At 33.8% G+C, this 72,089-nt stretch overlaps 1 protein-coding gene, 1 long non-coding RNA gene and 3 pseudogenes across 2 annotated transcripts; 4 read left to right on the forward strand and 1 right to left on the reverse strand.

The window, feature by feature from the left end:
• Window positions 1-15,255: 15,255 nt before the first annotated feature.
• Window positions 15,256-20,460, forward strand: LOC120166251. Its single transcript, XR_005519904.1, has 3 exons — window positions 15,256-15,677; window positions 15,765-16,236; window positions 20,398-20,460. It is a non-coding gene; the product is annotated as an uncharacterized LOC120166251 (long non-coding RNA).
• Window positions 20,461-25,196: 4,736 nt separating this feature from the next.
• Window positions 25,197-31,441, forward strand: LOC120166231 (annotated as a pseudogene).
• Window positions 31,442-34,584: 3,143 nt separating this feature from the next.
• LOC120166232 lies at window positions 34,585-41,226 on the reverse strand (annotated as a pseudogene).
• Window positions 41,227-53,846: 12,620 nt separating this feature from the next.
• On the forward strand, window positions 53,847-54,270 carry LOC120166209 (auxin-responsive protein SAUR76-like). The gene has a single exon (XM_039175534.1). The coding sequence runs from the start codon at window positions 53,889-53,891 to the stop codon at window positions 54,267-54,269; it is 381 nt and encodes a 126-aa protein (XP_039031465.1). The 5' UTR covers window positions 53,847-53,888; the 3' UTR covers window position 54,270.
• Window positions 54,271-64,466: 10,196 nt separating this feature from the next.
• LOC120166233 lies at window positions 64,467-70,469 on the forward strand (annotated as a pseudogene).
• Window positions 70,470-72,089: the final 1,620 nt, after the last annotated feature.

Consider the following 72,089-nt stretch of genomic DNA (forward strand, 5'->3'; position numbering starts at 1 on the left):
TAAGTCAACGATTAGAGCTTCTGAGAGGATTTCTTTAACATGCAGAAACAAGCGGATTATCGGTCACCTTTAAGATTATTTCCCTCGAAATAGAAGATTTTGTGTCACTTTAGATGGTTTCCCTCGAAACTAAAGATTTTGTCTCTCTTGAGACAATTTCTCTTGAAACAAATTTTGTCTCTCTTGAGACGGTTTCTCTTGAAACAAATTTTGTCTCTCTTGAGACAGTTTCCCTTGAAACACCAACCAATATGTTTCTCTTGAAACAAAATTTTGCATTCATGGAGACAGTTTCTCTTTAAACACAAAAAATCTTTGAAATCGTTTCTCTTGAAACACAAAAAACCTTTGAAATCGTTCCTCTTGAAACACAAAAAAACCTTTGAAAATGTTTCTCTTGAAACACAAAGACCTTTGAGTTCGACTACGCTCAACTCCAAGGCACATCATTTGCAACATAGCTCAAGGCAAGAAGGGCTATTTGCTAACCAAAGACCTTCGAGTTCGACTACTCTCAGCTCCGAGGCACATCATTTGCAGCATAGCTTAAGTCGAGAAGGGCTATCTGCCAACCAAAGACCTAACGAGTTCGATTTCATTCAGCTCGATGACAGTGGTGAACTACTTTCTAGAAGAATTTTCAAGCCGAAATCTTTAAACCGAGAAGAAAACAGAGGCCCAATTCCAGGAAGCTCAATCACATTTGAGAAGACTGGACAAAAACTTGTTGTCTTTTTCGTCTTTGCCCTATTCTTGTTAACATAAGAATGTGCAAAGAGGGGCAGCTGTAGACACCCATTTTTGACCGGGTTTAAAAAAAAAAATATATATATATATATATATATATAATATTATAATAATTAATTCTTATTATTAATTACTATTATTATTTTATATATATATTGGGTTAGTTATCTACTTGGAATCCCATGAAATCCGGTGACTTTGAGAGAAATGGCTTTGTGGGTCCTTAAAAAGTGGATTTTAGGTTGTCACTTACTGGATAAGGATCACGACACCATAAAAAAAGAGGGCAGTTGAGGTTGTTATCATCTTTCTCCATGATTCTCGACATGCTAGGCTTGTTATATAAACTAGTTGTAAAAATGAAAATAGGGGGTTCAAGGCAATCCAATTATGGATGGGGCCTACTTCATGGGAATATCTGATATTCTTGCTCGATCAACTCCACCCTCTTCATTTTCTCTCTTCACCATTGTTACACTTTTGTAACCACACTACAAAACCAGAAAGCTTCCACCTTTTTTCATCGTCTACCTCAAAGCTTCCATGGTTTTCACTTTCCAGTATCAAATGACAATTCCATTCCCACATTTAATTGGTGTTGGTCTCACGCTCTCTGGTGGTTCAAATGCTGATAACTAGAAGCTCGGGTTCACTCTGAAAGCTTTGTGTTATCGGTATAGCTAATGACTAGAGCTTTACATTCATTGCGGATAATGCCAAATCTCTTCAGACTTTACGGCCACTGAGAAGTGAAATAAGCAATTCAATAGTGGGGCAGGTCGCTGGGCGGCTTTCTTCAGTAACTTTATTGGAGCATAACTTTCAGAATACCGCTGCTTGTTTTACACTAGATGGCCAGGGTGCGCTAGTTGGCTTATACAGAAGAAAATGTCGTTTATACAATGCTTCTGAGAACAAGTTGCTACAGCAAAGTCAAATCAATTTGCAGAACAAAAAGAATAAATCTCATCAAAGGAAAATTACAGGTTTCCAATTTGCACCTGGAAGTTCATCATAAGTACTCGTCACATCTGCAGATTCGCGAATTCGGGTTATTGATGGATATTTGGAACCTAAGAGGTATTCTGAACACTTCATGGCACTGAGTTCAAGTTCACATGGGCCACTCGAATATGTAAATCAAACGGACGAATAGGTAAATAACTGGGCACCTGCTTTAATAATATTGTTTCAACAGATTCTTACGTGATTTTGAAATGTTCAATCTTGCATGATTTCACATTGTGGGTCCTTGAGATATGATATTATGGCAATCACGTGCATCTCTTTTATCTTTTAGAGAGATGACATTATTCCTTTTAAATGAGGATTTTGTTTGTATCCTTATTTATTTATCTATCTTATTTATTTTATTAGTATTATATTAGTATTTTTTATTATTTATCTATCTTATTTATTTTATTAGTATTATATTAGTATTTTTTAATTATTTTTTTTCATATATATTTTTATTTTTTAATCTACTGATATTCTTGACTTTTGAGGGAAATTTTTAATCAATCGAAGGTAAGTAATTCGAATTGAATTTTTAAATTTTAATTTTCACAATTAAAGACAATCGACAAATTAGTTGGTACCGAAAGGGCAGTGCAAGGGTGCTAATCCTTCTTTGACTGTAACCGACTCCCGAACCCGACTATTTCTGGTAAAACGCAGATCAGGTAAAATGGTGTCCGATCAGCCTAAATAATTTTTAAAATGATCGGTGGCGACTCTAACCATTTAATCCAAGTCGAAGCCCGATTCCGGGTCCAACCGAAAGACGATTGCGATAATATATATATAAAACTAATTAAGGGATTAAAATGAAAGGAATGTAAATTAAGTGGGTAAATGTCAAAGAATATTGAAGATTAAAACCGGCAAAAATAAAAAAGTTTTCATTTTTTGATAGATTTTCGTACTCTCATTCCAAAAATATAATATGTTTTTGCGAAATAGCCTCTAGGGAGCGTAGATCTGAAATCAAAGTTTCGAAAAAACTCCCTCCGGGTCATCGACTAAAACATTTGTCTTTGGGGTTCTCCAAAGAAAACACGATTAACAACGCATGCAAGTGAAGAGTAAAGAGAAACAAAAAAAAGATAAAAAAAGCTTTTACCTTTATTAAGTCGAATCGTTTACAATAGTCTCGAAATCACTTTTTCTTTGCTCTTATTTTTCTGGCATTCCTTTTGTGTAACTCCTGTCTGTAAATCGTGTCTTACAATAGTGAGTTACAATGGCTATTTATAGTGCTTGTAGATCCTATCTTTAGGAGTTTAAATCATAGTAGAACTCTATCCTATTTTTAGGAGTTTAAATCCTAGCAAAATTCTATCCTATTTTTAGGAGTTTGAATCCTAGTAGGACGAAAAGGTGTGTTGACACATTTAATGAAAAATAAACATATTTTGGAAAATGTTAAAGCTCCCCCTTTTTCATTGAGAAATTAATTTTTTTAAACATATATTTTCCCCCTTTTGTTATAAAAAAATAATTCAATTTTAAAGTTCAAAAATAAATCTCCCCTAATAAATGCATTCCAAACAAAAAAAATTACTTTAAAAGCATGACACTTAAAAAACATTGAATTTCAAAAAGATAAACAAACAAGTTAGTAGCACAAGAAATTCAATATATCTAATTCTAAAATACTTTATGCACTATCAATTTTTGTATTTAAGTGGATATGCATAAAGTTATCCAAAAATGTTATGCATTTGAAAAATTGATATCAATTATTAGAGAGATATCATTTGCAATAATTCACATGCATAAACATTTAAATTAAGGTCAAAGATTAAAATTTGTTAAAAAAAATAAAGCATTTAAAACCAATTTTGATCAAAATTCATTATGATGAACTAAAAAATTATGAAAATTCATTAAAACTTTAAAATGTCCATCATAATACACTTTTTAACATACATGAGATGAAAAACGATGCATAATCATTTAAGATCAAAACTCATGCATGATTAAAACTAAATGAGCAATCAATTAATCAAAACAAAAACATTAAGCTTAGAGGTTACCATTCATTTTCAAGTGTGGCTAGAGCATTTGAATAGCTTCACTTTCATCACCATTGCTCCCACACACCTACAAGAGACATTCATTTGGATTTTGGTATCCAAATTGCTTTGGATCCTTGAACATTAGTTTCAATGCCCCTTGTTCATTTTGGAACTCATACTTGTTTAATTTTAAAACATTTTTTCTTCTTTAAAGGACAAGTATGTTCCAAATGACCATGAAAATGACAATGTGAGCATTTTATCATTTTTAAACATAATAAGTTGTTTTTAGAAATTAATTTTTTTCTTTTGTTAAGCTTTCAAGCTTAACTTTCAAATAGAAATTTTCTTTTTCTAAATTATTGATTTTGATTTTTGGAAGCTCTAAATCATTTTTCAAAGTTTCATTTTGTTTTTCAAAATCAAATTTTGCTTTCAAAATCAAATCATTTTCAATTTTAAAATTTGAAATTAATTTCTTATATTTGGAATTCATGATCTCAAATTCCAAATACAACTCATCATAGACAACTTGTAACTCATTAAAAGAATAAGAATTTGGTTCATTTGAGTTAGAAGATACCTCAGGCTCTTCAATAGCCATTTAGGACATTGAAGTGGATTTGAGAAAAATTTAGGGATTAAAGATATTAAAGAGATGAGAAAATTGATACACAAAGATTTATAGTGGTTCAAATTTCTCAACCAAAGTCTACATCCACTACCTTAGCTCCTCACCAAAGATTTTCTAACAAATTCACTAATTTGTTGGTTCTTCTTTCTTTTTTACAAGATAAAGAGATAACATTTACAAATCCCTATCTTTTCAATGGCTAAGATACAAATTGGTAGAGCTTCTTTAATGATCATCTCAAGGTTGTTAAACCTTCTAATAAGTCAAGCTCTTATACCAATTGTTGGGGATATTCGATGAAGCTCAAAGATTAACCGAAATAATTTGCCATGAGGGGTTGAAGTGGATTTGAGAAAAATTTAGGGATTAAAGATATTTAAGAGATGAGAAAATTGATACACAAAGATTTATAGTGGTTCAACTTTCTCAACCAAAGTCTACATCCACTACCTTAGCTCCTCACCAAAGATTTTCTAACAAATTCACTAATTTGTTGGTTCTTCTTTCTTGTTTCCATGAAGTTCTTTGAGCTTATTCCAAAGCTCATTGGCATGTGAACAAGAAGAAATGCCTTCATTGACATCGGGACCAAATGCACAAAACAACTTGTGCATGAGCTTGGCATTTTATTGGACTTTCTTCCGTTCTTGGGCACTCCACTCCTTCGTCTTCTTCTTTGTAGAAGAGTAGACATTCTCGATCATCTCCCATGCGTCAAAATCATTGGATTGGATAAACTGCTTCATTAATTTCTTCCAGTGATGTTAGTTTGCTCCATTGAAGTATGGAGGCTTGTTGGTCAGTTGGGAGTCTTCTATGTGGAACGAACCGGGGGTGGAAGTTATCTTCTCGGTTGTGTCAAAAATTGGTAGAGCTTCTTTAATGATCATCTCAAGGTTGTTAAACCTTCTAATAAGTCAAGCTCTTATACCAATTGTTGGGATATTCGATGAAGCTCAAAGATTAACCGAAATAATTTGCCATGAGGGGTTGAAGTGGATTTGAGAAAAATTTAGGGATTAAAGATATTTAAGAGATGAGAAAATTGATACACAAAGATTTATAGTGGTTCAACTTTCTCAACCAAAGTCTACATCCACTACCTTAGCTCCTCACCAAAAATTTTCTAACAAATTCACTAATTTGTTCTTTCTTTTTTACAAGATAAAGAGATAACATTTACAAATCCCTATCTTTTCAATGGCTAAGATAGAACCACTCCCCTTTTACAAAGGTATAATATGTGTAAATAAGAAAATCCTTACAAGGTAGATTTTTAGAAAATTAAGCTCACTAAAACACAATTATTTACAAGAGAAAAGAAAATAATAATTAAAAGCTTTATCTTGTGTTTGATTGCTTGAATAGGTGTTCTACACTTCTTCAAGTGTCATCAGCTTGATTTTATATGTTGGAATGTGTTTGTGGCCGTTTGTAACCGTTGGGGATGATTTGGAGCCATTGAGGATAATTTTTATGCAAAATAAAACTACCTAGGACAGGGAGTATCGGTACTCCTTTAATGAGTATCGGTACTCCTTTAATGAGTATCAGTACTTCCTTTGTAATATTTAAATAAACTACCCGTTACTAGTCGTTGGGCTTGACCAATATTGATACTATGATCATGGTATCGATATTACAGTGTAAAGTAGTATCGGTACCCCCATGATTACCGATACCTATTTTGAATTCTGGAATTTGAGCCATTTGAAAAACATCTGGTAGTATCGATACTTCTCTTACCTTTGGTATAAATACTGTTCATACAGTATCGATACTGTAAGAACAATATCACTGTAAAAACAGTATCGCTATAAGAACAGTATCGGTACTACGTACCCAGAAAAGTATTTTTGTACTCAAATTTTATTTTAATGAACTTTGAACAAATTTAATTCAAGTCCAAAAACATTTTACCTTAATTTACTATATCAAAATATTATAAAACATAGTTCAACAGAAATGGTTGGGGAAACACAAAATTTACAGGATAAAATTATATATTAATTTGGTGATTTGTGATAAGAATGAAAGAAAGAGAAACTCTCGTTGGTTGACATTTGACAGGAGGAGAACGAATTAGAAAAATTGTAGGACCTAGTTAATATTTTAACAATTGTTTAAGGATGAAATTATATATTAATTTTTTTTAAGTTTCAGTAATGAAAAAATAAATTAATTCAATCATTAGAGACTATTGAGATGATTACAAGATAATATTTATTTATAACTTTTATAAGTATATACATTTATACCTAAACCTAAAATTTCTATGAAAAATAATATTTTCTTGCCACAAAATCACTTGGCGAGTTTCTATTTATTGAATTTAATGATAAGAATATATATATATATATATATATATATATATATATATATATGTGACATAATTAAATTTGGTAACCTTGATAGCGATAAAATTTGGTAATAACTTTTTATAAGAAAATTTATTAATAATTGAAACAGGTAACTTTGGCATTTATTAATAATTTAAAACTTATTTTTGTTTACGTGAATTTGGTAACAATCGGATATAATAAAAATATGATGGGCACGAAGTTAATGCAATATGACGCGATAAATATAAACATAATTCAAAAATATACTTGATGAATTATGTTTATATTTTAAAACTAAATAAATGTATATATACAATAATTTATATTTATGAAATTTAAAAAATAATTAAGTACTAATTCTATATTATTCTACATCATAAGTAGTGACGGTCCAAAAATTTAGAAATGGAGTCCAAAAGTTTTAATACTCTTTTTTTTCTTCAATATAATAGGTATGCAAAAAATTTTATTTTTTTTGCTTTCATTAGTATATTGAACTATATTTAATAACTAATTTAAAATAATGAATATGCATTTGGATTGCTATGAGGCCCTGATCATAAGTAAATAGTAAACTTGAGGGTTTTTAAAGCATTGAAGTTAAAAAAAGTCAATTAAATTCATAATTTTTTTATATCAGATTCAATTTAAAAATATTATAAAAATAAAATTAATTTTATATTTATTTATTTATTAAAATTACATCTAAACAATATTGTAGAAATTTTTTTGGGGAATTTTTTCTTACGTAGCAGCATCTAAGGCTATAATTTTTTTTCCAAAACGAAATAGCACACGTGGTATTGTAAAAACATGTATTCACACAAGCACGAGTCAATTGAACAGCAGCGACAACATGTATATATAAATTTTCTCTACAATCACTCAATAAATATATATTTATAAGATTATATTTAAACACCTCAAAAAATGCATACATATGAATATGTGATATGAAAATATCATAACAGAAATTCATTAATTTTACATTGTAAAGGTATAACAAAAAACTTGTTCTGTGTTGGTTTTCTGTTGAAAATTGGCACATCAAATTGCATCAATTGTCAACATTTTGTGTGGCAATTTGGTGGCATTAATGGGGTGATAAAATTGGTCAAAATTTGGCCATCAAATTGTTGAAAATTTTGGATGGTAAAACTATACAATTAGTCATTGTAATTTAGGGTATTTACAAATTAGTCCTTAAAGCTTCAACTATAAATACCCTAGCTCATTTAGCTTCAAACCCATCCCAAATCTTTCTAGCTTTCTTCCAATACTAGAGAGATTTTAGAGAGTTTCTTGAGAGTTGTTTTCTCCTTTTTATCTAGAGAGAATTATCATTGTTTTCTCCTTGGTAGATCGAGAGAGGTTGTAATTCCTATTTTCTCATAGTGAATTTCTTCTACCGTTGCCCGTGGTTTTTACCCTATATTTTTTAGGGGTTTTCCACGTAAATTTTATGTCTCTTTTATCTTCATTTTTATTTTCTCAAATTATTAGTTGCGATTTTGCTATATCCGATAGCCGTCTTCCGCAATAATTGGTATCCGAGCTAGATTAGAGTGTGTAATATCTGCTTATTGTCTTTGTGGTTGCCACCAAAAGGTGGATCCTCCAACATAAGAAAGTAAGAAGGTATTACCCATTCTTTGAAGGTTCCAGAGAACTATTCACGATAGTGAAAAAGTGGGAGCTATCCGTAAAAGAAGCTATGGCAACGAAATTTGATATTGAAAAATTCAATGGGAGAAATTTCTCATTGTGGAAATTGAAGATGAAGGCCATCCTGAGGAAAGACGGGTGTCTAGCATCTATCAGTGAAAGGCCGGTAGATTTCACAGATGACAACAAATGGATCGAAATGGACGGGAATGCTATGGAAAACTTTCATATATAATTAGCAGATGAAGTATTGTCAAGCATCGAGGAGAAAAAGACAGCTAAGGAGATATGGGATCATCTCACCAAACTGTACGAGGCCACATCGCTACACAATAAAATTTTCCTTAAGAGAAAATTGTACACTCTCCGTATATCAGAATCTACCTCAATGACGGAGCACTTAAATACACTGAATACTTTATTTTCTCAGCTTACATCCTTAAGTTGTAAAATAGGAGAACAAGAACGTGCTGAACTTCTACTTCAAAGTCTACCGGATTCGTATGATCAACTCATCATCAACTTGACAAACAGTAATGTCACTAGTCTAGTCTTTGATGATGTTGCAGCTGCTGTTCTACAAGAAGAAAATCAGCGCAAGAACAAAGAAGATAGACAAGTAAATCTGCAACAAGCAGAAGCGTTAACAACGATGACAACGATGAGAGGGAGATCAACAGAACGTGGCCAAAGCAGCAGTCACAAACATGATAGATCAAAGTCGATGAGCAAGAAGAATTTAAAGTGTTACAACTGTGGAAAGAAGGGTCATTTGAAGAAGGATTGTTGGAGTCTAAATAAAAACTCCAATCCACAAGGCAATACCGCAAACACTTCAGATGATGGAGATGCTCTATGTTGTGAAGCGTCAACCACCGTGGAAGGAAGAAAACGATTTGCAGATATATGGCTCATTGATTCGGGAGCAATATATCACATGACCTCAAGAAGAGAATGGTTCCATCATTATGAACCTGTCTCAGGAGGATCTGTTTATAGTTGCAATGATCATGCCTTAGAGATCGTTGGCGTAGGAACCATCAAATTGAAGATGTATGACGGAACAATTAAAGTTGTTCGAGATGTGCGGCACGTGAAAGGCCTGAAGAAAAATTTATTATCCTACGGATTGTTGGATAATAATACAAGCAAGATTGAAACACGGAAATGAATCATGAAAGTTTTCCGTGGAGCGCTTGTGGTACTGAAAGGCGAAAAAATAGTTGCAAACTTGTACATGTTGAAGGGAGAGACTTTGGTAGAAGCAGAAGCCTCTGTTGCCTCATGTAGTTCAGATTCGGCAATGCTATGGCATCAGAAACTTGGACACATGTCAGAACAAGGAATGAAAGTCCTTGTGGAGCAAAAGCTACTTCCAGGCTTAACAAAGGTATCACTTCCTTTGTGTGAGCATTGCATAACAAGTAAGCAGCACCGGTTGAAATTCAACACATCAAATTCTAGAGGCAAAAGTGTTCTAGAATTGGTTCACTCTGACGTATGGCAAGCACCAGTAACGTCCCTAGGTGGAGCAAAATACTTTGTCTCATTTATTGATGACTACTCCAGGAGATGTTGGGTGCACCCTATTAAGAAGAAGTCAGACGTGTTTTCAACTTTCAAAAACTTCAAAGCGCGGGTAGAACTTGATTCTGGAAATAAGATCAAGTGTTTCAGAACAGATAATGGAGGAGAATACACAAGCGAAGAATTTGATGACTTTTGCAAGAAAGAAGGCATCAAAAGATAGTTCACAGTGGCGAACACTCCTCAACAAAATTGAGTGGTAGAGCGGATGAACAAAACCTTGTTAGAAAGAACAAGAGCAATGTTGAGGGACGCAGGCCTAGAAAAATCATTCTGGGCAGAAGCAGTCAATACCGCCTGTTATTTGGTGAATTGAGCTCCATCAACTGCAATAGATCTGAAGACACCAATGGAGATGTGGACTGGTAAACCAGTTGATTATTCAAACCTCAATGTATTTGGAAGTATTGTGTACGTGATGTACAACGCCCAAGAAATTTCAAAGATGGATCCAAAATCCAGGAAATGCAAATTCTTGGGGTATGTTGATGGAGTAAAGGGGTATCGCTTATGGGATCCCACTGCCCGCAAAGTGATCATTAGCAGGGATGTTATCTTTGTAGAAGATAAACTATAAAAAAAAGAAGACGATGATAGCGCTGAAAAGTCAGAGACTACTCAGATACATGTGGAAAAAGAGTTTGAAGAAGGAGATTCTTCTGAAGCAGAACCAGCACATGATGAACAAGAACCAGAGAGAGTTCTGAAGCTCCAATAACTCGTCAATCAGATCATGTGAGAAGACGTCCCAATTGGCACTCAGATTATGTTATAGAAGGTAATATTGCATACTGCCTTTTAACAGAGGATGGTGAGCCATCAACATACCAGGAGGCAATAAACAGCTCAGATGCTTCACTGTGGATGATGGCGATGCAAGAAGAAATCGAAGCCCTTCATAAAAATAATACATGGGACCTTGTGCCACTACCACAAGTAAGGAAGCCAATTGGTAACAAATGGGTTTTCAAAATCAAGCGAAATGGTGACGATCAAGTGGAGAGGTATCGTGCAAGACTGGTGGTCAAAGGATATGCTCAGAAAGAAGGTATTGATTTTAATGAAAATTTTCTCCTGTGGTTCGACTAACAACAGTTCGAGTAGTCTTGGCAATGTGTGCTACATTGAATTTACATTTGGAATAGTTAGATGTTAAAACAGCTTTTCTTCATGGAAATCTTTGAAGAAGAGATTTATATGCTCCAGCCTGAAGGTTTTGAAGAAGACGAAAATAAGAACTTGGTTTGCAGGTTGAACAAATCTCTGTACGGTCTAAAACAGGCGCCGAGGTATTGGTATAAGAGATTTGATTCCTTCATTATGTGCATTGGATACAACAGACTTAATGCAGACCCTTATGCTTATTTCAAGAGGTCTGGTGATAACGATTTTGTTATATTTGTTGTATGTGGATGACATGTTGGTTGCAGGACCCAACAAAGATCATATTGAAGAATTGAAGGCACAATAGCTAGGGAATTTGAAATGAAGGACTTGGGATCAGCAAACAAGATTCTAGGGATGCAAATTCACCGAGACAGAAGTAATAGGAAGATTTGACTTTCACAAAAGAATTACTTGAAGAAAATCTTGTCACGATTTAACATGCAAGATTGTAAGAATTTCTACCCCTCTTCCTATTAACTTCAAATTATCCTCCAATATGAGTCCTAGCAGTGAAGAAGAGAGGATGGAGATGTCTCGAGTACCGTATGCATCAGCAGTGGGAAGTTTAATGTTCGCTATGATATGCACAAGACCAGACATTGCACAAGCAGTGGGAGGTTAATCGGTACATGGCGAATCCAGGCAAAGAGCATTGGAATATTGTAAAGAGGATCCTAAGATACATCAAAGGGACCTCAAATGTTGCATTATATAGAGGATCAAACTTACTAATCAATGGGTATGTAGATTCTGACTATGCAGGGGATTTGGATAAAAGCAAATCTACTACAGGATATGTGTTCAAATTTGCTGGTGGAGCTGTAAGCTGGGTTTCAAAATTGCAGTCAATTGTGGCTACGTCCACAACAGAGGCAGAATATGTACCAGCTACACAAGCCAGTAAAGAAGCAATTTGGTTGAAGATGCTATTGGAGGAGCTTGGGCACAATCAAGAGTATGTCTCTCTGTTTTGTGACAGTCAAAGCGCCTTGCATCTAGCAAGGAATCAAGCATTTCATTCAAGGACTAAGCACATATGAGTTCAGTACCATTTCATTCGTGAAAAAGTGGAAGAAGGAACAGTAGATATGCAGAAGATCCATACCAAAGACAACATAGCAGATTTCATGACGAAGGCAATCAATGCTGATAAATTTACCTGGGGTCGATCCTCCTGTGGCCTGTCAGAAACGTAAGCAACATGAAAGGTACAAGGTAGAAAGAATGGTGTGAATATGATGTTCCAATCAAATCTTCAAGTGGGAGATTGTTGAAAATTGGCACACCAAATTGCATCAATTGTCAATATTATGGGTGTCAATTTGGTGGCATTAATTGGGTGGCAAATTGGTCAAAATTTGGCCACCAAATTGTTGAAAATTTTGGATGGTAAAACTATGCAATTAGTCATTGTAATTTAGGGTATTTACAAATTAGTCCTTAACTTCAACTATAAATACCCTAGCTCATTTAGCTTCAAAACCATCCCAAAGCATTCTAGCTTTCTTCCAATATTAGAGAGATTTTAGAGAGTTTCTTGAGAGTTGTTTTCTCCTTTTTATCTAGAGAGAATTATCATTGTTTTCTCCTTGGTAGATCGAGAGAGGTTGTAATTCCTATTTTCTCATAGTGAAATTCTTCTACCGTTGCATGTGGTTTTTACCCTATATTTTTTAGGGGTTTTCCACGTAAATTTTGTCTCTTTTATCTTCATTTTATTTTCTCAAATTATCAGTTGTGATTTTTACTATATCCGATAGCTGTCTTCCGCAACATTTTCTGTCTTTTGACTATTTCTTTTGTTCTTTTGTGTGGTTGTTCTTTTGATCTTTTTAATCTCATGGCTGAGATCTCTGAAGAGATGGCGAGGCTTGAGTTAAATACAGGGAAGAAGAGGTTCTTGTGACGGGGGATGAAGAGGATCGTGAAATGGAGTCTTTTGATCTGTGTTTTGTCGGCACTTTTCTTACCAACAGCATAGTCAATTTCCAGTCGATGAGAGTTACACTGGCAAACGTTTGGCACCCCATTGGAGGCATTGAAATTTCTGATTTGGGTGAGAAAAGAATTTTGTTTGCTTATTTACCACTACAGATGCAAATCGTCTAGAGGCAGGAGGACCATGGAACTTTAATAGTCACTTGCTGATCCTTCACCGATTGATGGAAGGGGAAGACCACCGGGTGGTACCGTTAACCCACGCAAACTTTTGGGTTAGAGTTCATGATATCCCCGGGCAGAATGACAGAAAAATGGCTCGGGATCTTGGGGATTTCATTGGTTCGTTCCTGGAGTTCGATACAAAAGCAGTATCGCTGGAACTTAAAAGGATTGAGGATACAAGTCAGATTAGATACCAGACTAGCATGGAGCGAAAGAAGAAATGCTTCTTAAGAACGGTAACCTTCCATTACGTTCGATTTGAATATGAAAAGTTAACTCTGTTCTGTTTCTTATGCAGCCAATCAGGCCACGGTGAAAGTTTCTGCCTTATTAGAGTCAACCACGGAGGCTAAGATTTACCTCTTGAATGGGATTTACCGTTACGAGCTCCTCCACATAGGGCGGTTACCCCGACCAGCATTTGCTTCGGGAGACTGGTCAGTCAGGTGATAAATTTCCATATTTGTCCCAATGTTATAAATCAGGGAAGGAGCAAATCATGGAGAATTCTGAGCCTAAATCTGGGTATTCTGGAAAGTCAATGTCAAGGCTCAAATTAGCATTGGTAAACAGAAGATGGAATCAAGCAGCAAAGGTGGGAATCTTAGCTCTCATGTGGGGTCTAATTATGACGAGCAACAAATCAAACCCATCCCAAATGAGTCAAGATTTGAATTTGACACGTTAATGGGCACGAGGATGAGGACAGTCCGGAGATGAGAGTCAGGAAAAATAAAAGGCCCAGATATCAAAACTCAGCACATGATGTTACAAGTCACAGTGTCTCAACTGCTGCTATTCAAGAATCGACACAGGTTCTTCAATCAGATTCATCGGTAGGTCCTGCTAAGCAGGCCAGCCGTCAATAATGAAAATAATAAGTTGGAACGTTTGGGGTTTGGGACAACCCCGAGCGATTAGGCGTCTCAAGCACTATCTTAGAGACGCCAACCCCTCTGTAGTTTTTTTTAATCGAAACAAAACTACAGACAAATAAAATAGAGCATGTGAAGAAAAGTTAAGGGTACCCAAATAGAATGAAGTGACGGCAGTAGGCAGAAGCGGGGGTCTTTGTTTTGTTTGGAACAATGTGCGAGAGCGAACTAGCTTCAGCACGGGAACGAAACACTGGTTATTTCCATAGCCATGCATCCCAACGAAAAAGAAAAAAACCGTATTAAAGGCCTAAATGATCAGCAAGGCCAGTTTCATACCGAGGAAGTGGAGCTTAATGGCATTGCAAAGAATTACTTTATCAACCTGTTTCTTCACAGGGTAATAATCTCTCTCGGCTTATTTCAGATAATGTTAACGTGCGGATTACAGCTGATATAACAAGGACATGACAATGTTTTGGCCAATTAGCTTGTGCACGTCATGTATAAAATATTTTCAAAAGTACTCGCCAACATATTTCAGTCGCTGTTTCATGGGTGTATTGATGAGGCTCAGAGTGCTTTCGTTCTCAATCGGCTGATCTCGGACAATATTCTTCTTGCCTATGAAGTTTTGCATATCCTTAAAAACCATAGATATGGGGTACGGGTTCGTTCGCTTTAAAACTCGACATGGGCAAAGCGAATGACCATGTAGAATGGCATTTCATCCGTGATATGCTTCTTTGATTGGATTTCTCAACTACCTGGGTTCAGTGGATGATTAATTACGTTGACATTTTTCCTACTCGGTGGCAATCAATGTCAGGTTGGGCGATACGTTTCATCCTTCTCGGGGTTTAAGACAAGGTGACCCCATTAGCCCTTATCTTTTCCTCATCTGTACTGAAGGTTTGTCTACTTTACTTAATAGAGAAGCTGCTGTTGGAAGCCTAAAAAGGATTTGGGTGACGCGTGGAGCTAATAGAGGCTACGTGAATGGCGCTTCAGCCATTAAAAATGTCCTTAATTTTTATGCTGGGTGTTTAGGCCAGTAGTTAACTTTGAAAGTCGGGAGTTTTCTTCGGATCGAATGTCCTTGATTTTAACAAAAGAGACGTAAGCCGTATCCTTGAGGTATGTGCTTCCAATTGTCCGGAGAAATACTTGGGCCTTCCTTCTATTATTGGCCGAAATAAGAGGAAAGCTTTTTCTGCACTCCTCGATAAGTTTGAAGGAAAATTAATAGCTGGAACACTCGAAAACTGTCGATGGGGGTAAGCAGATGTTTATAAAATCTATTCTTCAATCATTTGCCCACTTTTGCTATCTCATGCTTCTTGTTTTCGAAAACTCTTTGCAAGAAGTTTAAAGCAATCATGGCTCGCCTCTGGTGGTCTCACAAGTCACAAGTCAAACAAGAGAGGCATTCATTGGTGTACGTGGTCAAGCTTAAGTCGGTTGAAAGAGGAAGGAGGTATGGGCTTTAGAGACTTCGGCAAATTTAATATTTCCCTCTTAGCTAAGCAGGGTTGGTGACTCATTCATTATCCGAATTTCTTAGTGGCTCGAGTGTTTCGAGCTAAGTACTACTCGACCACCACATTTTCAGGGGCTAGGTTGGGCACAAACCCGTCGATGATATGGCATAGTGTGTGGTGCTAGAGGGCTGGCTTGTGTTGGAGGATGGGCACTGGTACTTCGGTGTCGATATGGAACGATTTTGGTTACCAGGACAAGACCAGAAGAAAATTTCTACAGCACCACTGGGGGTTTGAATGTAGTGGCTTTAATAAAACCAAATGAAAGATCTTGGAATGTGGAGCTAATAGAGGCTACGATTACCACTGAGGAGGCTCAAGTATCTTGAAAATTCGCAATCCTAATACTGTTATCGCGGATAAGCAAGCTTGGAGTGGGGGAAAAAAGGTCTATACGCTGTCCGAGTGGCTACAAGTTTATCTTGGAATCCCATACGACTAATCCCGAGACAAAAGCACTATCAGAAACTCTGGCAACTTGATTGTCCTAATAAGGTGCGTATCCTTATGTGGAAATTTTCTATAATTACGTACCTACGTTCCAAAACTTATACTAAGAGAATTGCTCAGACATCTGCTTGTCCGAGATGCCCGCAATTAGTTGAAACTTTTCTCTCGGCTATAAATACGCTCTCAATACGTGGATATCTATACTGAAGCAACGACATTCTTCTAGTTTAGAGGATGATGTGAATGTTTACAGGTTGAGAGCGTATTTACAGCCGAGAGAAAAGTTTAAAAGCGAGAAATCCAAATAATTATTCAAGGACCACTTTCTATTTTATAACTGTAAAAAAATAAATAATTAAATAAAATAATAAAAAAATTAAATAATACAATAATTAAATAAAATACTAACAAAATATGATTAATTTTATAGAAATTATTTAAAAATTGCTTTATCTGTAAAATATTCTCAAACAGTGCCTAACAAGTAATTAATTTATGTAAGGTGATATTTGTGTAAAAAGGCCAAATTTTTCATGGATTTAAAGTAAAGACGCCTAGAGATCCAAGCAAGGAGTAAAAAAAATCTGGTTCACCATGAAGACGCCGAGAAATCCTAAATACCGTAGAAAACACAAATAATCCAACACCCTGAAGACGCCGGGATCCCACTAAAAAATTGGTTAACCCTGAAGACGCCGAGATATCCCAAATTTACTGTAGAAAATACCCCATTGAGGAATAATCGGATGAACACTTTAATTTGGGAATTAAAAATTCCCTGTAGCATTATATGGGAACTTTTGCCAATGCTTTACGTGGATCATGAAGGGAATTTGTTTTTATTTTGAGCACCTTCTTTTATCCTCATTTCAATTTGGTCATGGTATGATCATGATTCATGCGTTTATGACATTTGGAATTTAGCCCTATTTTTATTAATTTTCATCTTAGTCATTTGAATTATTACTATTGGGTAATTTATACTTTGAAGTTTTATATTATTTTCATTTGCATTCTGGTCTTACCTTTAATTTATTTTAGTCCTTCTAACCTTTTATTCTTTGTTCTGGCAACTCATTTTTAGTTCCGATTTAATCCCTTAATTTTGGTTTGTTTCAATTGATCGTTAAGCTTTTATTCCTTTTTTTAAAATTTTTTTTTACTTTTTATTTATTTCATGTTTTTCTTCGTTTTTTATTTTTTTTACATTTTTATTTTTATTTTTTTCCTTTTGATTATTATTATTATTACTATTTTTTATGTTTTTTTTGATTTATTTAATATTTTTTTATCTAACATTTTTGACTTTTTTAGAACCAATTAAAGGTAAGTAATTTGAATCGGGTTTTTAAATTTTATTTTTTTATTTTTATTTTTTTCCTTTTGATTTATTATTATTATTACTATTTTTTATGTTTTTCTTTGATTTATTTAATATTTTTTTATCTAACATTTTTGACTTTTTTAGAACCAATTAAAGGTAAGTAATTTGAATCGGGTTTTTAAATTTTATTTTTAATTTTTCGCAATTAAGACAACATGCAAATTAATTTGTACCGAAAAGACAGTTCAAGGGTGTTAATCATTCCTTGACTGTAACCGACTCCCGAACCCGACAAATTTCTGGTAAACGCATATCATGTAAGAGGGTGTCTGATCCACCTAAATATTTTTAAAATGGTCGGTGGCGACTCTAACCCATTTATTCAAGTCGAAGACCAATTATGGGCCTAACCGAAAGACGGTCGCGATAGTTTGGGGACCTGCTGGGGATCGAACCCAGAATCTCTGGTTCCATAGACCAAAACTTCAAAATAATTCGAATGGTTACCGTATTCCAAAATTTGGTGAAGAAGTCAGAACAAAGATGATAAAAACGACCATTAAACAAGGATATAGGTCGAGTAGAATATCTCTCCTGAAGAAGAGAAAGAATAAGAGATCATCAGTATTTTCAACGCTAGCAAAGGCGTTACAATCTCCAAACCAAAACCAATTGTAGTTCTACCGTTAGGTGCTTCTAAGCAAGATTCAGAGAGCCAATGAGAGAAAAGGGAATGAGCATTTCGATCCCATTCCCATGATATATAAGGAGCTTACCAACCGCTGTTTGACGCACATGTGGTGTCACCATATCCAGAGAAACCTCTAAAGCCCCATACCCCAGGTGGTATGAAGAAAATGCGCACTGTGAATATCATGGAGGTGTTCCGGGGCATGCTATTGAAATTGACTCGCCTTTAAAAGGATTGTCCAAAGAATGTGCAACAGGAGCTGGATTCATTCAACAATTCAGAATCACCCCTGTTGCACAAAACTCTTTCTAGCCATCGAGAGATGAGAAAAAATGCAATCACCAAAGAGAAGGGTAAAAAAGCCAAAACCAAGTCTCCGAAGTAAAGCACCTCTTGCTTGGGTATGAAGGCAATGATAAATGCGGGGTTTCTTGCACCACATCCTAGCACATCAGATTCCAAAGGTTGTAGTAATTGTGTTATCACAATGTTGTTATCACAATGAAGATAAACACGATGTACAAGAATGTGTCGAATTTAGAGCCTTGATCCGACAGAAAAGAGCTGGAATTTTACGATGAAAGCAATGCCACTTCCGAATAAGAAATTTGTGCATATGAAGGTACATCGTGTAAAAGGAGCCCGACAAGTGAAACGGTTGAAAAATAAGGAGCGAGTGCAGAGGAAAGCCCTAATCCTCGATATTCTAGAAATAGTGCGGCATCCTAATGAGGCTTATTCTATTTTGCAACATCATGTTTGGACTTGTTTTTTAACTTCTCATATTTATTTTTGTAACTTACTTTTGAACTTGACATATTTCTTTTTATAAGGATATTTAAATGAATTTTGATGATCATTGAATCAAATTTGCAGACTTGAAATTCTTTGAATATCAACAGAATTAAAAAAAAATCTGTAAATGATTCAGAGTTACAAATCTTTGACAAAGTGACATGATCAAATAATGACCCTTGGGTTTTACCCCAAAAGACACACTCGAACACCATATCTTTCTCCTGAAGGGATTGATATAGCCTTATCCTTTCATAAGGGAAATAAACAAGAGGCTTGATATTTAGGTATGCATAGGAACGGACAACATGGGTCATCTTTTGTTGAAGACGTTCACTGATGATAATGATCTTCACAAATAGAACTGTCGAGTAGGTGAATCTAGTTTAGTCAGTTGCTTGGAAATTGAATTCTAAAGATGAGATTTTTTGACTTTCAACAACCCTAGACTATAACAGGTTCTTCTTGAAAACTTAAGAAATTGGACCCGTATACCAGATTATAATATTATATATACAATAAAGCTTGAGTTGTCCTCTAAAGCAATTGGTTAAAACCCGGCTTTATGGATAAGATTCAGCTAGCTGATAAAGGGATTATAATATAAATAAAGCTTGAGTTGTCCCTCTAAAGCAATTGGTTAAACGCCTCGGTTTATGGATAAGATTCAGCTAGCCTGATAAGGTGATTATAATATACAATAAAGTTTGAGTTGTCCCTTAGAGCAATTAATTAAACACCTCGACTTATGATAATATTCAGCTAGCCTGATAAAGGTGATTATAATATCTATACAATGATGTTGAGGTCCCTCTAAAGCAATTGGTTAAAACGCCCCGGCTTTATGGATCTAGCTATGCAGACGATGGCAAATTAAATAAGGAGTTTCGGTAAAGATGTACTAAGGGAGTTAAGGAACACCTGTTGTTATAGTCAGTTTCACACGAGCACTTAGGAATTTCATTTTTAGACGATATTTCTGCACTGCCTTGTTAGAGGAGCCTACGAAGCTTGAAAAACAGAAGATTTCAGAACGAAATAGAAGATTAGTAATTGATATGCTAGTTGCGTTATTTTTCCGCATCCGATTAAAATACCAAGCCAAGAAAAAAGAGGCATGTTGCGATGTTCAAAAAAAGAAATGACATTTTTTTGTGGCTGAAACCTTAGAAAATAGGAAGTCAACCTAAAGGCAACCCATCAATTTGAATATTTGTCAAAGAACTATAACTCTGAAAGCATGAAAGAGCTATTTATGTCTTTTGATATTCTTCGAACTCATGTTATGATTTGATTCAATTGTGAGCTTGAATTAAGGGAAATGTTTACAAGATTCTTATATCCTTATTCTTTTTTTCCCTAAAATAAGAGAAATGAGAAAAATATTTTCAAACAGGACAATCTAAATGCGAAAGGCTGCAACCCCAAGAAGAAGAAAATAGGGCATGATCGATTCCAAATGCATCTTAGACATACTTAAGAGCATCATAATTATCATTTTCACATGCATAATTTTTGTAGCTTTTAGAGTTAAGTTTCGATTTCATGAAGAAATATACTCGATTTAAAAACACCTTCAAAGATCGATGGTGGTGGTTAACTCAACAATGAGAAGCTACCCTCCACCAACTTGACATATTGAAATATCCACATATCTCATAATCAACTTCAGACGGGTTCGAGGGCCAATTCAGATTATTGATGTATGGGTAAATTTGATAAGATAATGTGGTGGAAAAAATAGATATGAAGTGTTGGATAAATTATTTTTAATTAGAGTGAATAAATAATAAATAAAGAAAAGTTCGGATTATTTGATATTTTTAGAAAGACGTAAAAAATATAGAATGTTTTTCTATATTACATACAATGAAAATGAAAATCTAACATAATAATAATACAAAAGACTTCATGTCATTCGTACATATTTTCAAAGATTTGATTTGATCCAAATATCTTCCAAATGCTATAAAAATTACTCTATCCTAACAAATAATTTGTGTCAAACACTCTAAATCAATCAATTTTTTCATAATATTTGGATGATTTTACCTTGATATATGTATTCAAACCATAGTTAAAAATTCTATCAATCGGTGATATGATTTTAGAGAAATAGAAACCCGTAATTTATGTAAGTTAATATAAAATTATAACAGTTTTTTTTGTACGATAGTTAATTTTTTTTAAGTTTTTTTTTGTACGATAGTCTAATTTTTTTTATTGTTACAAAAAGAAGAGAGACTGCGTTAGTAGTGAGTGAGGATCTTGTTCTCCCTGCCTGAGTCTTCGTGGAGGAATCTTTGAATGTCAACAGGAGGGTGCTGCCACTCAACGAGATCTATTGTTTCGAACGACCAAGCCGAGCGAGGGCATCCGTTACACAATTCCGCTCACGGTTGATGTGAGATATCTCGACTATCCAGTAGCGATTGATAAGATTCCAAATACCCGCTTCTTGGATGTCCATCTTCACTTCTTTACGGTTGAAGCCTCGTCGCCAGGCTACGTTGAGACAATCCGACATAGGGATGAAAATTAGTATAATTTTATGAATTTCGCATCGTTAATAAACTCTATTATTGGAGCTAAACATCTCACCTTTGAGCCACCGATTGCTTCGCCATAGTTAATAAACTCTATTATTGGAGGTAACTGCTTTTTTTTTCGAGCTTGATTTTGGTTTGCCAATGGCGGGAGAGATTCAAAAGCCTTTCAACATTAGTTATTAGACAGAATCTCTACATTCTGGTTCTGTATCATTTGACAAATTTAAAAATAAAACCTATTTTAGGTTAATTGGTAAAACAACACTGTTTTAGAAAAGGGATACTGCGCATAATAATAATAAAAGGGGATATTGTGCGTCTAGTACTTGAAATTTGTATGAATGCTTTACGTGGATCATGAAAGGAATTTGTTTTTATTTTGAGCACCTTCTTTTATCCTCATTTCAATTTGGTTCTGGTATGATCATGATTTATGCGTTTATGACATTGGAATTTAGCCCTTGTTTTTATTAATTTCATCTTAGTCATTCGAATTATTACTATTGGGTAATTTATACTTTGAAGTTTTATATTTATTTCATTTGCATTCTGGTCATTATCTTTAATTTATTGTTTAGTCCTTCTAACATTTTTCTTTGTTTTGGCAGCTCATTTTTTAGTTTTGATTTAATCCCTTAATTTTGATTTGTTTCAATTGATATGTTAAGCTTTTATTCTTTTTTTTAATTTATTTTTAATTTTTTATTTATTTCACGTTTTTTTTCTTTGATTTTTTAATTTATTTTTATTTTACCTTTTTTTCCTTTGATTTATTATTATTACTATTTTTATGTTTTTTTCTTTAATTTATTTAATATTTTTTATCTAACATTTTTACTTTTTTTTAAAAAGTTCCAACCAATTAAAGGTAAGTAATTGAATCGAGTTTTTAAATTTTAATTTAAAATTTTAATTTTTCGCAATTAAGACAACCGACAAATTAATTGGTACCGAAAGGGCAGTTCAAGGGTGCTTATCATTCTTTGACTGTAACGACTCCAAACTCGACATATTTAGTAAAACGCATATAAGGTAAGGGTGTCCGATCCACCTAAATGTTTTTAAAATGATCGGTGACGACTTTAACCATTTATTCAAGTCGAAGCCCAATTCAGAGCCCAACTGAAAGACGGTCGCGACAACGTCCACATATCCGCAACGCGTCTGTAATATCCGTAACCGCGACACCACTGCAATTTGATACTATGAGCAAACCACGTAGCACATGCAATGGCCGTTCATGGATTAAAAGAAACAACTGATCGTTTTTGGGTGGAAGAAGCACCTACCTCCATCCTCGATCTTGCTGCTGCAGACCGTCGGAACTTTGAACCCCCATGATCTGCTGGAGCTGTTGTTTTCAGGGATATTCTTTGATCTTGTTTGGACCCCTGTTTTTTCTCTTCCTTTGGCTCGGTTCTCTCCTTGTTTCATAGCTGTGTGAGCTTAAGGAGTTCGTCGTCGTCTTCTTGGGGATCTTTTCATTTTGCTCTAGTTTTTTTTCCTTTCCTTTCTGTTTATGCGTTTTTTTGTGATTTTTCTTAATAGCTTTGTTTACGTTTGGAGCCAAGTGTCGATTGGCTTTCTTTTTGACTCACAGTTTGTATTTTATTTTTTTTATTTTATAATAAAACCCCAACGGCAGATTCTATCAAAAAAAACTTGTTTAGTGCTGATGTAGACAATGGATGAACCGTTCGAAATTTAGATGGAAAAATGGGGATGAGAAATCAATTCTTTTGTGGAAGATGTCTGGTGTAGCGCAAATCACTAAGGCAAATGGTTCCGAGGTTGTACAGGCTATGTACGAGGAAGGGTGAAGTTATAGCTTCTTTTGTGGGATGCGAATATCAAAGATATTAATTAGTCGAACTATTTCTGCAGACCATTAATAGATCACGAGCGGGCAGTTTTGGAGATTTTGAGAAAAAATGTGTAATGAACTTGTATGTCCTGGAACTAATGATAGCATCATCTGGACCCATGACAAGACAGGGATCTTTTTCGGTGAATAGGTTATCTGATCTCCTTATTACTGATAGATGAGTCAAATTTTGATTTTAATAAGATTTGGAAAATTAAGTCCCCTAAAGGTGAAATCATTCCTTTGGATGTTGAAAATAGACAGATTCCAAACTAAAGTTTTTTTGAGGAATCGAGTATTCAATCAGATGATTCAGATGAAGTGTGTATGTGAGTGACTCGGAGCGGGAAACCATAAATTACCTGTTCTTGGAATGCAGTTTCGTAATGAGCTTTTGGGTTGTGTTTGCAACCGGTGGTTGATTAATTGGCCTAAATGTGGAGACATAGAGAGTCTGCTCGTTTCTGCTGTAATACTGCTTACCCCGGAGTTAAAATCATGTTGGCTCATTGCTGTAGCAGCTTCACCATGGAGCTTATGGTTAGCCCGGAATGAAAGTGTTCAAATCTAAGTTCTATCTTTGTCGGATCTGCTTTTCTATACAAAAATTCGCTCTTTCATCTGGATAAAATCGAGGAAGAAGGGTGGAAGAATCCCTCAAAAAGCATTGATCAGCCAGGCAATAACATCGCTTCGGTTGATTGGTGCCATCCTTCAACTGGTTCAGTTAATTTAACGTGGACAGGGCGTTTAATCACTTAGCCGCTGGATGTGGAAGAGTGTTAAGAACCTCGGCGGGCGAAGTTAGAGCAATGTTCCCTGGTCCAGATTCAGTATTGAGTCCTGAATTCGCGGAAGCAATGGCGATTAAAACTGCTTTGCAAGTATTCATGGAAACCGATTGGTGGGGAAAGCATCTTTAATAGTTGAATCAGACTCTCAAGTGGTTTTAATCGGATTGCCTCTCCGTATTTAGACCATGGGAATGGTAGGACTTGTTCGATGAAGTAGACCGCTATCTCGAGCGATATCGAATGTTGCTTTTATTATGTGCCAAGTATCAAAATAGTTTGACTGATTAGATAGCTAAGGTAGGAATAGAGAGAGATGAAATCTTTAAGGCGTGGTGGTAGGCCTAAGGTACTGTTGTTATGTTTCTCTATGAAACATAAGCTTCTTGCATGTAATTAAGATTTTTGGGTGGCCCACATTTCAATCAAAGCAATAAACTCACTCACAAATGAAAAATGGTAGACATTGAAGCAAAAGTTCAAGTATGAAAGAAAATAAGAAATAAAATAACATGTTACATCAATTATTCTAATAGTAGTTTATAGAATGATAACAATTAAAAGTTTAATTATGAGTTTTAAAAATCTAATAACTAGAATACAAGTGATCTAAAAGTCTAGGGCCATTTTTATAGTAGCTTACTTCTCTTGAAAATTAGAATCCGATAGCATTAGACCTAAATTTTATTATATTAGGAGGAAGCGATCGGCGAGGTTGTGCTTTTCGTTTGTTCTTCTTTAGATGAAGAAGAAGAATGGAGAATAATGTTTTTATATTCTTTTAAAACCCGACATCTGAGAATATTTTTCGAATCATCATAATATTTCGGGAAAAGGAAGCTAAAAAAAGTGGTATTAGCCTAGCGGCTCCCTGTCATCTTATATATATATATATATATATATATATATATTTTAATTAATTTTCGTTTAATCATTTTTGTTTCCAAAACTCGATCTTATTTTCGTTTAAAAGCCTTATAAAAGTAGATTTTTTTTAATTTATTCGATCTATGTAATTCAATCGTGACTGGAGAAGATAACAAAATTCTGGGGAGATTATGCGTTTTGTATTTGTTCTTTTGGTAGTGAATGGAAAGATAATCAGGCTGGAATAAGGAGAGTGAAATTTCCTTTTAGGTGAAAGATGATGTTGTATTTGAAGCAGCCAAGTTCAATAATTCGCAGGAACGATTGTTGTTGGGCAAGAATAGGTAATTTTGAAGCTAGAAATTTTCAAACGGATAACAGAGAAGCTAATAATGGAACCATCAGCAGCAGGAAGTGGTGATTGTATTAATAATGAGGGCTCCTTCCAATTTCAAACGTCTACCTATATGCAGAAATTCAGACTCTACGAAACTCTATCGGTAATTTTTCATTTTGTTTATGTTTTTTTTTAATTTATTATTAGTCTTTTATTTTCTTTGATCTCATTAATTATTGCTATCAGTGACTTGATTTAGATGTAATTTTACTTAAAATAGCTTTGTTTTGATGTTGACTTATCAATAGATGTAATTTTACTTAAAATAGCTTTGTTTTGATGTTGACTTATCAAATTAAGTGACTGAATTTTGTTTTGAATAATTGCATTGTGATTTATGTGTTCAGAACTTTTATATGATTGGGAGGAATAAGAGTAGAACTTATTGGAGAGTACTAAAAATAGACCGACTCGATCCTTCAGAGTTAAACATTCGTGAAGATTCTACCACTTATACTGAGAGTGAATGTTCTGAGTTGCTGAGGCGGATACATGAAGGAAATTTATCCACGGGTGGATTGAAATTCGTTACCACTTGTTATGGAATTGTTGGTATGGATGTTGTAATTTTTGTTATTATTTTTCAGAGGACAATTAATGTGTAAATGCATATCTAATTATGTTTTTGTTCCCTTCATATTTTAGGATTTATTAAATTTTTGGGACCTTACTATATGCTGCTCATTACGAAAAGAAGGCAGATTGGTGCAATTTGTGGTCACAATGTATATGCAGTTTCAAAGTGAGATGATTCCTCTCCCAAATTCAACTGTTAACGCGAGCATTAATTACAAGGAGGAGATCAGGTCTTTTTCTATTCTATGAGTTATATACCTTTCTTGCTTCTTGGAAGTCATGAATATTATGTTGAATGATTTTTTGTTCCCTAATGTGATATGTAGAAACCTATTGGCATGTTGTCACCATATGCTGATTCCTGAGTCCTTTGAAATGTTTCTTATCCTTTATTTTCGTTGTTTAAGCTAAGTGTGTTTTATTGTACGCATTTTGATGCATATATATATTTAGTTTGTATTAATTGGTTTGTTTAGATACAAGAAGCTCCTGTGCACAGTGGATCTTACAAAGGACTTCTTCTTCAGCTATTCATACCATGTTATGCGTAGTCTTCAAAAGAACTTTGTGTAACTATAGATCAGATCAAGTTCTTTATGAGAACATGTTTGTTTGGAATGATTTCCTGACTCGAGGGATCCGCAATCACCTCCAGAATACTCTATGGACGGTTGCATTGGTGTATGGCTTCTATAAGCAGGTCAAGGATGGTGCTCATTTGAAGTTATAACTAGCTAATTTTATTTTCTGTTGTGCATCCCTATATGGATGTTCAGTTTCATAGTTTGACATTAGCTATGTAAATGTAGACTACACTTACTGTATCAGGACGGGTTTTAAAACTTGTACTCATTGCGAGGAGATCCCGACACTATGCAGGTACCAGGTAAGAAAGTTACCCATGCTGGTGTTGTATTCTGTAATATAGTTATGGAACGTTAAGGGTTTAAATGTATTGTCTTCATGTGCAACTGTTATTGCATTTAGGTATTTGAAACGGGGAGTAAATGAAAAAGGCAGAGTAGCTAATGATGTTGAGACAGAGCAGATTGTCTTCGAGGATGTCTGTGGGCTTCCACACCAATAACTTCCATCGTCCAGAATAGAGGCTCAATCCCACTCTTTTGGTCACAAGAAAATCACGATTGAATATTAAACCAGATATTATATGTATGCACTTGTACTCTAAGAGAGTACTTCAAGTGTTACTGCAGGCATGTTTCTTCTGTTCATGAATAAACACTGATCCTTTTCTCTTTTTCCAGTGTCAAAGAAGGACCAAAATTATGAAGCAACCAGACTTCATTTTGAAAATCTTGTCGAGAGATATGGCAATCCTATAATTATTTTGAATTTGATTAAGGCAAGTTTTCATAATATCCTTGTATTGTTGGAGTTCTGCAGCATGCCTTGGTTCCTTTATAGCATGAGAGTTCCATCACTTCATTTTATTTTATTCTTTCATAAACTGCTAAATTTCATAAAGATATTACACGTGGTAGAAAATCTTCAAATGGTACCATTTCTACAAGGACAAAGAAGGGCTCTTGGGTTTTAGAGTTTGTTGATGTAGCTATGATATAAGTTATGAATGATTTAATAATAAGATTGTGTATATGCTTTGTGTGATGACCAGACACAAGAAAAGAAGCCTCGAGAGTCAATTCTACGTCAAGAGTTTGCATGTAATTGATTTTATCAATAAAGATTTGTCAGAAGAGACTTGTTTGAGGTTTCTTCATTGGGATCTACACAAACATTTTCAGAGGTATATGTTCTAAGCCTTTTATGTGAACTCACATGTATTTTCCTTTTCTCATTGATAGGTTGAGTTTCCTGATCTTCAGAAAAACTTATATTTTTGTTCGTTACAGTCAATCGCAATGTTTTGCTACTTTTGGGCAAAGTGGCTGGATATGCATTAACACTAACGGGCTTCTTTTATTGTCGGGTGACATCAACCTTGAGACTTGACGAGTCTTTGGGTTGGCCTTCCTGAGTAAGTTTTTCATTTTCAATAGCTTCCAGTTTTGTATAAAAAATGTTCAGAAATACGGTTGTACTTAGCTTTTTAGTTAGAATTCGTTTGGTGTGGGAATTGGGAAAATAACTTAAACTAATTGAAAAGGGAATGTACTCCAGATGGCATATACAATCTCTCTCTCACTGTTCAGTAGTTTACATTTTTTAAACCCATCATCAGTTAGTATTTCAAATTTGTCAGGTCTTAGATTCTTATATTAGGTAATTACGTGACTTATGAATTACTTTGGCTTTTTAATAGTAAAAAATCTTAAAGTCATGCAATTATGGTGGTTTTTTTATGATATGTGGTTTGCTATTTCACTGTTGATAATGACATTTTCTGTTGTCATAACATGAGCAGGGATATTGATGATGGTGATGTGTCACCCCCAAAATATTGCCTCAATGTTAATAAGGTTGCTTACAGATTGGAGGGGAATTATTCTGGTGATGATAATGTTGCTAATGGAAATCATTCGGTCAAGCCTCCCACATTCCAAAGAGGTGTGCTTAGGACCAATTGTATAGACTGTCTCGATCGCACTAATGTTGCACAGTATGCGTATGGATTGGCTGCTCTCGGAGACCAGCTTCATACTTTAGGGATTAAAGATACCCCACAGATAGACCTTGATGACCCTTTGGCAGATGAATTAATGAGTTTTTATGAGAGAATGGGTGACACACTTGCACACCAATATGGTGGTTCTGCAGCTCACAATAAGGTAATTCCAACTTGTGATGCTACTTGTGACCATATGCATTTTCCAGAACTCGGATAGAATGAGGTTCTTTAGTTTCTGTATCTTTAGTTTGCATTTTTCTCTCTATTTTTTTTTGGCTAGAAATGTCAAATATCATGGTTAACAATTGATATTAATTAATGGTGAATTTGGAGGTTGAACCTTAGAAGTAGGTTCCCCCCCCCTTCTCTCTCTCTCTCTCTCTCTCTCTCTCTTAAGAACAATATTATTGAAAATTTTTCATAGAAATAAGATTTCCCCTTTGCTAGAGTTCAAAGCTACCAACTTTCAGCCATTCCAACCCTACATGCTTTTTCTTTTTGATTTGACTGAAAAATTGTTGTAGGCGTAGTCTAACATCACTTAGTTTGAAACTAAAAAAGTTAAAAAAAAAGTTCAAATAACCTTTTAATTTTACGTCGTGGTTATATCTGATCTGTACTAGAGCAGTGATGGTCAATTGATGATGGAAGGAGTATTAGTTGTGTTGTTAGTTAAGAAACTCATTCTGGTATCAGAGTTTAGTTCCAATACAATCCTCAGTCAGTTAACTTTCTATTCTTTTATATCTATGCAGATATTCTCTGAGAGACGGGGTCAGTGGAGAGCAGCAACTCAGTCGCAGGAGTTCTTTAGAACTCTTCAACGATATTATAGCAATGCATATATGGATGCAGAGAAACAGATGCAATTAATCTGTAAGTTACAATCTTCTGTTGTATTACTTCTTAGTTGAAAATTGATGGCTGCCTTGGTTAACACTGAATGGTATTTGAGAATCATATTTCAAAATTGCAAGTGAATGAAATTTGCCTGTTTGGGTTAATACATCCTACTGCAATGGTAAAAGGCTTCCATTTTTTCTGTCTGGAATTTAGTCTATTCGACATTTCAATTGTATTATATTTTTCAGTTATTTTCTCAAGTATGTGCTATTAATAAGATCTCAAGCAAAATTTGAATAATTTTATGCAGATTCCTCGGGAATTTTCAGCCTCAGTCTGGAATGCCTGCACTTTGGGAATTGGCTTCAAATCAGCAAATGGGTAAGAAATAGGAACACTTGTGGATGAAGATGGAAGACTGCTTTAAAAAAAAATCTTAAAATTTATTCACCAAGGCATAAAGTATGATGATGATGAACCCCCTTCTATTTTGTTCCTGGGAACCCATGTCGCTGTCAATATGCACCTCGTTGTTTCTAGTTTTGAATGCTCATCCTTTTCGTTATTTAGAAAATTATGGCTATGGGAGCTTGATTTGAGTTTTGATAGTTAGCTGGTATGATGCAAGCCCGTTAGGACTTGTGAGTGCAAATTCAAACAGTTATGCCATTGTGCTACCATCTGGTATAGATTTTGTCATAATCCTTGTTGTCGTAGGAAATGGAGATGGATTGAATTCCTTGGTTTTGTTCCTTTTGCACTGGTTTTACCTCTTCGAAGTTATATATATATACCGGGGAAGCTGTTCTTCATCAAAGTCTGTGTACGATCTTGATGGAAGTGATTGGATAGACTTCTTTTATGATTGATTGGTTTTACCTGCCTATTTTATTTCTCATTAAACTTGCATTTTTTCAAAATGAGTGGATTCTTGGTCATACTATGATTGCGTTAATGGTGCTCTCTTACAGCATGCATTCTGTTCCTATGCGGTCTTTGGTTTTGACAAATAAAGATCTATGATTCTTGTTCACAGTTTAACATGCTTGATATAACATAATGAAATATAGTTGATAGATTATTTTGCCTATACTCACATTTGATGCTTGGTAAGAGGTTCGCCATGCTTTTCTGATAACATGCTAATCCTTAATGTCAGGTCAATTTTTCCAAGATCCCTTTCTGATGGAAGCATTCTTCGTCAAAGCGAGTCGCCTATGTCAGCCAGAATGATAAGCAAGGGAAACTTACAAACCCAACTATGCCTAACCAATCACAAGGAGCAAGTAACGGCCTTTCTGAGTCATCACCTGAGATTTCAACTTGTGAAAGAGATATAGCATACTCAAGGTTCCTAGATTTCTGTTCTCATTGTTGCATGCCCTCCTCTACTTGGAAGCGTCATTTGTTTTCATTGAGGGGGTTTCCGACTCTTCTTCGGGAGAAATTCGGACTTGAACCCATGACCTAAAGAGTGGGAACCCTCCACCCTACCCAAAAAAAAAAAAAAAAGGTTTCTAATTGAAAGCCATAGCCATCTGTTATCCATAAACTATTGGGAGATAATATTGAGTGTGCAGTTTTATTTGCACGTATTTTTCGATCTTTAATTTGCATGTCTGGCTGAGCTACTATTTCATATCAATTCCATCATAAATTTTTGTTTTAAAGATGCTGCATGATTCAGATTAGGGCCAATATGTTTAGTGGTTTACCGTAGTTAACGAGTATCATGTAGCATGTTATATTTACGGTTATTCCATTAATTTTTTTTATTGTTTTGGTTTAGGTATACACCATCAATGCCCCAAAGGCAGCTGTTTGGACATGTGCAAATGGACCACTGTCTTGGATCTGATCACATTTTCTCTCTGAACAAGGGGATCGATACAACTGTTCTAACTTTGTTGACCTAGATTGGCTTTCATCCTCTGGAAATTCGTGCGAGGACGAAACAATTTGAGAGGTACTTTCCTTTTTCCGTGTATTGTGTAAAGCTTGACTTGAAGCTACATTAGAATGAGATGTTTCCAATAGAAATGCATGAACTTTTAGCTTTGTTGTATTTTCTGTCGTACACTTGTCTGTCATGTGCATTTTACCTGCCCGTATGTAGGTTATAAAGGAGCTAATAACCTATAAGCAAAGTAATTTACGTTATTATTTGCAATTAGACTTGTTCCTCAATCACTATGCATATTAGTGTTCCGAGTCATTGACATAGATGTTCCTCAATATGGATATAACTTGTAAGAGTCTCTTGCCATACCAGTCCAGCATGAATATGTTCAGTTCCTTTAATAGTTTTACGTCATTCCTCCCATACCCATGTCTGAATATGCATCGTCCGGGGTATTTGAAAGAAAAATTAAGAGTCGGAGCAACATAGACTATAAAACTATGGACAAGCCGAGTATGGATAATGAGAGGAAAATGTCGAGTCATTGATAGATTTTGCAGGTCACAAGTCCTTGCAGGCTCTCCAGCCATCGGGCTTTCATCTGAAAACGTTGCTAATGGAATATTGGGCGAAATAACTCCATACACTTGTGAATGTGAACCGACTATTAAGGTTGGTACCATAATACTCAGGGAAAGTTCTTGACATCTGCTAAACGTTTTAAGCCTCGGGGTCGAAAAACTGCAACTCGAGACGAGTCACTCTTTGAAAACCTGAGAGAGTCTCTCAACTTCTTGTCTCATGCACCATATAAACGGCTAACCTTTGTTCTATGTTGTGTAGGGAACACAGCAGACAGGATCCAAGCTACCCTTTGCTAATATGGCGGACACCAATATTCCCGAGCAATTCTCCGATAGTTTTGTGCAGGGTAAATGATGGACAGACACTTTGCCAATAAAATTTTATTCGTTTTCGGTACCGAAAGTCGAGGGAGAAGTGAAACCGGTTGTTGGGGTCGAGGGAGAAGTGAAACCGGTTGTTGGGATACTCGGTGTGTAAGATATCCTCCTCGTTTTCGCCCCTCATGTATGTCTAGGGAATTAATTCCTACCAAAGGAGAGTAAATAGACGTCAGTTAAAAAGAAATGCTTTCTGAAGATCATCCATTCTTCTAATTCGTTCGTCGGTAAATCAACATATTAGTGTTCTTCAGTCTTGTAAATAGTGTTTTCTCAATTATAGGATTTCAGATAATCTTTTATCTGCTTTTTCAACTACACCCTATGAAAACTAACATTGCAGTTAAAAGGTATTTTGGAGGGACAGCTTTTGTTAGACGTGGCAATTGGTGTAATCATGTCGTTATTTATTGTAATCGTGTTTAAGATATTTTCTATTTATATAAATTTTCGCATGTTAATAAATTCTATAAATTTGAGCAAATTCCTGTATCTTCATTATGTGCCATGTTATCCATCATTCTTTCTACATTTTTTTTTTTAATTTTTCGTGGCATGACAAATATTTAGGGATCGCAAAGGGTCGGGTTAGATTGGATTTTTGATCAACTTGACCTGGCTCAAAAATATGTAACCTTCACCTAAATCCGATTCAAGCCTAAAATTTATATGTCCTCCACATGATCCGATTTAACCCGAAAAATATATATCCTTCACTCGACTTTGACTAGACTTAAATTTTTAGAATATAAATTCGAATTGATTCTACCAATATAAAATAAGAACTTAATTAAAAAATAAATTATATTATTATCTCTACGTCTTGTCGAGTCGGAATTTTTTCACATTCCATTCAATCTAACTAAACCCTACTCCCTTAAAATATATAACCTGGTTTAAATCTGAATATTTTTAAAAAAGATCTAATCTTATTAGATCATATCAAATCAAATCTATCAGTTTCGAGTTAAATGATTATTCTTACGGATATTGCTCGGTTTTAGACTCATGTTGCTTATTGCTCGTTTATTAGACTCGTGCTGTTCAAGAGCTTTAATTTCAGCCCCCTGACCTTATATATTTTTATTTGTTACTTCGTTTTTGTTATTATGATTAGTGGTTCGAAAACCGACCTGAAAAGGCCCAAGTATGAAAAAGGTCCAAACAAGAACTCAAAACAAATTCAACTAAAGTTTTTTCTTTTTAATTAATATAGGTAAGTACAAAATAGTATCTACTTAAAGATATATTTCAATCTTTTAATATGAACACTCTTATGGCATTTACGCTGCTCAAATTCGGGTCCTCAAGGAATAACAACAATTCTTTTATTACGAAAGTCACTTGAAAAAATTTTAATTCGTGATTGATCTGAATCTAAACTTGAATTAATTAAATATTTAAATCAAAATTTATATTAAATGTATAGTCTTAGTATCATCACGTATTTTTAAGTACTTAAGTATTAATTAATTAAATTTGAGTCACGAATTATAAGTATTAACTCGGTAAATAATTAAAAATTATAATTTAATATTTATAATAATATTATCTTTTTATGATTTTATATAAATCTTAAAAAATATAACTAAAAATACATATTAATGTATTTGTATGCGATTTTTAGGTAAAGTACATAAAAGTCCCTCGACTTTATGGTACTATTTTATTAAGTCTCTCGACTATTAAAAGTTATAAAATGGTCATCCGACTAGAATGTTACTTGTTAAGTCCCTCAACTATTAAAAGTTACAAAATGGTCACTCAACTATTCATTATGTTCCAAACTCGTCATTTTTGTTAAAAAATTAACGGTTATTTAAGTCGGAGTCCATAATCAGATTTTATTATATCATAGTCAGCAAGTAAACGTTCAGCTCAGAATATTATCTTTTTAACAAAAAAGAACGGGTTTGGAACATAATGAATAGTTGAGTGACCATTTATAACTTTTAATAGTAGAGGGACTTAACAAAACAACAATCTATAGTCGAAGGACTTTTCTATACTTTTAATAGTCAGGGGATATAATAAAATAATATCCTAGTCGAGAGACATTTGTGTATTTTACCCATTTTTTTATCATTCTATCTATGATAATGGAAATAATAGAATAACATTTGAACGGATCATAAAAAAAAAATAGTTGAATCGATTAAAGAACAAGCGAAGTGCGATCAATTTGATATCTTATCTGATTTTTTTCAACCATTATCCAAAATTATCAGGTTTTAACTAACTAATTTAATCAAATCTAACAAGGAGGTTGGAAAAAGATGTTATGTTAAATATGTCTGTTTTTCTTACAATGCAACAAGTTGAAATCAAATTCCACCCCATCCACGATTTCTTATCAGAAGGTTAACAAAGTTGAGTTCAAACATCTCTTTGCTGAGATGTTCACCCGACTCACAAAATCCGACAAGTTCACAACCAATTCGGCACTCTCCTGTACATGTTGCATGTTCAAGGGGGTCGGTCCATAATTTGTTAACCAACTGCAATCTCTGTTTTCCCACTGCCGGAACGTCCCATTTCAAGTGCATCAATTCCCTTTTCTACTGTCAGTTTTGAACTCACCCTCTTCGCTAGATACCCTTTCTTGCTTTAGAGCTTTGATACTACAAATTTCAACACCACACAGCAATATTGTTATCTCCACATTCAGACGTGAGAGTCGGTTACGTGTCTAAATATACATTAGAAATGAGTGTCGAACGTGATGAATATGTTTTCATATAAGCAATAATTATGGCCAGACAGAAATGAATCGAAGGATAATGGGATGTAGTCGCATCTCCTACAATTTAAGCCCCCTTATAATGAAGGTATTTTATTGTACGTTATATTAATTATTTGATTTTCTTCTCTAAAATTTTGTAATTTCGTACCTCTAAGTTTATAATACAAGTTCTTTAATTTACATCAAGAATAAAATCATACGTTCCTTCTTAAACATTAGAAATGCTATCAATCCTATTTTATTTGGATTAGGATCAGGGGGAGCCCCGGTCAAGTGAGTGTTGTCACGTTAGAAGCGGATATGTGTCGACGGATATTTTTAATAGGATCGTTAGATGGTCATATCTTTACGAGAGAATATGTATACTGACCTTGATGCAGGGCTTGCATTACCAAGCTCTGCAAACTGCTGCTCCAACCATGTAAACCTCCTGAGCTCTACCTCAATGTATATCTGATCAGCTGGGTCTCCCCTGAACAACAAATAAAACTGTGTACGGTGTAATCGAAACATGGAAGAGGTGCCACAACATGATAATCTGCTTCCTTTGATCCTCAAACACTATTTGACATGGCTTTGGAGACTGAAAACAACTATCGCTCTCGTCGTTTCCAGCCTCCTTTGCTTCTTCCAGCTCCAAAACCTAAGAAATGGCCGAGTTTCAGGTCATTTTTTTTTCCAAACGAAATACCAATATCAAGACGTTTGCTTAGGCTTGACATAAAAAATTTGAGAGTTCTCACCTGGCAAATCAGAAGCTGCTTCTGATATTGTAGCTTAGCAACTCGTTCTTTCAGCTCAGTGACATAAGCTCTGATGCTGCGTATGTTCTCCTCAGTTGCATCCTTGAACATCCTCTGCATTTTCTTCACATCAACTGAGTAGGTTTGCCACGTAGATGGAGTTCCCTCTCTTAACGAGACTCGTCTATCATCGGCCTTCTAAGGAGAGGTTTTAAATGAGCCAGGTGATCTTTGGCTGCTGGAGGAGACTATTTCATTATCCTCAGGGGCCTTGTTCTCGATTTCTTGTTCCGTTATCCTCTGAGAAGAAGACGATGGTGAGCATGGGGCCCTATTATATTTTGCATGTTCGCTCTGTTCTTCAACGGGAAAGGAAGAATTTTCTTCTTCTTCACCCCGGTCTTAAACTCTGGTGTCTCTTTGCCATTTGAAATTGATATAACCAGCATATCTATAGATTTCTGAACATTCTCGACCTTCTTCTCTATCGATTCAATAGTGCAGCCTTGAGAGTTCAACCGAGTGATCTCTTCTTTCAAGTTAATCCCCTTCCCTATCAAAATATCTTCAGGAATAGACCTAACTGCCTGCATATCCTTGATTTCAGACAGCGTCTTGCTATTGCTTCAGCAGCTTCTTTATTACCTAATCTGTGGGAAGAAACGTCCTTATGTAGTACTTCAATTGTACGCTTTGCTTCCTCAGAGCTGTCTCTGTCGCTGCTCGAGTTTCCAGATTTCATGCACAATCATGGATGGATCTGTCATTGTGGCTGACTGCCTTAGTGCCGAATATCTTCCAACTGTTTTCCTAAGCTGAACATCTACTGAGCCTGGAAATGACTCATTATCAAAAGAGAGACATCTGACTCCTTTGCCAGAAGATCCATATTGGTTCGATCCCTGGAACGCAACAAGCTTGAGATTTACAAGATCCTCCTTACACTGGACTCAAGTGTCATACATAGGATAAGTACTTATATTGGAATAGTTGGCTAATATTTATCTTTTGTACTTTGCGTGCTTTCTTTCTTCTTCTAGCTGGAAATGTGCAATGCCTCTCTGTTGCTTCAACTCTTCCATTTCCCTTTCCATCTGCACGTTAAGAGTTTTCTTAACAAAATTATTGAGACGAGAATAATCCCTGTACAAACAGCTCTCATATTTTCCTTACAACTCTTGTCTGAATGTTTCAGATACGATATTGAACATGGATGCTTTAAACAAAATGAAGCGTGTGAGCAACGTAATTTATACCTTTAGAATTTTCATTTCCTTTTCCATCAATAAAGACTGTAGGCATGAAGCAGAAGTAGACTTAGGAGTTCGTAGCTTAGCTTCAAGCCTTGCAACTTCTTTCTGCAAGTGCTTTACCACCGTTTTATCTGAAAAATCTGCAAAGAAAGCCACAAAGTATAATAATAAAAGAAATTTGTCAGAACAAAATATGCATCCACCATGAAAAGAACAATCTAGTGTGCAGAATGCATTGCATTTATATATTTGGTACGGCAAGCAGACATACATCTCAACCATTTTTATACATCAGCACGCTTTAAACATATAAGTATATAACACCATAGAATAGTCTCAAAAGTTAGGAAACTTACTTCAAAGTGCTAGCTGTTATTCAACAACATGGAGTAGATCAATGTTAAAAAATAGGACCAGGGTCAAACTGGTATGACCTCTGATTACAGTTCTCAGACAAAACAGACCTTCAACTGTATGTTGAAATGGTCCAATCGGTTAGTTCAGTCCCATTTTTCATCATTGGAGCTGATCTCTACATATGTTTTCTTGTATTCTACAGGTTTTCTGGTCTAGTAGTAGAGATCTCCACACAGAGGAGGTGATTACTAAGATTAAATTAAAAAAACAGTTCATATTACAACATAAAGAATTTGGAATATTCATCTTACCATGTTTACATGGGCATTGTTGATAACTTCCTTCGCATTAGTTGCAAAAGAGAGAGTATTCCTTGTTTGCTCCACATGACTTAGAGCCGGGCTTATGGTGCATATGATAGCTGTACGAGCATTCCCCCCAAGTGAGTTTTGCAGTATTCGTGTAAGTTTTGAATCCCTATATGGTATGTGATCACTTCTTTTTCCATCACTGCAGACAAAACAAGCCATGTACGTTCATTTTTTACAAAAAATTTGAAGATCATCTCCCCATAACCTGTTTTAAAGTGTGCCCAACACCGATACTAAAAGGAAAATTGAAAAGTAAGAGCAGCATGCTAAAGCCCAATATGGTTTTAGCTTACGTCAACTTTCTAATCACTGTTGTGAGCGTCAACAAGCTTCGATTGATGTGGCTACCTTCCTTTAATCTTACACCGTAAGCATTTGTCTGACAGACACGTTCACTTCCTGCGAGGTCTACAAGATTCTGCAACATTTGCCTTTTGATCCAATAATAATTTATCATGAAGAATGTAAAAAAGCATAACAAAAGATTTCACAAAGACTACTTTCGATTGTCTGCAAAGAGTCATGATCCAAGCAGTGTAAGATTTCACGTTACTCGAGGAATACAATATGAACAAAAAGTGACCGATAATAGTGACTTTGAAGTAAAAACACCTGAAAATATGCAAATCTATAGGTGAGAGAGTGGCATTTTTGTTGATTAAGACAAATCTAAGATATAAACTTTGTATCTATATAACCAACTTCTAGTGGAGGTGAACAAAAGAAATCAAGAAAACTGAAGATTGATTTTCGGTTTGGTTTTCAGTTTGTAAGTTAAAAAAACTACAACAACAACAACAACAACAAAACCCAATTCCCATATGTATGGGGTAAGGGGGAGATAGGGTAGTAGGCTACCCCCAACGCCAGGTTGAGAGTAGCTTCCGTGGAAGACCTCCGGCAGTCAGAAAATTAAAATTTAGATAAATGCAATGCATGTATAAATAAATACATAAATACATAGCTAAACAGTATTCATATGCAGTCATTAAAATCATATGTGCGTCTGTAACGGGAATTATCCCTGCATAATAATCCCTGCGAAAGAATCTCTGCATATAGACAGAAATATAAGATCCGGCTAAATTTAAAAGAGGAAACATGAAGAGAATGATACACAGAAGTCAACGTTAGCAAGCCCACTTCTAATCCTTCATAAATACCAATAACAGAAACGTATAAAAAGTATAAGTCATGGAAAATACTATAAAGACATTAAAAGAAGACAGAGATGATACACCCTATAGATGTGACCACACTACTCGACTATCCTAGTCTTTAGCCTCCATATTTCCTATCAGAGGTCATGTCTTCGGTAAGGGCTAAATCCCTCAAATCAGATCTCAAGCAGTCTTCCCACTTTCGCCTTGGTCGTCATTTCCTTCTGGCACCGTCGACTGTAATCGACTCTACCCTCCTTACCGCATCCGACGGTAGTCGCCTAAGGACATGCCCAAACCACCGTAGTCTTCCCTCCCTCAATTTTTCGGAAACAGACACCCCCCAAGGACATCCTATAGCAGAGTTGTCGTCTATCCCTCAGAGTCCTACACATGTCCATCGAAGCATTCTCATTTCTGCGGCCTCAATCCTCCTTGCGTGATCCTTCTTGGTTGCCCAACATTTGATCCATACACAGCGCTGGTCTTATTGCCATTCTATAAATTTTCCTTTAAGTTTTAGAGGGACCTTCTTGTCACACAGAACTCCAGTAGCGGCCCTCCACTTTAGCCATCCCGCCTTTATACGGTGTGTAACGTCATCATCTACACCCCCATCTTTATGTATCATAGACCCTAGGTACTTGAAACAATCCTTTGAGGGGAGAACGTGTCCTTCTATGCATACTTCTACATCTTCATCGTTTGGTTCCCATTGAAGTTTGAACAAATACTCTGTCTTTTCAATATTGATCCTTAAACCTTTTTCTTCCAAAGCAGTCTTCCAGGTAGCCAGTCTACTATTCAACTCAGATTTTGTTTCAGCAACTAAGATAATGTCGTCAGCGAAAAGCATACACCATGGTACACCGTCTGGTGTCGCACAATAGATGTCGTCCATAATCAAGGCGAAGATGTAAGGGCTAAGAGCCGACCCCTAGTGGAGTCCGATTTCCACCGGGAATTATTTAAACCAAACCGTTAAAAAAATACTACCAAAATAACTATTCATTTTCTAAATAAGCTAAAAAATAAAATGAACGAGAAAATAAACAAACAATTCTATCTTACTAGCCTGAAAATCTGATGTGACCATGAGCTTTTATCATTCAAAGCTGTTTCTCCCACCTGCCTTTGTGCTGCATAATTAAGTATAAAATTTTCATGATTAAACTAGTGTATGCCATTTTAACAAACAAGATAAATAACTAATTAGATCTCCTAATTATGAAATTACCTTCAAATTCCAACTAAGTGTTTCAAATGTTGGCTATCCTTGATCATTCTTCAACAAGTTTTTCCACAATGGTACCTTTCTATATTTTGCAAAAAAAAAAAGTTTCAAAGAAGGAAAAGCTTAGAAATATCAGAAAAATGATTCACTTAAATGTACCTCAGGATCATCCAAAAGTTTAAGCAACCAAATCACGTTTCAAAAGGTCCACAACTGTCTCATTGTAAATCTCCATTGCAGAAAGTTTCAAGACAAAATCTCTCTCCCGAGTCTTTAAGATTAAAATTATTGAAAGAATGAAGAACAAATCCAAATACAGCTATTTACTTATCAAATTGTTACTTACATTTTTTATGTGTTCATAGATCCTTCACTGCATTTTCAGTTATCCCCTCATTGTAAATGTCTTTCCACTACTTGTCTGCCCATATGCAAAAATTGTTGCTGCACAATAAAGAAATTGCTAAACACCATTTTCAAAGCTGCTTGCTTCTAATGAATAGGGAAAATCACACAAACCATGTCTAACCATTAATTCCGGTAAGAGAGCAGATAAGGCAACATTCTTAGCCCATCTCGTAAACCTTTCTAGTAGAGCTCGATGGATCAAAAACTCTATCTGCCACATTAACGTTATTTGATCCAAAATTAGAAAAACATTAATGAAAGAAACTAGGTTCCAACCAATCAAAATTTTCGAAGTATATCTAAACTGCGAAGAACAAGTACTTTTAAAAAAGAACAGTCCAGCAACATATATCAATCCATTAACCCACCCACTCACCAACCATTTATTAATTCCTTCATTGAGAATTAGTTGATGTCAGGGAAGTTAACAAAACATGTCCAGAATATCGTTTAGAATGCAAAATAATAAGAACATATATTGCCTGTTCCCTCTCGTTCAACGGTCGCATCCGAACCGTCACCAGAATTTTCTCCTCCCGAACCTTAGCTCTTCCGCCGGGGTTCGCCTCCGGAGTCCGTTGTATCTTGCACAACGGCGTGGCTGGTGTACCGACCATCTTCCGAACTAATCTCAGGGTCAAATTACATAAAAAGATGCTTTAAAAATAATCAGAATCAGCTTAAAGAACTTAAAAGTTCTACCCAAAATTATCAAGGAAAATAGATCAAATATTAAATAACAGTGAGATCAAACTTCTATATAAGGTAATAATTTTACTTGCTTTCATTTTTGCTATTTTCAACTTAAATCTAACCTCATCAAATCGATCCAACCAAAAAGAAAAAGAAAACTGAACTATTTTCAAGAAATTAAAAGAAAAAAGAATAGAAACGCTTACAGTGAAATCCGAAATCTTGCTAAATTCTAGTTCTCGAAAAATCGCCTAAACCAAATCAGGATTTCAACGAAATGCAGATAAACACACGCGACGTACCAATGGATTTCAAAATCAGATGCTCATTTTAGGGTTTTCTAAGTAATTTGAAATTTCGTTTTTGAGGAAATAACAACGGTTTTCTCATTTCTGGATTTGTTTGTTAAAAGAAAGAAGAACGAGGAAATGTAACGGTACCTTATTTATTTTGTTTTGTTTTTTTTAACATTAAATTTTCCCGTTCTGTGCGCGCACCTGAAGGAGAAGTAAAAATTTGAAAATTGTGGGTGGACCCCCGTTGGAGACCACTTTAATTGGGTTTTCTTGGCCCATTACCGTGGGCCCCACTATTATATAGGGAAAAAGGGGTGTCACCAAATTATCTTCAGATCGACGACAATTTTTTATGGTATATGACGAAATCATCGTGACGCGTTCTATGAGATATTATTTTAATATTTCTTATAAAATTTGTCACCTTATAAAAACTTATTTTTTTAAATATTTTTAATATGAATTTAGTTTAAAAAATTGAAACTCGTCACCGGGTGACGAGGTTCATTGGGTAAAAAACAAACCTTTTGTTTTAGATTTCAAATGTCCAAACAAGGTATCACATTTTATATTGGGTAAACTACATGTTAATATATAAATTATTAGTTTTATTTCTTTTGGTACCTAATTTTTTTTTTTTTCAAATTATACCTAGCGTTTACTTTTATGATGTCACAAAATTAAAAAATTAAACTCAATGACCAAAATAAGAGTGAGAAGATAGTTGAGTGATAAATTTTAACAATGATGTACCATGCTTTGTTCCGCTAAACTTTTAACAATGATGTACCAAATTGAAATAAAAAGTAAACATTAAGTATAATTTCTTTACGCAAGTTAAAATATTTTGTTCCCACAAAAGAATCAATTTGCATTATCGTCCAAAAATGTTTACAATTCTTTTACTCATCATTGGATATTTATTTGTGTTGTTTTATCATGATGTGTACATCCATGTCTAAGATATTACATATTTATAATATCAGGTGTCGACATTTAGTATGTTATTCTTCTCCTTATTTAGTATTTGTCTTCTTAAACTTTTGTAATTATACACTAATCATGTCCAAATCCATTGATCCAATGGTGTTTTATTGGAAGCTGGTGGAACAAAATGCCGACATATTTTTTTAAAGTAGTACTAGAATACATTATTTATCGAAAGTCGCATCAACAACGTCTTGCTAATTACAGATTGAACAAATACAGTTGAGATTATATAAGTAAAATATAACAATGATCGCCTAGTGATAGCATGATAAGCAAAAACATGAACAAGTGAGGCAACAACGCACATAAACATATCACACCAATAACTCCGAGCGTCAAACATGGAGGAAAAAAACTTGAATCAACTATTGCGATATGATTGTTTAATTATATAGTTATTTAATAAATTTTTTTAATTAAAAGTAGACGTAAGTAAGCAAATATTTTGGTGATATTAGTAATTTCTGTAAATATTATATGAATTCACATGGAGAGGGTATGGGGTATTAATTTGAGGCTAATTCCATTTGTTGAATGATTCATATATTTTCGGACATGGATTTGATTTTGATTCCATATGTTGCTCACATGCCGTTGTTCAATCGTCGCCATTTGTCTTTACCAACGACCTTCAACCCCAAAACTTGATTTTTCACATAAAATTTATTGATATATTTTGTAAGATAATATCTTATAAATAAATATTTTAACTATTTAAATAGTAATTAATTTTTATTTTGTTTTTTGAAATTGTAATAAATCATCTCAAGATGGAGTTCATGAGACAGACAAATAGTTTAACTTATATAGAATAGTTGACGCATGAATTTACTATTTGCACTTAAATCTTTGCTTGACCGACAACAATATCGCGTCGATTATCTATCATCAATATTTATTGTTTTTTTAATATTACATCTTTAATTGATTTTTAATTTTTTGTTTATAATAATTTTTTCTCTATGACACATTTTTCACTTTTTTCACGAAACGTTTTTTCAATCTTTTGGTACGCTTTCAGTCTTTTTTACTAGTTGTTAGGCCGTTCTTTTTTATTTATCTTTTTCTCAGGATTAGATTTGACGATACCTCGACTAATCAAGATGATTTTTTTGTTATCTTACTAATCTTCCCTACTTTAGACCATCTGATTGATACACAGTTTTGTTTTTGGATAGTCTTCTCGCATTGCTCGAATCTTATATGTGGTTTTTCAATGCTCTTTTAATAATTTTGATTCTCTTTTGTGGTTCGTTTATGGATACAAACATATATATTTGTATTTATATTTATTTAAGTTTTTTGGATAGGTTTTTAAGTAATTTTCTTATTTGGTCAGTGTATTGGAATATGCATTCTAGAATATGCAGTGCATTCTAGAATATGCAGTGTTAACATGTAACGTGTGCATGCACTACTAATGTGTGCATTGAGTGTGGTGTGAGTTGTTATGGTTGTTTTGGATTCTGTTATGAATGTTGTTATAGGAAGTTAAGAGATTGAGTAAGCTTGAAGTCATAGCTGATATATAAGCTGGTTATGATGTAGTTGCACGTGAAGAATAATAAAATATCAGATGTTATTCATTGAATCTTAATTTCTCAACAAGGTATCATTCGTCGATGATTCTGCACCATCTCTCTTCCGTTTTGTTGGTCTTCACATTCAATGGAACTCGCTCTTCCTCTTTCTCAGAATTGAAAATCGATGGCACCGAATCTTTCATACCATATTGAAGTCCCACTAACCGCTTCTACTTCTGAAGAAGATGAGGAGACTACCTCCGAGGACGAAGACGTTGAATCTTCATCTGAGGAAGAAGAAAATGATAAATAAACCCCAAACCCAAAAACTCAAATCCAACAAGCCCTTGTCTTCTCTCGTTAGGGCTTATTCATCAAAACGTCTTGATGAGACGGAGCTGGATGCCAAGGAAGCGAAACGATCTAAGAAGAAAGTCGTGGAAGAAGGGAATAACACCGTGAATCATGCTGTTGAGGAGGCGTAAAAAACTGGTGAAGATGCGAAGAAGCAAAATTTCCAACGGTTATTCAGTGAAGACGACGAGATTGCTCTGTTGAAAGGTATGTTGGATTACTCTACTAAAAGAGGGGATGACCCTTGTATTGATATGAATGCATTTTATGATTTTGTTAAGAAATCGATTCATACTGGTGTTACGAAAGCAAGGTTGATGGATAATATTATAAGGTTAAAGAAAACGTTTGAAAACAATGCCAGAAAAGGTAAAAAGGGTGAGGATCAAAACTTTCTAAAACCCATGAACAGAATGCTTTCGAGCTGTCGAAAAAGATATGGAGGCAAGATGGAGGAAATTGCAAATCGCCAAACTAAATCTGTTCATTAAGTGAAGTGAATTGGTCAAGGAGCATGCCAAGTTGTTGATGGGCAACATGGGTCAAACCGAGAAAGCACATGAAGTGGTCGACGAAATCCTCCAATCATATCTGTTCTCTTACGAGACTTTGTTCTATTATTCCATTGGGTCTTTCGAGCGAAGTTTCTGGTGATATGTCGGTGGAGTTTTCCTCACGAGATGTGCGCACTTTCACTAACAAGGAAGTGAACATTGTTCTTGATGAGTCCAACTTCCTTATATGGAAGCAACAAAAATTACTTACCAGTCGTAGTCACTGTTTGGAGCATCTTTTAACTGGAAAGATGACACTGTCGCTGAAAACTGTAGAAGATAGTGCAGGAGTAGTGGTTGTCAATGTAACACCCATCTCCCGTATACCCTTCCGTTCACGAGATACATATGTCACATCACTTTTAAAACAGTTCCTTATTTGAAAAACCGTAAAATTTGTTCAATTTTAAACAACTTCGAAGTATGATGTTCATATAAGTAAAATACTAAAACTATCAATTTAAATACATTACAAAATATTTAATTTAGTTCCATACATGCCAACTAAGTTTCCAAAAGGAATAAGATTGTCCTAACGTTACTGACGGGTCCACCTTAATTGATGATCGCTGCTGCTACTGCTGCACTTCTTGCGCAATTAATCTTTGTCTTTACCTACGCGAGAAATCAACACATGTTAAGTATTACTTAGTGAGACATATTACTGCAAAGATATCAAACTTTATACATAAATATCTTATGAATATTGAATGACGATTTAAGGTTGAAAAATCTATAAGGACCTGATGGCCTATCTATCTTTCTATATATTTTTCCCTAATTATTCTTTATTTGCACGGTGTACGTCAATTTAAAACTTACTACATGTATTGCACCAAAGTGTCAATTGATCATGTATCTTTTATAATCATATGGGCAGCATCTTAAATACTATTAACACACCATTTTGTATTTTCATTTGGGTGTCCTCTCATACCCATTATGTATTGTTTACGTTTTTTCTTTATAACATCTATTCATACTAATTATGCATTGTTGTACCTTTTATATCTATATGACATCCGTTCATACCATTTATGCACCGTTTATATCCAAATGCATTATAATTCCTTTATTCTTTTACCCAAAGGTATTTAAACCTTCATCTAACTTGCATGATTGACACTTGTCTGCAAATGCACAGCTAGGCCATTTATCTTTTACTCAATGGTTTTTAACCGTTCATCTAACTGGCATAATTGACACATTTCTACCAAATGTACAGCTAGGCCATTTATCTTTTACTCAACGGTCTTTAATCATTCATCTAACTGGCACAATTGACACCTTTCTACCAAATGCATAGCTAGGCCATTTATCTTTTACTCAACGGTCTTTAACCATTCATCTAACTAGCATAATTGTCACCTTTCTGCCAAATACATAGCTAAGCCATTTATGTTTTACTCAACGGTCTTTAACCGTTCATCTAGCTAGTATAATTGACACATTTCTGCCAAATGCACAGCTAGGCCATTTATCTTTTATTCAACGGTCTTTAACCGTTCATATAACTGCCATAGTTGACACATTTCTTCCAAATGCACAGCTAGGCCATTTATCTTTTATTCAACGATCTTTAATCGTTCATCTAACTGGCATAATTGACACCTTTCTACCAAATGCACAACTAGGCCATTTATCTTTTACTCAACGGTCTTTAACCGTTCATCTAACTGGCATAATTGACACCTTTCTGCCAAATGCACAGCTAGGCCATTTATCTTTTACTCAACGGTCTTTAACCGTTCATCTAACTGGCATAATTGACACATTTATTCCAAATGCACAGCTAGGCCATTTATCTTTTACTCAATGGTCTTTAACCATTTATCTAACTGGCATAATTGACACCTTTCTGCCAAATGCACAACTAGGCCATTTATCTTTTACTCAACTGTCTTTAACCATTCATCTAACTGGCATAATTGAAACATTTCTGCCAAATGCACAGCTAGGCCAGTTATCTTTTACTCAACAATCTTTAACCGTTCATCTAACTGGCATAATTGACACATTTCTGGTAAATGCACGTTAGGCCTATTAATATTTTATTTTAGACCAGTTTCTACTATAATAATTATTCATAATATCAATTAACTCTTTCAGTCATTATACATTCTATGGTTTATACCTATAGTGCCCATGAAATAATCCCAAAATCTTACTATAATTTACGTGGATTACTCATCCATTACCAATACGACAATTCACCTTCTTATTATGAACTTCTGATAATTTCACATATATTTCCCATACAAAATTAATACACTTCGTATGGATTTCTTAGTTACACACATAGTGCCCATACGAAAATTCATACACTTAGTATGAATTTATTAGTTTTGCACACATAGTGCCCATACAGAAATTCATACACTTAATATGAATTTCTTAGTTTTTGCACGCTTAGTGCCATTTGGTAATCACCATACTTACATTAATAAATCATACAACTATGACTACCATAACATATACGTATATAATTAAATGCACTCACCTGTATTGTCTCGTTATTATACCCAAAATGCAAAGTTTATCACTCTGGTACTTTGCATTTGCCTTTAGTTTGCTTGACTCAGGATCTTGATTTTGATCTACTCAAGCATCCCAAAAAGACACATACAATATCAATTGTTATTATATTTCCTAACAATTATACTCAAACATTACTCAAGAGTACATATTATTAGCTTTCTATACAATATCAGCCTATTTTTAACATTTCTGGCTCACTAGTATCGATACTCCCACCATGGTATCGATACTATTATACTAGGGTATCGATACTCTATTACGATATCGATACCATTTTTTGCATTCTGTGATCAAATGGTATTGATACCATCCTTATGGTATCGATACTCCCCTCTTGGTATCGATACCACTTGAATCGGTATCAATACTACTCTACAGATTCTACTAATTTTAAAACTATAGTATCGGTATTGTTCTATCAATACCAATACTCGTGCCTAGAATTTCCAGTTTTTAGCCCGAATATCACCCAAATAGGGTCCAATTTTGGTATGTTTACACCATACAATACCATTAGGCTCTTATTTACCTATCCATACAAACTTTCTTTCATTTAGTTTCTTAAAACATCTAAACTCTTCCAAGAACATTCAATTCTAAGAATCACACCACTTTTTCTAGTATGTTATTAATCCTATCCAATGCTTCTAATATTTCATTTACCTCTTTTACAAGTCAATTTTACAAATAAACATAAACAAACACTCATATAACAACATATCATTTTAAAACTCATTTTCTTAAATCTCCAATATTTCCTCTATTTCATAGTTTTAATCTCATATAACATTTTCTTAAGCTTACCTATTACTTAAGGTTACAAGAACCAACCAAAATCAACCGAAAACATGAGCTAGATGAAGCTTACCTTAAACTATGGAGGAACACTCTCACCCACGGGAAGAAGAAGAAGAGAAAATAAGTTTTTCACATTTAGTGTGGTGTGAGTTGTTATAGTTGTTTTGGATTCTGTTATGAATGTTGTTATAGGAAATTAAAAGATTGAGTAAGCTTGAAGTCATAGCTGATATATAAGTTGGTTATGATGTAGTTGCACGTGAAGAATAATAAAATATCAGATGTGTCGTAACTGGTTTTTTCTCGGGCACGAAATTTTTAACTTGGCGGGAAAAATAACCCGAATAAATAAATGATTTTGTTTTAAAAAATATTTTGGGAGTCGTCATTATCTTTTGGGTCAGGTAGGTCAAATACCTAAAAACAATCTTTTAAAATAGTTTTGAATAAAACATAATTTAAAAGATAAAACTGATCTGAATATAACCAAAAAATTTTAATAAAAAGGATTCGTGGTCGATTACGTTTAGGGAATGATTAGTACCCCTATAACGCCCAAAATTTGGTACTCATTAATTATAATTTGTCTCTATTATTATAAATTTAAATATTCAAAAATATATTTAATCTATAATTATGTCATTTCAAATTTACTGGTATAATTATAAGAAAATTTATTAATTTTTATATAAATAAGATATTTATTTATTTAGAAATATCAGAAAAGAACTTCTAGGTGCTTTAAGACAGCTCTTTTCTTCGATATTAAAAAATAAATAAATATAAATAAAATATTTCTTTAAAAATTAATATATTTTATAAAAAATATCAGAAAAATGACTTCTAGGTGTTTTAAGACATTCCTTTTCATTAATATTATTAAAATAGGATTATTATTATATTTTTATTTTATAAAAAAATTTAAAAATATAAATAAATATTATTTACTATATACATATATTAATAATAAATATATATTGCAAATTAAATCAACTACTAAAATAAATGAAAATTAAAACTATATAAAAATATAAAAAAAACTAATAATTTTAAAGCTAATGACTAAATTAGAATATATCAGAAATAAACGTCCTAATTCGTAATTAATTACTTGAAATTTTAGTGACTAAACATGTTATTCTACCCTTTTATTAATTTAGTGACTAAAATAATATTATGTCAAATTCGTACATCAAATTAAAATAAATTAAAACATGCGATTAGGGGTTAAAATATTAATTAATAAAATTAGATGACTAAACATGTTATTTTCCCTAAAATATTTATTATTATGCAAAGGACTAAAATAAATAAGATTAAAATTATTAAACCGGATTAAAAGGATCATAAATTGATTTAGTGACTAAATTATAAAATTACAAATCTGAGGGACTGCAGACGAGGTTTGTCCACATATGTAAATTACGCATATACCCCCACCTAAAACGACATCGGTTTGGATGGGGTATATGATCCCCAAATGGCTGGCCCTACGGGCCAACACTCTCATTTCTTCTCTTCTTCTTCTCTCTCAAAAATGAGAGAAGAAGAGCTCTCTCCCTTCTCTCTTAATTTCCCTCACCGGAGGGAAACGACCTCCGATCGGCCACCGCCAAATCCGCCGCTGGCCACCACATCTGGTGGCCGAAAATTACAAAACCCACACCAAATTAAAGCCTGGTTTCCCCTAAAGCTAAATCCTGAGGTTTTTTAGCCTAAAATACTACTGAAATACGTAGATCTAATTTTTTTACCTTCGACCTTTGGCTTTCTGACGGCGCAAAGAGGCTCTGATGACCGCTGTTCCCTCGGTAAGTTTCTCTTCTCTCTTTTCCTTACTGTTTTGGTGATTTGTGGTTACTGGATTGCTTTTTTTTCTTCTCTGTGGCTGTTGGATCTCTCCTTGTTTGCAGGTGGTCGATGGCTTTTATAGCCATCGACGGTGTGGCTATCGGACCAGTTAATAAGGTGGTTGTTTAGTGAGTCACCAGACTTCCAGTGGTGACTCACTGTAGAGCGACGTGTGCGGCTGGAAGGGCTCTTCTAGAAGCCTTTGGTGGACGTCGTGGCAGCAGCATCGACAACGTGGAGCGGCTGGAAGCAGAGGCGGCGCCGCGTGGTCCTAGGGTATCATACCCTAGGGTTTGCATCTGGAACCATCTGGGCCGTTGGATTTAACCTAGATCCAACGGCTGGCAAGGAGAGCGGCGGCTGGGATGATACAAACCCTAATTAATTTAGGGTTTTCATTGGGCTCCCGGTTTGGGTTTGATTGTAAGTGGGCCTCGGGTATTAGGCCTGTCTAGAATAGTAAATTTTTTTTTAATAATAATAATAAAAATTATAATAATAATAAAAATAAAAATAATAAAATATAAATAATATTCAAATGAAAAAAACGAGTATCTTCAAGATGTTATTCATTGAATCTTAATTTCTAAACAGAGTGACTAGTTTATTATGTCAATAGGTATAGAAAATTATCCTAATTTTGTGTTAAGTTAACTATTATGGTTATAAACATTTGTTGTAACTTTAGATATTTTTCTTTTAATAAAAATTAGCTACTTCAAATTATAAGCAGCTTGATATCGCTTAAGCATGGTTTAGAGTTCGAGTCCAGTACCATAACAGGTGTGCGACACAGATCAATTTGGATTAATCAAGGCAAAACCTTGGAACCGATAGAGAAAAAAAACTAATGAATTCTATTAAAAAATAGAAAAGTGAATTTGTTGAAAACATTTTGATGTTTCGATATAACAAATTAAGTGTTATTAAATTTTAAAATTTTATAATTATTTTTAAAGTATATTCGATTCAATTATTCGAATATCACAAATATTACTCCAAGTTTTTAAAGATCAATTTCAATCCTTACTAAAGTGTAAAATTGTGTTTTATACTTAAAATATTTTTGAAACAATTTTTACAAAATATTTCAAACCACAAACAAGCCAAAAATCAATTTTATGAAGGGATGTACCGATGCACTCATTGATGCATCGGTACACACCCATTTCGAATGCATTTTGTGTACCGATGCACAAGCCATGCATCGATGCACTCTTGAATATTTTGAAACATCGAATGCATTTTGTGTACCGATGCACATACCATGCATCGATGCACTCCTGGCTTGTTTGAAACATCGAATGTAATTAGTGTACCGATGCACCCCTAGTGTACCGATGCACTAAGTCTTATAACGGTCGAAATATTTGAATTTTACACCTAGTGTACTGATGCACCTTAATGGTATACCGATGCACACACGTTCCTAACTGTTTTATTTAATTGTTTTCACACAATAACGGCTCTATTGACTCCACTAATGATCCCCGACGTTCAGAAGTGATCCAAGGAGTATTTAAACAAGCTTAGGAGCCATTGATCAACAACAATTAAGAAGAGAAAAGAGAGAGAATCAAAGAGAAAGCCTTAAACTTATTGTTTGAGCATTTCAAGCCTATTTTTCATTTTATAATCATTTTGCTTTCAAGAACACTACTTGTACTCAATTGTATTCATTCTTGAGTGTTCTTTCTTTGTTCTAGAATTGTGCAAACATCTTGTCTAGAGAGGTTTTTCTGTAAGTTTACAAATTTGTGTATTTCTCTTTGGGAGAGAGTGTTCTCAAGAATTTTGGGTATAATTCTTGAGGGAGTTGTAAGGTTACTCTTTGTCCTCAAAAGAAAGAATAAATTAGTGAATTTGTTGGAAAATCCTTAGTGTGGATAGCTAAGGTAGTGGGCGTAGGCTTTAGTTGAGAAAGTCGAACCACTCTAAATCACTATGCAAATATTTTTATTTTCTGCAAAAGCTTCCACCAAAATTTTAATTGTCTATTCATCCCCCTCTTGGCTATTTCGTCGATCGATTAACTCAACAGAATTTGAACAATGAAAAAAATGTTTTTTAATTCAATATTAACCAGGCTTCTCTGGTTGAGATTGCAATGAAATTAGGCTTCTTGATCTGTTTTATTTTTTATTGAATACTATAAAGGTTTATAGCAATTATCTTATTTTAGTATTTACTATTCAGGTCAGTATTAAAACATCTGATTTTAAAATAATTTTTCATTAACAACGTTAAAAATGTAAACTCTGATCTTATTTAAAAAATTAGTTTCTCATATTATTAGACTAATTAATTATTGAATGCACGGACTAATTTTACGTATAACACATACAATTCTAGTGTTAATTTCAACTATTTTCCATTGCATTTGACGGTAGAGGCCAATTTCTCACCAGAAAATTGAAAAGGTTGAGAGTAAAGTCAATATATAAAACAGTGGATTAAGAATCTTATGAAAGAATAAGAAAATAAACAAAGGGATAAAAATTAAATTAATTTGGATATAACATATTTCAAACCCCTTTCCACACTCTTGCACATGTCTGTCGTAATCATCTAATATTTTATTCGATAAAAATTAAACATAACAAATGTTTGACATGATATGATTAGATAATAAAAAATTAATAAATATATATGATATAAATATATAAACATTTTGAAATTTATATGATATTATATGTTAAATAATTTTTTATGTATAATTATCTATATCTGATTTATTGATCATTTAATTTGTGGGTACTTAGAAGCGAGAACGAAAACGAAAACGACCCTCTTACATAATTTGCTCGATTTGTAAACATCAGGATTTGAAAATATAACCTTACTTAAGAGATTTGATGTTTTATCTCACTAGACAAATTGATTGTTAATAATATGATAAATAATTTTAATTGAGTTTAATTAATAATCAGGGATAATAATTTTATCTATCTAACATGTTTTTTTATTAAAATTTTGAGATCGATTTAGAATTGAATTATATTTTCACTATGTAAGATCAATATTAAATCAAAGAGACAAATACTAATAAACCCGAACTAGGGTTCTAAGCAAGCATCTCATACCAACTTACCAGTTAGGAGGGAATAAAATTTAATTTAAAAACAAAATTTTTAATTTGGTTTAATACGAAAAAAAAAGAATTCAACTTGACTCGATTTGTAATTTGAGGAACTTGACAGACTCAAATAAATTTTAAATTTAATAAAACTCGAATAACTTAAAAATTTTAATAATTAATGGATTGATTTTCAAGTTTAAATCGTTGCATACATGATGTATGTGTATTGAACATAAAAATTTCAAGAAATGTATATGTACATCATATATGACTATAAAGAACCATTTAAATTAAAATCAAATAATATAAATACTATTATAAATATTTACAATAACATTTAAACAAAAATTCGACTAAAAAACTTCAAATAAAATTTAATTTATAAATTACAACTTATATATTGAAGTAACGCGAAATATTTTATCTTAGCTCGATCAAATACTGACCCTTGCAACCAGCTCAAGCCCTTTCCTCAAACCCTTTATAAACGAACCTTCTTCTTCTTCTCTTAGCTCACCAGTACCTCTTTTTCTCTACTAAGCCAAAAACCTAAACGGAAAAAAGCACTCTTTGCAAACCCTTAAAGCTCACCCATTTGGAGGAATGGCGAAAGGCAGCAACAAGCTAACGAAGCTCTTGTCAGTTTTAAAGAAGCTTAACTCATTCAACAACAAGCAAAGCCGCTCCCCGACGTCGACCACCGCGGTGGCAGCTTCCGACGCCATCTACAACAACGAAGATTCATCCTCCAATCTCCACCCCGTCTACGTTGGGAAATCCCGGAGACGGTACCTCATTAGCTCCTACATTATCGGCAACCCTCTGTTCCGCGAACTCATGGAACGGTCGTTGGACGAGAACGACAGCGCCGTCATCAACGTGTCGTGCGAGGTCGTCTTGTTTGAGCACTTTCTCTGGATGCTCGAGAATGCTGACCCTCAACCGGAGTCTTTGGAAGAGCTCGCCGAGTTTTACGCTTGTTGATTGTTTCGTCTTGATCGTAATTGTACACTGATCGTGTAATAATATTGATATGGTTATAGTGCGATGTTAGAAAGAGACGGCGAGTTAGTGTCAACTTTCTACGGTGAGCATTTAGTTTAGCGGAGTTCTCACCGGCAGCCACCTCATCTGTCAGCCTGTGGTGGTGGGTTTACATTTTTGTATCATTGTCGTTTAATATTTTGAAAAGCTGATCAGTCATGGAATTGAATTATAATATTCACTATTTATATATTAAGAAAATATATGGTTCAAATGGCCAATGATTGGTTTGTTAGAGATGCGTTTTTTCTTTATTTATTTTACCAATCCAAATATATATATAAAAGTTGTAGAATATAAATCATATTTACATATAGATATACGGTCAAATTTTTTTTTAATATTTAATTAAATAATCATTTTAACTTTTATTCTTTGTTAACAGTATTTCAATCTGAACTATTTATTTTAAAATATAAAATCTTTATTTTAAAATAATAATTATTTATTGACTAACGATTTTCATCCATAAAAGAATTTTTTTATTTTATATTAAAATATTAAAACTTAATTTTTTTAAAAAAATATAAAAAAAATAATTGTTTAATTTAATATTTAGACATTTACTTTTGGTGTTATGCCTTAAATATATCGTATTGTAATTTAAAAACAATCGAGTTTAAATCTTTAGGTACTATATATATTAGTAATTTATTTGAGAGCGGTCGGGGTGAAGATTTTGGTAAGTGGAAGACGCGAAAATTTTGTTCCCCAAAGCGCATTAGCATCTGCGACGCGTTTGCCAAGCTGCCATGGCCAGGCCACCCTTAAAATTGTCCATATCCACAAAATTTTGAGAGATAAATGAAATAAAATGAATGTTTACAGGGTCCTGTATAAGTCAGGACACCTACCCAACCCTCAAAATTATAAAATTTCCATAAAAATTAAAAAAAAAATTACCCATTGAATAACTCATTTATTACTTTATTTCTATTTTAATAATATAATTATTTACCCATCCCTAAAATTTCAGAAATAAACATAAATATTTAGAGCCAATTGTAATCCTCATCACTAACAAAATTCATGACATCTAATTAAAGTGATGATTGTTTGTCTCATATTGCATTTCCAAAATATAGGAAAAAGGGATTATTTATAATTCATTATCATTGCTTAATATTTATGTTTGATACAAATTTGAATATAAATTTGATGGTGTAAATAACTTCAGAAAGAGCTAACTATTTACGATAATTAAATTTTATTTATTATTTAAGTAAACGTAAAATTATTTGTTTTCATACATCAATCTCACACTGACTTGGATTGATTTCTTTTAAGTAGATGTGAATTAAATATATGTTCCGTGAAATGCCTGATTCATACCCTGGGAGGTATAGGGTAGCGATCCATGACATTTAATTTAAGTTCTAACTAAATAAAATTTAACGGAATGAAAAGTTTATATGCATTTAGCAATTTCAAAAATGATGGTTAGAAAACAAAATGAAAATAAGATAGAATGACGAAAATGCCCTTGGAAGAAGAGGAAAAGGACAAAGCCCGGCAGCTAAATTCCATAAAGAGAAATTCCGGTGTTTGCGGCTTTTTAGTGAAAAAGATGCGCCAAACGCTCCCCTCTGTGTGCGTAATAAGAGCTGCGAGTGTAGGGTATACTAGTCTTTATACCGGTCCATCAGTCAAGTACGATGTAGGCTACATGACAATAGGGATGTAAAAAGTTGATCCGACTTGTAAAAATAACTTAAATCAATTTAAGTTAAAATTACTTTTTACTTGAGCTGTGACAATTCGAAACCGACTCGAGTTGGAATTGGTGTTGACTTGAACCCGAATTAGACCTAAAAATTATAGATTTGATCTTGATGTGCACCCGATCTGAGAATGACTTAAATCCGAATTGAACCGAAAATATGATAACCGAACCCGACTTGCATCCGACAGATATGAACCCGAACTCGAGACTAACCTGGTAAATAACTGGTATTACACGACCTGTTATGAACCTGACCTGTAATTGACTCAACCTGTAAATGATCTGACTTGTTATTGAATTGATTTAATATTTATCCAACTTGATATTTATCTAACTTATATATTACTATTGATGAAATTATAAGATATTAATGAAGTTGTGAGATTTTGAGTTTATAATAAATTATGCTAATTAATATGATTAATTTTTAAAAGTTATAATAAAATATTAATTATGATAATTAAATTAATAAATGAACTTATTATATTAATTATAATTCTTATATTTTGATTCTTATGTTATAAATCTTCAATATAATCATTAATTTTATTTTATTAATTAATTAATTTATTGAACATGATTAATTAAATTAATTATAATGATTACAAGTTAGAATAATTTATTGACATTGAACATGATTAATAAAATTAATTTAAATGTAAACTATAATTTAATTTATGTTTTATGCAATAATTAATTAATAATGTAAAGATAATTTATCTAAAAATTATAATATATATATAACATAATATAAAAGATGAATTTAGTTGATATCTAAAATCTGAATAACATTTAATTGAAAATTTGAATAACATAAAATTTATGACTGTTCAATAAAATAAAATTACAATAAAATGAAAAAAAAGGTTAAAATTTAAGATCTCATACATTATAACAAAAGTTTTATAAGGCTAAAAGTCTTACTTTGTTACCATAAATTTTTTTCATCGGACTTTTGTATCAAAATATCTAAATGATGTCAACATCGTTAAATTATGGGCAACTTTTCAGTTTTAAAAGTTGAAATGCCACCAACATAATTTAACATGAGTAACTATTTAGAAAAGAATTTATAAGTTACAAGAATTTATTTAAGTTAGACCAACAATAATTTACAAGGCAACAACAACCAACAGGCAACAAACAACATTTCTGCATTAAACAAACATGCAGTCAATGGTAAAACCATAGAGAATATAATGGCCAACAGTGCCAAACATTTCCGACTTTATCAAACCCTTACATAATCAAACATTTAACAAACATTTCTAAATCAAGAAATATATCAGGACATAATCATTCAAGAAGCATTTAGCATGATGATTGTTGTAACTTGTAAGGCACCATACAAAAAACAAAAGCATTAATAAGTATATCGAAAAATTAATTGAATAAACATAAATAAACAGAAGTTACCTTTAAAGGGAAGAAACAAGACAAAAGCATTCACAAACCAATTCCAATGTTTTAACTTACTGTTAAACACCCTACAAAATTCAAATTAAAATCATTAATAAGCAGTTCGAAAATTAATGAAATTAAAATTAGAAATAAAAAAAAATTTACCTTTACAAAGCAGACTCATTAACCACGGTAAGATAATCTTTATCCTTTTTCTCTGGCTCAAAACCATACAATCAATTACGAGTTATTACAAAAATCTCAACATTTTAGGTAATAGTTTAGCTTTCAACTTGTTCAAAATTCAACCCCCATACTAAAGGACGATTCATATGCAATTGAAGTAATTGAAATAGCCAATATATCTCTCGTCATGCGAGAAAGTACCGGATAAGAAATACTTTGATTTTTCCAATAATCCAAAATATCAAAGTCAGATTTTCTAGCACGAGGGACAAAGGGCAAACTGATGTAAGAGTCAATGTCTGATCGATCACTCCTTGAAGCAACTAAATTGGCATTAAAATTATGAAAAAATAAACAAAACAAAATAATTAGTGATTACAAACATAATAAAATAAATAAAATTGAATATGAAATTCTAAAAACTAACTTGAAATAGATCTGATTTTTTAAATGATCGAGGCTGATTGGAACTTGACCCACTTCTGTCTAAAGATTTGTTACTTTGGACAGAAGAAGAAGAAGAACCACAAGGTGCATTTTTTGAATAAAATACATATAACTCAAAAAACTCATTATAAATGAGACTTACCCTTCGTTAAACCTCGTCCTCTATATAAAGAACATTGTACAACTCCTTCAGAAGTTGAAATTTATATCGAGGATAAAGTAAAACAGCAAAATACAAAATCATTGAGTGATCATACTAATATTTCTCATATAGTTTAAGCATGGGTTCTGCCATTGCAGAAATACCTTCACAAGGATCATTATGAGCATCACACAACAACTTTTCAATTGCAAAAATACATTCACAAGGATTATTTACATCCCCTTATAAGAAAATTAAATATATTAGGAAATATATTTTATATAAAAATAAAAATATTAAAAAAATGAACATTTGATCATTTACATCCCCTACAAAGGATAAAAATTATTATTTTGAAATAAAAAATAAAAAATAAAAAATAAATTAAAAATCTCATATTACCTTAAAAGTTCAACTCGAAAGACAAATTATCCATGAAGCCCTAAAAAGGTAGGTTTTGAATGGACAAGTGGAAAAGAAAATAAACAGAAAACGTTTCGTAGATGAGAAGGGGAACATGAGACAAATCAGTTTTGGGAACCGTCTCTGGTAAATGGTAATGAAGAAAAGGATGAACAGTCCCTGAGATTTGGGATTTTGGGGAACAGAAGAATCAGTTAAAGAAGAAGCAAAATTAGTTAAAAAAAAGAAGAATAGTCTCAAATTTAGGGTTAGTGTTTGAGATGAATAATGTCTAAGATTTGGGGGAACAGAAGAAGAATGATTAAAGAAGAATAATAAGAAGGGGAAGAGTCACAAATTTAGGGTTAGGGTTTGAGGATGAATAATGTCTAATATTTGGGATTTTGGGGAATAGAAGAAGAACCAGTTAGAGAAAAGAAGAAGGGGAAGAGTCTTAAATTTAGGGTTAGAGGTTTTGATATTAAAAAACAGGTTAGGTTAAGGTTTTTGGTGTTTGTAAGGTTCAAACAATGGTTTTACGGATAAATAGATGATGAACAAGCTCAAAGTTTTGGGTTTTGATCTAAAAAAATTGGTTGGTTCAAAATTTTTGGTGTTTGTAAGGATTAAAAGATGATTTTGGGGATGAACAGATGATGAACATGCAACAAGTTTTGGGTTTTAATCTAAAAAAATAGGTTGGTTCTAGGTTTATGGTGTTTGTAATGATCAAACAAGGTTTTCAAGGATGAGCACAGATGAAACTAAAGAGTTTGATAAAAAAAAATGAAAATTTCTTAGGTTTTTGGTGTTGTGGTTAAAATTCTAGAGAGAAGTCAGAGAATTTTGATAAACCGAGTTGTAGAGAGAGAGCAAAATGATAAAATGAGAAAAAAATAAAAGAATTTATGAAAATAGAAAATTTTACCTTTAAATAGGCCGTTAAATTCGAACATCTTGGCCCACGTGTTTTTGGTCTTTAATGCGTATTGTAGCGTTATCCCTAAGTTTTTAAATTCATTCAATTTATTCCAAATTTATATTAATTTAAGCTTGGCATTTTCAATTCTTTCAACTTGATCCCTATATATTTTATAATTTATCATATTTTGATAAATTTATTTTTAATTTAGTCTACATTATATTATTTTAAATGTTATTATTTATAATCTATCATATTTTGATAAATTTTTAATTTTTTAAATTATTAATTTTTTATGTTTAATTTTTATTTTATTATAAAATAAAATATGACATATATATGCATGCATCATACATACATATACATATATACTGCATCATACTCATACATGTACATATATACATGCATCATACTCATACATACATCATACATATATACATGCATTATACATATATTCACTATACCTATATTCACTATCTGAGTATATCATATATACATGCATCATATTTATACATATGTATGACAGACATGATTCATACAGATCTAAGTATAACATATATACATACCTCATGTAGTTTATATATATATATATATACATAGTTTATATTTATATATAGTATATAGTTATAAATTATATAGTCTATATATAGTTTATATATAAACTATATAATTTATATTAATAAATTATCTAGTTTATACATAGTATATATAGTTTATATATATATATAAGTATAAACTACATAGTATATATATAGTTTATATACTATATATATATATATATATAGTTTATATATATTGTATATAATATATAGTTATATATATATGTATATATTATATATAACTATATTATATGGTTTATATATTTATGTTATTATTTATATTTTATAATATATAGTTTATACATATTATATTATTATACGTTTACGTATATATTAAATATTATAATTGTTTCAAATTTTCTTTTTAAAATCAATGTAATTTAGTCTATTTTAGATTTTCTTCATATTTTGTAATTATTTCGATTTGATCCTTTGTGTTGTTTAATTTGTTTAAAATTTTATTTCTAATTTCATATTTATTCAATTTAGTCCTTAAAATTATATTTGCATCTGAATTTGGCCCATACTTATTTATATTTATATTTTTTGTACTTGGCCCATAACTTTTTAAATGGGTATATTTTAGTCCTTTTTATATTAATTTCAATCTCATTTTAAAATTATTTCGATTTGGTCCCTCATCAGTGTGTGTTTAATTTATTTTCATTTTTATTTGTAATTACACATTTGTTCAAATTAGTATTTAAATTTATATTTTTATAAAAAATGGTCCATGGTTTTTATATTTTTAGTAATTTACTCTAAATCATATACAATTACAAATTATAATTCAACGTTCACGAAATGCGAAAAATAATTAATCCAAAAATAAAAATGACTCGGCCAGAACTCAATCCGTATTCGGTAAAGATCTGACCTGAATTTTATATTTCAATGATGTGACCCGAACTGAACGAGATCCGAATGAAGTCCAACCGAACCTGAATTAACCTGGTGTTTAACTGCTGGACCTGAACTGTTTTGACTTGAACTGACATCAATCTGAACTAAATTAATTCGACCTAAACCAGAACTGAATCTTATGTCAAATCAATCTAAAAATGACCCGAACTGATTTGACTTGGATCCGACCTAATCCGAGTCGAACCACTAAATTGACCTGACATGACTTGTATCCAATTTTACTTGACTTGACATGGTCCAACTAAAACTTAAACGATTACATGATTTTATATCCCAGGTTGATGTCGGATTTTGGGGTTTCATTGGATATTGATTGCTTCATTAATCCCATGTTACTCTAGGAAATTTTGTCCCCTCTTTATTTACTTATTTATTTAACATCACTTTTCTTTTCACCTGATTTCACTCTTTCACACGCATGCATCATTAAACCCGAAGATTAAAGGTTGTTTTATCGACTATTAATGTTTTTTTTTGTCACAAAATAACTCCAAGCCTGGCCACGATATCGGTCTGTTGGTATTGAAATAAAGTAGTACATAGAAGATATTCAAAGATATCCAAGAGTGATTTGAAGACCCATCTTCTCTAAGAAGAAAACAATATCACGTGCGCAGAGAGAAGTGAGATACCAAAGGTTGGGTATAGGCAGGGTCGGATTAATTTTTTTATTAACCCAACTCCAACCTAGTTACTATACCCCACAATAGCATTAATGAAACAATTACCTCAAACATTCGTACAAATCATTATTTTGTCTTTTTTATTTTATTTTATGATCCAAACATTTTAATTTTTAATCAAAATAGACTTTGTTATATGTAAATCATTAGTTAACTAACAATTATCGTATGTTACTGACATAATATTTTTCACATGTGATCATTGATGATGTGATATGTGTTGCGTCGCTCAAATGATGACATGACACATGTGATGTCAATAATTGAATACACATGGGAATGACATGTCAATAACATGTGTTGAAAACTAATAACATATGGGAATGATTTTCATCCGACATAGGTTGTTTTGACAAAAAATAAGAAGAAGAAAGATTGAAAGGTAAAATGATAAAAAAAGGAATATAAAACAAAGTAACTATTATATAAAAATTACATCTTGATTTTTATAAAACAAAGTAATTATTTTATAAAACAAACGTTAAGGATAGTTGTGTCATTACACCTTGATTTTTCAATGATTTTTGAACCACTAATCGATCTATCATTGATTATTCTAAATCAAGTTTTATAAAAATATATTACGAGGATGAATTTTTTTTACCTAATTTACCCTATCCAAAAACATCATCAAAATAACCCTTGAGTTGGAAACAATATATATAACGTGAATCAGGCTAATCCCACCGTCTTTTATATTTTTGCATGATATGAGTAATAAAATACTATGCTGAAAGGAAATGTTGTTTGTTTGATCTTCTTTTTATTAAAGAAAAAAGAGAAGAGAAATCTTCCATCATTTCCATGGGTGGCTAAGGAAATAAATTAAGTTTGTTTGGGGAGTACTAAAGTTTTTTTTTGATAGATGGTTGGAGTACTAAAGTTTTGAATTCAAAGCAGAGTTCACTTTTTATATAAAAAAAAAAAAAAAAGCAGAGTTCACTTTCAAGAAACATTGCATCTTTCCTCCCAAACAAAAAATATATATTTATGTCCGATTAAAATCCAAATGTTCAAGAACATGACATGTGGTGTTCTCAAAGTACGAAAATCCTCCGTTCCCTCCATGCAATACCATAGGTCCTATGTCTGTTTTGACAAGTTTTTGTTGATAGTATGTGATTCTTGTAATATAACATCTGTTTAGAGTTTTTAAATATAAATAATACATTTTTATGTTTTTTAATCTAAAATCTTTAAATTTAAAATTTCTAAAAAAAAAATATCTTCATTTACTATAAAGTCGTTTTATAAATATTGGTAATGCTCAATCCCATATAGTATTGTATTCTCATTTCCTTGTTGAGTGAAAGAGAACAAAGGGAACTCTGTGCATCGCCGTCCGTCCGTCTGTCTCGGCTCGGCTCAGCTCATGGTCGTAGTCGTGATTGTGATCGTGGTAATACGTGTCTTCGACACGTCCGCGCATATACTATCTTTTTAGAGAAAATTCTTGTGGAATTTCTCTTTGAAAGAAACAAATGAAAAAATGTGACATATTTCATCTGATATTTATAGGCTGATGATGACTGTTTAAATTCAAATGATAACAGCTGATTTATGAGTTGTCTGGAATTAAATAGTTTTTCCGTAAATTAAATCAAAACGTTAAGATGTATCTGGACTGATTTTCAGCTTTGTACAAAGGGGACAAGCTGTTAATATCAGGAGTTACAGGAGTTGCATGATTTAATTTCAGAAGTTATAACAACTGAATAATGATGTAATGAACCTGAACTATTTTTGAGTCAGGTTCATCTGGACGTTTCAGTTGTTACAATGAAGGGTTTTAATCAATATTTTTTATGGATGATTTTAACCTATAACTAGCCTATAAATAGAGAGTTGTATTCAGCTTCTCAATCGCTCTCTACAATCAGAATTCACCCTCCAAAGTGTTTTCTAAAGTTGTTCTTTTTGTGCTTTCTGATCAGAAGTGCAATACCACTAGCAGTCTACTCTGGTTTCGGTGTATGAAATTTGGAGCGACTGTGTTAACCTCGGGGGACGATCCGCCTATTGGAGCTATTACACACATCGGGACGAATTCGTTTATAAGGAAGTGATTAATATCACGACACGATTAATTGGTTCTTTATTTATATATTTCAGTATATATTTTTCCAATCAATACTAATGCCTCGTTTTGCAACAGTATTTTACCAACAATAGATTATATAATCAACTCTTAATTCTTCATTTTTGGATCAAATACATTAACTGATGGAATGAATAAGAGAGCGATGGTTACGGGACAACTGTGACGGAACATCTTAAAATCGAAATATTTGTAAGCAAATTTGAGAATGCTTTTCATTTTCGTGGGGGTTGGTAGATATTGTTTGATTTTTTGACAACTTGTTTTAACATTGTCATTATTACTTGAAAATTTCAGGCAATACAGAGATCGAGCAGAACTATAGTTACTGTTCGGTGATTCCATCCTATCCTATCCGAATGTTATCCACATTAATTTCCAGACTCTAGCCAATGAAAATTTTGAACACATGGCTTGAACTGACGAAAATATGAAGGGGAAAGGAAGTCATCAATGTCTTTATATTCAAAGTTACGTGATCAAACGCCAATGCTCCACCACAGTCTCGGGTTTTACTTTTATTAGTTATAAAAACTGGGTGATGGCTTTATTTATTACATATAAAAACACAAAAACCAGGTGGAATTAGTAAAAACAAAGATCAAATTTCATGGCCGCCGAGGAGGAAGTGAAGCTGTTGGGGTTCTGGGTAAGCCCATTCTTGCTGAGGTGGAATGGGCACTCAAAATCAAGGGTGTCAAATACGAATACATAGAAGAAGATATCTTCAACAAGACCAGCTTGCTCATGGAATTGAACCCTCTTTATAAGAAATCCCGGTGCTTGTTCACCATGGGAAAGCCATTGCCGAATCCTTTGTTATTCTCGAATATATCGATGAAACTTGGAAACAAAACCTTCTGCTCCCTCAGGATCCTCCCCAGAGAGCAATGGCTAGATTCTGTGTTGCGGAAGATGTCTATCGGATAGAGTAAAATCCCAACTGATAATTTGAGAAAATAAAAATGAAGATAAAGAAGACACAAAATTTACGTGAAAACCCCTAAATAATATATGGTAAAAACCACGGGTAACGGTAGAAGAATTTCACTATGAGAAAATAGGAATTACAACTTCTCTCGGTCTACCAAGGAGAAAACAATGATAATTCTCTCTTGATAAAAAGGAGAAAACAACTCTCAAGAAACTCTCTAAATTCTCTCTAGCATTGGAAGAAAGTTAGAATGCTTTGGGATGATTTTGAAGCTAAATGAATTAGGGTACTTATAGTTGAAGCTTAAGGGCTAATTTATAAGTACCCTAAATTACAATGACTAAAATTGAGATTTTACCATTTCAAAAGTCATCAAAATCATGTTGCCAATTTCTCCAATTGCTCCAATTTTCCAACCAAATTTTGGTGGAATTATTTTGTTTTTTTTTTCAAACTTTCCATCGAAAGTTTGGTGGCAGCAGCTAATTTGGACTTTCCAAATTTGTATTTCAACAATCTCCCACTTGAAGATTTGATTGGAACAATCATATCTTCACACCCTTCTTTCTACCTTGTATCATCATGTTGCTTACATTTCTGACAGGCCACAAGAGGATCAACACCAAGTAAATTTATCAGCATTGATCGCCTTCGTCATGAAATCTGCTATGTTGTCTTTGGTATGGATCTTCTGCATATCTACTGTTCCTTCTTCTACATTTTCACGAATGAAATGGTATTGAACCAGTATGTACTTTGTCCTTGAATGAAATGTTGGATTCCTTGTTAGATGCAAGGCGCTTTGACTGTCACAAAACAGAGAGACATACTCTTAATTGTGCCCAAGCTCCTCCAATAGCATCTTCAACCAAATTGCTTCTTTACTGGCTTGTGTAGCTGCTACATATTTTCTTCTATTGTGGATGTAGCCACAACTGACTGTAATTTTGAAACCCAGCTTACAGGTCCACCAACAACTTTAAACACATATTTTGTAGTAGATTTGCTTTTATCCAAATCCCCTACATAGTCAGAATCTACATACCCATTGATTAATAAGTTTGATCCTCCGTAACATAATGCAATATTTGAGGTCCCTTTGATGTATCTCATGATCCTCTTTACTGTATTCCAATGCTCTTTGCCTGGATTCGCCATGTACCGACTAACCACTCACACTGCTTGTGAAATGTCTGGTCTTGTGCATATCATAGCGAACATTAAGCTTCCCACTGTTGATGCATATGGTACTCGAGACATCTCCATCCTCTCTTCTTCACTGCTAGGACTCATACTGGAGGATAATTTGAAGTTAATGGGAAGAGGGGTAGAAATTGGCTTACAACCTTGCATGCTGAATCGTGACAAGATCTTCTTCAAGTAATTCTTTTGTGAAAGCCAAATCTTCCTATTACTTCTGTCTCGGTGAATTTGCATCCCTAGAATCTTGTTTTTGATCCCAAGTACTTCATTTCAAATTCCCTAGCAGTTGTGCCTTCAATTCTTCAATATGATCTTTGTTCGGTCCTGCAACCAACATGTCATCCACATACAACAACAATATAACAAAATTGTTATCACCAGACCTCTTGAAATAAGCACAAGGGTCTGCATTAAGTCTGTTGTATCCAAGGCACATAATGAATGAATCAAATCTCTTATACCAACATCTCGGCGCCTGCTTTAGACCGTACATAGATTTGTTCAACCTGCAAACCAAGTTCTTCTTTTCTTTTTCTTCAAAACCTTCAGGTTAGAGCATGTAAATCTCTTCTTCAATATTTCCATGAAGAAAATATGTTTTATCATCTAGCTGCTCTAGATGTAAGTTCAATGTAGCACACATTGCCAAAACTACTCGAACTATTGTTAGTCGAACCACAGGAGAATATATTTCATTGAAATCAATACCTTCTTTTTGAGTATATCCTTTGACCACCAGTCTTGCACGATATCTCTCAACTTGATCGTCACCATTTCGCTTGATTTTGAAGACCCATTTGTTACCAATTGGCTTCCTTCCTTGTGGTAGTGGCACAAGGTCCCATGTATTATTTTTATGAAGGGCTTCAATTTCTTCTTGCATCGCCATCATCCATAATGAAGCATCTGAGTTGTTTATTGCCTCCTGGTATGTTGATGGCTCACCGTCCTCTGTTAAAAGGAAGAATGCAATATTACCTTCTATAACATAATCTGAGTACCAATTGGGACGTCTTCTCACACGATCTGATTGACGAGTTGTTGGAGCTTCAGAACTCTCTGGTTCTTGTTCATCATGTGCTGGTTCTGCTTCAGAAGAATCTCCTTGTTCAACCTCCTTTTCCACACGTATCTGAGTAGTCTCTGACTTTTCAGCGCTATCATCGTCTTCTTTTCTTTATAGTTTATCTTCTACAAATATAACATCCCTGCTGATGATAACTTTGCGGGCAGTGGGATCCTACACGTGATACTCCTTTACTCCATCAGCATACCCCAAGAATTTGCATTTCTTGGATTTTTGGATCCAGTTTTGAGATTTCTTGGGAGAATTACATCACGTACACAATACTTCCAAATATATGCAGGTTTGAATAATCAGCTGGTTTACCAGTCCACATCTCCATTGGTGTCTTCAGCTCTATTGCAGTTGATGGAGCTCGATTCACCAAATAACAGGCGGTATTGACTGTCTGCCCATAATGATTTTTCTAGGTCTGCATCCCTCAACATTTCTCTTGTTCTTTCTAACAAGGTTATGTTCATCCGCTCTGCCACTCCATTTTGTTGAGGAGTGTTTGCCACTGTGAACATTCTTTTGATGCCTTCTTTCCTACAAGAGTCATCAAATTCTTCGCTTGTGTTTCTCCTCCATTATCTGTTCTGAAACACTTGATCTTATTTCCAGAATCAAGTTCCACCCGCGCTTTGAAGTTTTCGAAAGTTGAAAACACGTCTGACTTCCTTTTAATAGGGTACACCCAACATCTCATGGAGTAGTCATCAATAAATGAGACAAAGTATTTTGCTCCGCCTAGGGATGTAACTGGTGCTTGCCATACGTCAGAATGAACCAATTCTAGAACACTTTTTCCACTAGAATTTGATGTATTGAATTTCAACCGGTGCTGCTTACTTGTTATGCAATGTTCACACAAATTAAGTGATACATTTGTTAAGCCTGGAAGTAGCTTTTGCTCCACAAGGACTTTTATTCCTTGTTCTGACATGTGTCCAAGTTTCTGATGCCATAACATTGCAGAATCTGAACTACATGAGGCAACAGAGGCTTCTGCTTCTAGTAAAGTCTCTCCCTTTAGCATATACAAGTTTGCTGCTATCTTTTCACTTTCAGCACCACAAGCGCTCCACGAACACCTTCATGATTCCTTTTCGTGTTTCAATATTGCTTGCATTATTATCCAACAATCCGTAGGATAATAAATTTTTCTTCAGGCCTTTCATGTGCCGCATATCTCGAACAACTTTAACTGTTCCATCATACATCTTCAATTTGATGGTTCCCACGCCAACGATCTCTAAGACATGATCATTGTAACTATACACAGATCCTCCTGAGACAGGTTCATAATGATGAAACCATTCTCTTCTTGAGGTCATGTGATATGTTGCTCTCGAATCAATGAGCCATATATCTGCATATCTCTTTCTACCTTCTATGGTGGTTGACGCTTCACAGCATATAGCATCTCCATCATCTGAAGTGTTTGCGGTATTGCCTTATGGATTGGAGTTTTTATTTAGACTCCAACAATCCTTCTTTAAGTGACCCTTCTTTCCATAGTTGTAACACTTTAAATTCTTCTTGCTCCTCGACTTCGATCTACCATGTTTGTGACTGCTGCTTTGGCCACGTTCTGTTGATCTCCCTCTCATCGTTGTCAATGCTTCTGCTTGTTGCAGATTTACTTGTCTTTCTTCCTTGTTCTTGCGTCGATTTTCTTCTTGTAGAACAGCAGCTGCAACATCATCGAAGACTAGACTGGTGACATTACTGTTTGTCAAGTTGATGATGAGTTGATCATATGAATCCGGTAGACTTTGAAGTAGAAGTTCAACACGTTCTTGTTCTCCTATTTTACAGCTTAAGGATGTAAGCTGGGAAAATAAAGTGTTCAGTGTATTTAAGTGCTCTGTCACTGAAGTAGATTCTAACATACGGAGAGTGTACAATTTCCTCTTAAGGAAAATTTTATTATGTAGCGATGTGGCCTCGTATAATTTAGTGAGATGATCTCATATCTCCTTAGTTGTCTTCTTCTCCTCGATGCTTGACAATATTTCATTTGCTAATGCTAGATGGAAGTTTGCCATAGCATTCCCGTCCATCTCGATCCATTTGTTGTCATCTGTGAAATCTACCGGCCTCTCACTGATAGCTACTAGACAACCGTCTTTCCTCAGGATAACCTTCATTTTCAATTTCCACAATGAGAAATTTCTCCCATTGAATTTTTCAATATCAAATTTCGTTGCCATAACTTCTATTACAGATAGCTCCCACTATTTCACTATCGTGAATAGTTCTCTGGAACCTTCAAAGAATGGGTAATACCTTCTTACTTTCTTATGTTGGAGGATCCACCTTTTGATGGCAACCACAAAGACAATAAGCAGATATTACACACTCAAATTTGGCTCGGATACCAATTGTTGCGGAAGACGGCTATCGGATAGAGCAAAATCGCAACTGATAATTTGAGAAAATAAAAATGAAGATAAAGAAGACACAAAATTTACGTGAAGACCCCCTAAATAATATAGGGTAAAAACCACGGGCAACGGTAGAAGAATTTCACTATGAGAAAATAGGAATTACAACTTCTCTCGGTCTATCAAGGAGAAAACAATGATAATTCTCTCTTGATAAAAAGGAGAAAACAACTCTCAATAAACTCTCTAAATTCTCTCTAGCATTGGAAGAAAGCTAGAATGCTTTGGGATGATTTTGAAGCTAAATGAGCTAGGGTATTTATAGTTGAAGTTTAAGGACTAATTTGTAAATACCCTAAATTACAATGACTAAAATTAAACTTTTACCATTTCAAAAGTCATCAAAATCATGCTGCCAATTGCTCCAGTTTTCCAACCAAATTCGGTGAAATTATTTTGTTTTTTTTTTTTCCAAACTTTCCACCGAAAGTTTGGTGGCAGCAGCTAATTTGGACTTTCCAAATTTGTATTTCACCATTCTGGGCAAAATTTGCTTAACAACAGGTTGGTAATGATTAATGAATCACAATATATTGGATATTTATATTATTTTATTTTATGGTTTTTATGGATTGTGATGTGTTTTTATAGGTTTTTGAAGGTGCATGGAATGCTTTATGCCCCCAAGGAGAAGCAAAGCAAAGGGCTATGCAAGGAACCATAGAATCCATGGAGAAAATAGAGGGGCAAGTTGAAGGGAAAGAGGAGTTCCTTGGAGGGGAAAGCATTGGGTATTTGGATATTATATTGGGTTGGGTTTGTTACTAACTTGAGGTGTGGGATGAAGTTGGATGCATGAAGATCATGGATCCGGTTAAGTTTCCGGCCACCACTGCCTGGATGAAGAGGGTGTTGCAGCACCCGATCAAAGATGCGTGGCCACCGAGGGAGAAGATGATTGTTTACTTCCACCAGCGTAGAGAAGCTTTAGGTTCTTCTTCTCATGAGTCGCTCACGGATTGATCGTCATCGCGTCTTTGTTATTTGTTTTATGAGTATTTGTACAAATAAATAAGCGTAAATTGTGCGAATAGCAACCTTTGGTTTCGGTACGATCGATTTTAATTATTGATTCAAAATTTAAATGTGTTTGGTTTCTTACATTATTAATCCATTTAGCTTTAGTCTCTCATCCTATAACTTCCATTAACCCATTAACAAAAGTCCTGTGACACGTAAAATATAATAAAAATAAAACACTAAATTAAATGGAAACGTAACTCCTCTCTTCCTCCAATAGGAAAAACACTAAATTAAATGAAAACGTAACATCTGTAAATTTAAGCGGCTGCATGGCAGTATGTAAAGATCACATAAAATAATCCAACCTCCATTCATTACTTTGGTCACCAGAATCGTAGTAAATTCGATAAAATATATCAAAGCTAACTAGTCATTTATAAAAAGATTCCTAAACTCGAAATTTAGGAAATTCATTGACAAAAGTATTTAATTATCCAACATTGTATCAATTGACCAAAACCTCCATCGTGCTTAACCTAAGGATCCCTCGAGCTTCAAACTCATGAGTTGGCTCACCTCAGCACTGAACTTATCCGGAGTTCATTAAAAACGTCATGATGAAACCTAAAAAAATCATGACAGCCATGGTCTTCTCATATTCGATCCTCCTCCACTGCAAGTAAAATAACAGATCTTCACCGATTTTTAAGGTGATGGCTTCATGCTCTACACGAGCTGAGGGATTCTTAACACGTTTAACACCAATCAAATCATAAGCAACAAATGGAGGCCCTAGTTTCTTGATGCAACAAATAACAACAGAGATGATCAAGATGATGCTTGAATTTGCTAGACTGAAGGGATTGGGTAGGCCATAGAAGATTGTAGTAGCGGACCTAGGAGGGGGTCGCATTGCCGGAAGCTGTCTTTTTGTGAGGATATAGTTGATGTGTAGAAAATTCAGAAGCGTTGATTCGTGTAGAATGTTCTTGGTGCATATGTTGGCTGATTCTACTCTGGATTATGCAGTGAGCTGTTGGTTTCTCTACGGTCGATTTTCTAAGGCTGCCGTGTTAGAGTTTGGTTTCGTTTTGTTTGGCGGGTTCTTTGCTCTGAGTTTTGGTTTGTTTGAGTGATGCATGTTTGTTTTGCCCGAATAGTACGTACTCTTTTCTTTTCCTCCAATAAGAGTACTCTTTTCCTCCATTAGGACTAGAGAGATTTTTAACGAGGTATACAATTTGGTTTAATTCGAATAGTTATAATAAATCATATTTTGCCGAGAAGAAAAACAACAAAGAGTCTTACATAGGAATGTAATTCCATTTCAAAAGTAACTATTACACTAAAAACATCAAAAGTAAATTTGTGTCAAAACGAGAATGATAATAAAATTCTATTCTAAATGGCATTCAACTGCTTTATTTTTTTTTTTTTTGAATAAGCTAAGGTGATTTACAAATAATATTTATTCTAAATACTCTCAACCATTTGATAATGAACGCTCAATGATTCTATTGCAGTCACTGGTGCTCCCATCCCCTTTTCACGACAGAGAAACCAAAAAGCCTAAAAACTAGCCACCGTCCATGGTGGTATGGCAACCTAAACCTGACCTAA

Source organism: Hibiscus syriacus, unplaced genomic scaffold (genome assembly GCF_006381635.1).
Source record: "Hibiscus syriacus cultivar Baekdansim isolate YM2019G1 unplaced genomic scaffold, ASM638163v2 tig00111633_pilon, whole genome shotgun sequence".
Classification (NCBI taxonomy): Eukaryota; Viridiplantae; Streptophyta; class Magnoliopsida; order Malvales; family Malvaceae; genus Hibiscus; species Hibiscus syriacus.

What these genes read in the sequence shown, in the direction of transcription:
- LOC120166209 (XM_039175534.1), top strand. Translation starts at nt 53,889, where the DNA reads ATGGCGAAAGGCAGCAACAAGCTAACGAAGCTCTTGTCAGTTTTAAAG.